The 71,793-nt window shown below is 34.7% G+C and overlaps 7 protein-coding genes across 8 annotated transcripts; 3 read left to right on the top strand and 4 right to left on the bottom strand.

The window, feature by feature from the left end:
- Nucleotides 1-32,777: 32,777 nt before the first annotated feature.
- Nucleotides 32,778-35,006, top strand: LOC146910904 ((+)-neomenthol dehydrogenase-like). Its single transcript, XM_085723868.1, has 4 exons — nt 32,778-32,932; nt 33,294-33,555; nt 33,679-33,843; nt 34,384-35,006. Exons 1-4 carry the CDS (start codon nt 32,913-32,915, stop codon nt 34,759-34,761), a joined length of 825 nt encoding a protein of 274 aa, XP_085579994.1. The 5' UTR covers nt 32,778-32,912; the 3' UTR covers nt 34,762-35,006.
- A 1,772-nt stretch (nt 35,007-36,778) lies between these two features.
- Nucleotides 36,779-37,569, bottom strand: LOC146910903 (small ribosomal subunit protein uS19m-like). The gene is made up of 2 exons (XM_085723869.1): nt 37,431-37,569; nt 36,779-37,351 (listed from the first exon to the last, which is right to left on the bottom strand). Exon 2 carries the CDS (start codon nt 37,344-37,346, stop codon nt 36,963-36,965), a length of 384 nt encoding a protein of 127 aa, XP_085579995.1. The 5' UTR covers nt 37,347-37,351; nt 37,431-37,569; the 3' UTR covers nt 36,779-36,962.
- Nucleotides 37,570-38,107: 538 nt separating this feature from the next.
- Nucleotides 38,108-41,959, top strand: LOC146910902 (E3 ubiquitin-protein ligase RHF2A-like). 2 transcript variants are annotated; one of them, XM_085723866.1, is made up of 9 exons: nt 38,108-38,140; nt 38,238-38,308; nt 39,006-39,140; nt 39,228-39,274; nt 40,311-40,373; nt 40,473-40,581; nt 40,675-41,042; nt 41,315-41,422; nt 41,509-41,959. In XM_085723866.1, exons 2-9 carry the CDS (start codon nt 38,258-38,260, stop codon nt 41,609-41,611), a joined length of 984 nt encoding a protein of 327 aa, XP_085579992.1. In that variant the 5' UTR covers nt 38,108-38,140; nt 38,238-38,257; the 3' UTR covers nt 41,612-41,959. The 2 variants fall into 2 exon arrangements, with proteins under 2 accessions (XP_085579992.1, XP_085579993.1); XM_085723867.1 differs by lacking the exon at nt 38,108-38,140 and adding an exon at nt 38,758-38,836.
- A 5,148-nt stretch (nt 41,960-47,107) lies between these two features.
- On the top strand, nt 47,108-50,546 carry FLA16 (FASCICLIN-like arabinogalactan protein 16 precursor). The gene is made up of 3 exons (XM_085729932.1): nt 47,108-48,665; nt 50,030-50,171; nt 50,266-50,546. The coding sequence occupies exons 1-2, from the start codon at nt 47,372-47,374 to the stop codon at nt 50,086-50,088; spliced, it is 1,353 nt and encodes a 450-aa protein (XP_085586058.1). The 5' UTR covers nt 47,108-47,371; the 3' UTR covers nt 50,089-50,171; nt 50,266-50,546.
- Nucleotides 50,547-53,352: 2,806 nt separating this feature from the next.
- On the bottom strand, nt 53,353-56,858 carry LOC146910900 (TPX2 (targeting protein for Xklp2) protein family). The gene is made up of 9 exons (XM_085725093.1): nt 56,777-56,858; nt 56,377-56,584; nt 55,791-56,126; nt 55,630-55,688; nt 55,069-55,146; nt 54,883-54,961; nt 54,729-54,800; nt 54,409-54,516; nt 53,353-53,834 (listed from the first exon to the last, which is right to left on the bottom strand). Exons 2-9 carry the CDS (start codon nt 56,578-56,580, stop codon nt 53,505-53,507), a joined length of 1,266 nt encoding a protein of 421 aa, XP_085581219.1. The 5' UTR covers nt 56,581-56,584; nt 56,777-56,858; the 3' UTR covers nt 53,353-53,504.
- Nucleotides 56,859-58,758: 1,900 nt separating this feature from the next.
- On the bottom strand, nt 58,759-59,529 carry LOC146910899 (uncharacterized). Its single transcript, XM_085729480.1, has one exon. The coding sequence runs from the start codon at nt 59,527-59,529 to the stop codon at nt 58,759-58,761; it is 771 nt and encodes a 256-aa protein (XP_085585606.1).
- Nucleotides 59,530-64,785: 5,256 nt separating this feature from the next.
- LOC146910898 (calcium-dependent protein kinase 26-like) lies at nt 64,786-68,687 on the bottom strand. The gene is made up of 7 exons (XM_085724507.1): nt 67,503-68,687; nt 66,705-66,848; nt 66,454-66,606; nt 66,135-66,250; nt 65,787-65,954; nt 65,450-65,674; nt 64,786-65,147 (listed from the first exon to the last, which is right to left on the bottom strand). The coding sequence occupies exons 1-7, from the start codon at nt 68,368-68,370 to the stop codon at nt 65,010-65,012; spliced, it is 1,812 nt and encodes a 603-aa protein (XP_085580633.1). The 5' UTR covers nt 68,371-68,687; the 3' UTR covers nt 64,786-65,009.
- Nucleotides 68,688-71,793: the final 3,106 nt, after the last annotated feature.

The following is a 71,793-nucleotide window of genomic DNA, read 5'->3' as shown; positions in this document are numbered from 1 at the left end:
ATGTCCCACATTGGAGAGTCACCCCAACTAGTAAGTGTTTATATAAGGGTGGGGTGACCTCCAAGGGTGTGCCCTTGGGGTACCCATTTTTGTGAACGGGTGAACGCTTACAAAATACATATATCACACGCGCGACGACGCCGCCGTCCGTCCGACCGGCCGGGCTTGGGCTTGGGTCGGAAAATTGATATATATTTTTTTGTCACTTGAAAATGTTAAATTAATTAATTAATTTTTCATTATACGAAAGCGTTCGCGTAACAAATTAATGTGTTACATTTCGACCCGATCCAAACCAGTATCCAGAAACTTCCGGATATTTCCAATTAAAGAAAACGCGTTTGCATTGCTTAAGGATTAAGCAAACTTAATCCCCAAGTCACGCGTAAAACGCGTTTGCTTAAGGATTAAGCAAACTTAATCCCCAAGTAATTCTCGCAAACTCTGCCTATAAAAGGAGAGCTCCCCCCACTCATTCTTGACACCAAAATCTCACAGTTGATGCTTCCTGTGCGATTTTCTCTCTTCTCCCTTCGATTTTAAATCGTTCTTCTTCTTCTACTCCTTTCTGTCCCATCGGTTTCGAATAGAGCGGCTACGTACCGTTTCGAGTGGCTTCGATCATACGATTGAACCATACTTTGAGGTGTAATTCTCGAGCGACTATATACTGTGCAGTATATACTCGTAACAGTGATCTGGGCTGTTTTATCCTGGAGACGGCGTGGTTGATAGTCTACCTTGCACAAACTAGGGTAGTGCCGCGAAACGTCTTAAAGAAAGCGACCTGGTCGTGACTCACCCAGTAATTTCGTTCGGTATAATTTTTAAATCGAAAAACAACAATTTTAAGACGTTTCTGAAACCATGAATACCAACAACGAAATTACTGTATCTGGAACAGCTGTCGGTTTCAACAAACCGTTTAAGTTTCACGGTAGTAACTTCAAGCGTTGGCAAACAAAGATGATGTTTTTTCTAACTACGAAAAAGGTTGCCCACGTCTTGAAGGATAACATACCCGTGATACCATCGATGTCGGTTCCTATGGAAACGACTAGTAACGGTAAGACAGCAGTGGCTACAGATGCTTCTATATCTGCAGCAAATGCTGAGTTGGAAAGGCTTACTGCCGAACATGCTGAAAAGGTGAAACAGGCTGAAAAGGATATACTCCTCTGGAAAGAAGAGGATTACCTGTGCAAGAATTACATATTGAACTGTCTTGCGGATCATCTATATGATCTGCATCTGATTCATAAGACAGCTAAGGATGTTTGGGATGCTCTTCAGAATAAATATAACACTGAAGAGGCTGGCTCAAAGAAATTTGCTGTGAGCCGGTACCTAAACTATAAGATGAACGACGAGAAATCTGTCGAAGAACAATCTCAGGAGCTTCAGAATATAGCTCATGAGATTTTTGTTGAAGGGATTCAATTACCTGAGCAGTTTCAGATTGCTGTGATAATTGATAAACTGCCCCCTGCTTGGAAGGACTTCAAGAATGCCCTTAGGCATAAGACTAAGGAGTTTTCTCTTGAAAGTCTGATTACTCGACTTCGTATTGAAGAAGAGGCAAGAAAACAAGAACTAAATGAAGAGGTGTTTGCTGTCTCGCACAGCAACACTAAAAAGAAATCTGTGGGTGCTGTTCTGAAGCCTGCTGGCAAACAATTCAAGAATCAGAACCGTCCTGCAAATAAGAATTCCCATCGGAATAAGAATGGGAACCCTCAAAAGGCCCCAAGAGCTCAACCATCAAAGAATGACCCTGCTCAACCGTTTAATTGCTACAATTGCGGACAACCAGGTCATATGGCACGAAAGTGTAGAAACCCATCCACTAGACCGGCTCAAGCTCAGGCTCACTTGACAACAAATGAGGAGCAGCCGTATATGGCAATGATAACTGAAATCAACATGGTGGGTGGATCTGATGGTTGGTGGATAGACACTGGTGCCTCTCGCCATGTCTGTTATGAACGTGCTATGTTCAAGACATACACTGCTGCTGAAGATCAGAAGGTGCTGTTGGGAGATTCTCACACCACTGAAGTTGCTGGAACCGGAGATGTGGAGCTGAAATTCACCTCCGGGAAGACTCTCATATTGAAGGATGTGCTGCACACTCCTAGAATTAGGAAGAATTTAGTTTCTGGTTTTTTACTGAATAAGGCTGGTTTTGAACAAATCATAGCATGTGATATGTACTCTATTACTAAGGATATGGTTTTTGTTGGGAAAGGGTATGCTACTGATGGTATGTTTAAGTTGAATCTTATGAATAAAATTTCTCCTTCTGCTTATATGTTGTGTGATTTTAATATTTGGCATGCACGACTCTGTCACGTTAATAAACGAATCATTTCTAATATGAGCAATCTCGGTTTAATTCCTAAGTTATCTTTGAATGAATTTGAAAAATGTCAATTTTGTAGTCAAGCAAAAATAACAAAAGGATCTCATAAATCTGTAATAAGAGAAACTGAACCATTTGAATTAGTACATTCTGATATATGCGAACTTGATGGTAACTTGACTAGAAACGGGCAAAGATACTTTATAACTTTTATCGATGATTGCTCTGATTACACTTATGTGTATTTAATGAAAAACAAAAGTGATGCGCTTGATATGTTTAAAAATTTTGTCAAAGAAATTGAAACTCAATTCAATAAAAGAATCAAGCGCTATCGTAGTGACAGAGGCACTGAATATTTATCACACACATCCAATGAGTATTATAAAGAGCACGGAATCATTCATGAAACAACTGCACCTTACTCTCCTGAGATGAACGGTAAAGCGGAAAGAAAAAATAGAACCTTTACCGAATTAGTAGTTGCCATCATGCTTAATTCTGGTGCAGCGCCTCATTGGTGGGGGGAAATTTTATTAACTGTTAGCTACGTGCTAAATAGAGTACCTAAAACTAAGAACAAAATTTCTCCTTATGAAATTTTGAAGAAAAGACAACCTAATTTGTCTTACATTCGAACATGGGGCTGTTTAGCCTATGTAAGGATTCCTAATCCCAAGAGAGTCAAACTTGCAAGTAGAGCCTATGAATGTGTATTCATTGGGTATGCCTTGAACAGTAAAGCATATAGGTTTTATGACCTAAAGGCTAAGGTGATCATAGAATCAAATGACGCCGATTTCTATGAAACGAAATTTCCCTTTCTATCAAGAGATAGTGGGGGTAATAGTGGGGGCGCAAACATGAACACTACACCTGATCACAATCCAGTAATCAGAAATAGTGATGAAAACATCATAACTGATGTTACAGAACTTCGAAGAAGTAAGAGAGCAAGAACTGCTAAAGAGTATGGACCTGAATATGTGGTCAATACATTAGAAGAGGATCCATCAAATCTCAAAGAAGCCTTGTCTTCCTTGGATGCAGACTTATGGCAAGAAGCCATAAATGATGAAATGGATTCTCTACAGTCTAACGATACTTGGCACTTGACTGAACTGCCTCCAGGCTGCAAACCAATAGGTTGTAAATGGATTTTGAAAAAGAAACTGAAACCTGATGGAACTGTTGACAAATACAAGGCACGCCTTGTAGCCAAAGGTTTCAGACAAAGAGAAAATATAGATTTTTTCGATACCTACTCACCAGTCACTCGAATCACATCCATAAGGGTACTAATTTCCTTGGCTGCTGTTTATAACTTGATAGTACACCAAATGGATGTGAAAACTGCTTTTTTGAATGGTGAGCTGGAAGAAGAAATCTATATGGAACAACCTGAAGGTTTTGTAGTCCATGGACAGGAAAGCAAAGTATGTAAGTTAGACAAATCTCTGTATGGTCTAAAACAAGCCCCTAAGCAATGGCATGAAAAGTTTGACAACTTAATGATTTCGAATGAGTTCAAAGTGAATGAAAGTGACAAATGTATCTACTACAAGTATGATAAAAACATTTGCACTATCATATGTCTATATGTAGACGATCTACTCATATTTGGGTCAAACATTTCTGCCATAAATTCTGTGAAATCACTGTTGAGTAACAACTTTGATATGAAGGACCTAGGAGAAGCTGATGTAATTCTTGGCATCAAGATTACTAGATCAGATAAAGGAATTTCCTTGGATCAGTCTCATTATATTGAGAAGATATTAAGGAAATACAACTACATTGATTGTAAACCTGCAAGCACACCTTATGATCCAAGCGTAAAACTTTTTAAGAACACTAGAGATGGTGTTAGACAAACTGAATATGCGAGCATCATTGGCAGTCTCAGATATGCCACTGATTGTACTAGACCCGACATTGCCTATGTCGTGGGACTCTTATGCAGATTTACAAGTAGGCCAAGCAAGGAGCATTGGCATGCTATTGAGAGAGTCATGAGATACCTGAAAGGGACTATGACATTAGGACTGCATTATCAAAAATATCCTGCTGTACTTGAAGGGTACAGTGATGCAGATTGGAACACCTTGTCGGATGATTCCAAAGCGACCAGCGGCTATATATTTAGCATAGCTGGAGGAGCTGTTTCTTGGAAGTCTAAGAAGCAGACCATTCTGGCTCAGTCCACAATGGAATCTGAGATGATAGCACTAGCTACTGCTAGTGAAGAAGCAAGTTGGCTAAGATCCTTGCTAGCTGAAATCCCTTTATGGGAGAAACCGTTACCAGCTGTGTTAATTCATTGTGATAGTACCGCGGCTATTGCAAAGATTAAGAATCGTTATTACAATGGTAAGAGACGACAGATAAGGCGAAAACACAGCACGATTAGAGAGTGTATCTCTAATGGAGCGGTTAGAGTTGATTTTGTACGTACGAATGAAAACTTAGCTGATCCTTTGACGAAAGGACTTAATAGAGAGAAAGTCTGAGAAACATCCAGTAGGATGGGACTAATGTCTATAGCCCACTAAATGATGGTAACCCGACCTATATGACTGGAGATCCCAAGATTTAGGTTCAATGGGTAAAAACAAGTCATGAAGTGGTAGAACATGCTATGAGAGAAAGAATATAGAAAGCATGATCCTGCAGCGAAAGAAGGATGAGTTAATGGTAACTCTTAATGAGATCTATACTCTAATTGAGTGGGGTACACAGCTACAGGAGTACCCTTGATAGACTCACCTATACGAATGTGGAACTTAGGCCGGTCCTATGGAATTTTGAGGCAGAATTTCTAGAGCATTCGTTAAAACCGGGATACACGTGCAGGGCCTTAAAACGCACGGGCTTTTAGAATACACCTATGAAAAGGTTTGTGTGTGGATTCTATGTCTGAGATAGAGTTCAATGCTGTAAGCAACTCTTGTTAAATCAGAATACCTTCCACTATGCAAAGGTTCAAGTTGTTAACAACACCTTTGTATATTAGCAAATCTTATGGAAACGTTTTACGTTATTTCTCGAAACCATTTTGAAGTCAAGTGGGGGATTGTTGGAACATTAGTTAAAGTCTAGTGAAAAAAAAATTGGAAAGAAAGAAAACACTATGAGAAACTAGTGTGTGGGTATGTGACTTAAAAATGTCCCGCATTGGAGAGTCACCCCAACTAGTAAGTGTTTATATAAGGGTGGGGTGACCTCCAAGGGTGTGCCCTTGGGGTACCCATTTTTGTGAACGGGTGAACGCTTACAAAATACATATATCACACGCGCGACGACGACGCCGCCGTCCGTCCGACCGGCCGGGCCGGGCTTGGTCGTGGGTCGGAAAATTGATATATATTTTTTTGTCACTTGAAAATGTTAAATTAATTAATTAATTTTTCATTATACGAAAGCGTTCGCGTAACAAATTAATGTGTTACATTTCGACCCGATCCAAACCAGTATCCAGAAACTTCCGGATATTTCCAATTAAAGAAAACGTGTTTGCATTGCTTAAGGATTAAGCAAACTTAATCCCCAAGTCACGCGTAAAACGCGTTTGCTTAAGGATTAAGCAAACTTAATCCCCAAGTAATTCTCGCGAACTCTGCCTATAAAAGGAGAGCTCCCCCCACTCATTCTTGACACCAAAATCTCACAGTTGATGCTTCCTGTGCGATTTTCTCTCTTCTCCCTTCGATTTTAAATCGTTCTTCTTCTTCTACTCCTTTCTGTCCCATCGGTTTCGAATAGAGCGGCTACGTACCGTTTCGAGTGGCTTCGATCATACGATTGAACCATACTTTGAGGTGTAATTCTCGAGCGACTATATACTGTGCAGTATATACTCGTAACAGTGATCTGGGCTGTTTTATCCTGGAGACGGCGTGGTTGATAGTCTACCTTGCACAAACTAGGGTAGTGCCGCGAAACGTCTTAAAGAAAGCGACCTGGTCGTGACTCACCCAGTAATTTCGTTCGGTATAATTTTTAAATCGAAAAACAACAATTTTAAGACGTTTCTGAAACCATGAATACCAACAACGAAATTAATGTATCTGGAACAGCTGTCGGTTTCAACAAACCGTTTAAGTTTCACGGTAGTAACTTCAAGCGTTGGCAAACAAAGATGATGTTTTTTCTAACTACGAAAAAGGTTGCCCACGTCTTGAAGGATAACATACCCGTGATACCATCGATGTCGGTTCCTATGGAAACGACTAGTAACGGTAAGACAGCAGTGGCTACAGATGCTTCTATATCTGCAGCAAATGCTGAGTTGGAAAGGCTTACTGCCGAACATGCTGAAAAGGTGAAACAGGCTGAAAAGGATATACTCCTCTGGAAAGAAGAGGATTACCTGTGCAAGAATTACATATTGAACTGTCTTGCGGATCATCTATATGATCTGCATCTGATTCATAAGACAGCTAAGGATGTTTGGGATGCTCTTCAGAATAAATATAACACTGAAGAGGCTGGCTCAAAGAAATTTGCTGTGAGCCGGTACCTAAACTATAAGATGAACGACGAGAAATCTGTCGAAGAACAATCTCAGGAGCTTCAGAATATAGCTCATGAGATTTTTGTTGAAGGGATTCAATTACCTGAGCAGTTTCAGATTGCTGTGATAATTGATAAACTGCCCCCTGCTTGGAAGGACTTCAAGAATGCCCTTAGGCATAAGACTAAGGAGTTTTCTCTTGAAAGTCTGATTACTCGACTTCGTATTGAAGAAGAGGCAAGAAAACAAGAACTAAATGAAGAGGTGTTTGCTGTCTCGCACAGCAACACTAAAAAGAAATCTGTGGGTGCTGTTCTGAAGCCTGCTGGCAAACAATTCAAGAATCAGAACCGTCCTGCAAATAAGAATTCCCATCGGAATAAGAATGGGAACCCTCAAAAGGCCCCAAGAGCTCAACCATCAAAGAATGACCCTGCTCAACCGTTTAATTGCTACAATTGCGGACAACCAGGTCATATGGCACGAAAGTGTAGAAACCCATCCACTAGACCGGCTCAAGCTCAGGCTCACTTGACAACAAATGAGGAGCAGCCGTATATGGCAATGATAACTGAAATCAACATGGTGGGTGGATCTGATGGTTGGTGGATAGACACTGGTGCCTCTCGCCATGTCTGTTATGAACGTGCTATGTTCAAGACATACACTGCTGCTGAAGATCAGAAGGTGCTGTTGGGAGATTCTCACACCACTGAAGTTGCTGGAACCGGAGATGTGGAGCTGAAATTCACCTCCGGGAAGACTCTCATATTGAAGGATGTGCTGCACACTCCTAGAATTAGGAAGAATTTAGTTTCTGGTTTTTTACTGAATAAGGCTGGTTTTGAACAAATCATAGCATGTGATATGTACTCTATTACTAAGGATATGGTTTTTGTTGGGAAAGGGTATGCTACTGATGGTATGTTTAAGTTGAATCTTATGAATAAAATTTCTCCTTCTGCTTATATGTTGTGTGATTTTAATATTTGGCATGCACGACTCTGTCACGTTAATAAACGAATCATTTCTAATATGAGCAATCTCGGTTTAATTCCTAAGTTATCTTTGAATGAATTTGAAAAATGTCAATTTTGTAGTCAAGCAAAAATAACAAAAGGATCTCATAAATCTGTAATAAGAGAAACTGAACCATTTGAATTAGTACATTCTGATATATGCGAACTTGATGGTAACTTGACTAGAAACGGGCAAAGATACTTTATAACTTTTATCGATGATTGCTCTGATTACACTTATGTGTATTTAATGAAAAACAAAAGTGATGCGCTTGATATGTTTAAAAATTTTGTCAAAGAAATTGAAACTCAATTCAATAAAAGAATCAAGCGCTATCGTAGTGACAGAGGCACTGAATATTTATCACACACATCCAATGAGTATTATAAAGAGCACGGAATCATTCATGAAACAACTGCACCTTACTCTCCTGAGATGAACGGTAAAGCGGAAAGAAAAAATAGAACCTTTACCGAATTAGTAGTTGCCATCATGCTTAATTCTGGTGCAGCGCCTCATTGGTGGGGGGAAATTTTATTAACTGTTAGCTACGTGCTAAATAGAGTACCTAAAACTAAGAACAAAATTTCTCCTTATGAAATTTTGAAGAAAAGACAACCTAATTTGTCTTACATTCGAACATGGGGCTGTTTAGCCTATGTAAGGATTCCTAATCCCAAGAGAGTCAAACTTGCAAGTAGAGCCTATGAATGTGTATTCATTGGGTATGCCTTGAACAGTAAAGCATATAGGTTTTATGACCTAAAGGCTAAGGTGATCATAGAATCAAATGACGCCGATTTCTATGAAACGAAATTTCCCTTTCTATCAAGAGATAGTGGGGGTAATAGTGGGGGCGCAAACATGAACACTACACCTGATCACAATCCAGTAATCAGAAATAGTGATGAAAACATCATAACTGATGTTACAGAACTTCGAAGAAGTAAGAGAGCAAGAACTGCTAAAGAGTATGGACCTGAATATGTGGTCAATACATTAGAAGAGGATCCATCAAATCTCAAAGAAGCCTTGTCTTCCTTGGATGCAGACTTATGGCAAGAAGCCATAAATGATGAAATGGATTCTCTACAGTCTAACGATACTTGGCACTTGACTGAACTGCCTCCAGGCTGCAAACCAATAGGTTGTAAATGGATTTTGAAAAAGAAACTGAAACCTGATGGAACTGTTGACAAATACAAGGCACGCCTTGTAGCCAAAGGTTTCAGACAAAGAGAAAATATAGATTTTTTCGATACCTACTCACCAGTCACTCGAATCACATCCATAAGGGTACTAATTTCCTTGGCTGCTGTTTATAACTTGATAGTACACCAAATGGATGTGAAAACTGCTTTTTTGAATGGTGAGCTGGAAGAAGAAATCTATATGGAACAACCTGAAGGTTTTGTAGTCCATGGACAGGAAAGCAAAGTATGTAAGTTAGACAAATCTCTGTATGGTCTAAAACAAGCCCCTAAGCAATGGCATGAAAAGTTTGACAACTTAATGATTTCGAATGAGTTCAAAGTGAATGAAAGTGACAAATGTATCTACTACAAGTATGATAAAAACATTTGCACTATCATATGTCTATATGTAGACGATCTACTCATATTTGGGTCAAACATTTCTGCCATAAATTCTGTGAAATCACTGTTGAGTAACAACTTTGATATGAAGGACCTAGGAGAAGCTGATGTAATTCTTGGCATCAAGATTACTAGATCAGATAAAGGAATTTCCTTGGATCAGTCTCATTATATTGAGAAGATATTAAGGAAATACAACTACATTGATTGTAAACCTGCAAGCACACCTTATGATCCAAGCGTAAAACTTTTTAAGAACACTAGAGATGGTGTTAGACAAACTGAATATGCGAGCATCATTGGCAGTCTCAGATATGCCACTGATTGTACTAGACCCGACATTGCCTATGTCGTGGGACTCTTATGCAGATTTACAAGTAGGCCAAGCAAGGAGCATTGGCATGCTATTGAGAGAGTCATGAGATACCTGAAAGGGACTATGACATTAGGACTGCATTATCAAAAATATCCTGCTGTACTTGAAGGGTACAGTGATGCAGATTGGAACACCTTGTCGGATGATTCCAAAGCGACCAGCGGCTATATATTTAGCATAGCTGGAGGAGCTGTTTCTTGGAAGTCTAAGAAGCAGACCATTCTGGCTCAGTCCACAATGGAATCTGAGATGATAGCACTAGCTACTGCTAGTGAAGAAGCAAGTTGGCTAAGATCCTTGCTAGCTGAAATCCCTTTATGGGAGAAACCGTTACCAGCTGTGTTAATTCATTGTGATAGTACCGCGGCTATTGCAAAGATTAAGAATCGTTATTACAATGGTAAGAGACGACAGATAAGGCGAAAACACAGCACGATTAGAGAGTGTATCTCTAATGGAGCGGTTAGAGTTGATTTTGTACGTACGAATGAAAACTTAGCTGATCCTTTGACGAAAGGACTTAATAGAGAGAAAGTCTGAGAAACATCCAGTAGGATGGGACTAATGTCTATAGCCCACTAAATGATGGTAACCCGACCTATATGACTGGAGATCCCAAGATTTAGGTTCAATGGGTAAAAACAAGTCATGAAGTGGTAGAACATGCTATGAGAGAAAGAATATAGAAAGCATGATCCTGCAGCGAAAGAAGGATGAGTTAATGGTAACTCTTAATGAGATCTATACTCTAATTGAGTGGGGTACACAGCTACAGGAGTACCCTTGATAGACTCACCTATACGAATGTGGAACTTAGGCCGGTCCTATGGAATTTTGAGGCAGAATTTCTAGAGCATTCGTTAAAACCGGGATACACGTGCAGGGCCTTAAAACGCACGGGCTTTTAGAATACACCTATGAAAAGGTTTGTGTGTGGATTCTATGTCTGAGATAGAGTTCAATGCTGTAAGCAACTCTTGTTAAATCAGAATACCTTCCACTATGCAAAGGTTCAAGTTGTTAACAACACCTTTGTATATTAGCAAATCTTATGGAAACGTTTTACGTTATTTCTCGAAACCATTTTGAAGTCAAGTGGGGGATTGTTGGAACACTAGTTAAAGTCTAGTGAAAAAAAAAATTGGAAAGAAAGAAAACACTATGAGAAACTAGTGTGTGGGTATGTGACTTAAAAATGTCCCGCATTGGAGAGTCACCCCAACTAGTAAGTGTTTATATAAGGGTGGGGTGACCTCCAAGGGTGTGCCCTTGGGGTACCCATTTTTGTGAACGGGTGAACGCTTACAAAATACATATATCACACGCGCGACGACGACGCCGCCGTCCGTCCGACCGGCCGGGCCGGGCTTGGGCTTGGGTCGTGGGTCGGAAAATTGATATATATTTTTTTGTCACTTGAAAATGTTAAATTAATTAATTAATTTTTCATTATACGAAAGCGTTCGCGTAACAAATTAATGTGTTACATTTCGACCCGATCCAAACCAGTATCCAGAAACTTCCGGATATTTCCAATTAAAGAAAACGCGTTTGCATTGCTTAAGGATTAAGCAAACTTAATCCCCAAGTCACGCGTAAAACGCGTTTGCTTAAGGATTAAGCAAACTTAATCCCCAAGTAATTCTCGCGAACTCTGCCTATAAAAGGAGAGCTCCCCCCACTCATTCTTGACACCAAAATCTCACAGTTGATGCTTCCTGTGCGATTTTCTCTCTTCTCCCTTCGATTTTAAATCGTTCTTCTTCTTCTACTCCTTTCTGTCCCATCGGTTTCGAATAGAGCGGCTACGTACCGTTTCGAGTGGCTTCGATCATACGATTGAACCATACTTTGAGGTGTAATTCTCGAGCGACTATATACTGTGCAGTATATACTCGTAACAGTGATCTGGGCTGTTTTATCCTGGAGACGGCGTGGTTGATAGTCTACCTTGCACAAACTAGGGTAGTGCCGCGAAACGTCTTAAAGAAAGCGACCTGGTCGTGACTCACCCAGTAATTTCGTTCGGTATAATTTTTAAATCGAAAAACAACAATTTTAAGACGTTTCTGAAACCATGAATACCAACAACGAAATTACTGTATCTGGAACAGCTGTCGGTTTCAACAAACCGTTTAAGTTTCACGGTAGTAACTTCAAGCGTTGGCAAACAAAGATGATGTTTTTTCTAACTACGAAAAAGGTTGCCCACGTCTTGAAGGATAACATACCCGTGATACCATCGATGTCGGTTCCTATGGAAACGACTAGTAACGGTAAGACAGCAGTGGCTACAGATGCTTCTATATCTGCAGCAAATGCTGAGTTGGAAAGGCTTACTGCCGAACATGCTGAAAAGGTGAAACAGGCTGAAAAGGATATACTCCTCTGGAAAGAAGAGGATTACCTGTGCAAGAATTACATATTGAACTGTCTTGCGGATCATCTATATGATCTGCATCTGATTCATAAGACAGCTAAGGATGTTTGGGATGCTCTTCAGAATAAATATAACACTGAAGAGGCTGGCTCAAAGAAATTTGCTGTGAGCCGGTACCTAAACTATAAGATGAACGACGAGAAATCTGTCGAAGAACAATCTCAGGAGCTTCAGAATATAGCTCATGAGATTTTTGTTGAAGGGATTCAATTACCTGAGCAGTTTCAGATTGCTGTGATAATTGATAAACTGCCCCCTGCTTGGAAGGACTTCAAGAATGCCTTTAGGCATAAGACTAAGGAGTTTTCTCTTGAAAGTCTGATTACTCGACTTCGTATTGAAGAAGAGGCAAGAAAACAAGAACTAAATGAAGAGGTGTTTGCTGTCTCGCACAGCAACACTAAAAAGAAATCTGTGGGTGCTGTTCTGAAGCCTGCTGGCAAACAATTCAAGAATCAGAACCGTCCTGCAAATAAGAATTCCCATCGGAATAAGAATGGGAAACCTCAAAAGGCCCCAAGAGCTCAACCATCAAAGAATGACCCTGCTCAACCGTTTAATTGCTACAATTGCGGACAACCAGGTCATATGGCACAAAAGTGTAGAAACCCATCCACTAGACCGGCTCAAGCTCAGGCTCACTTGACAACAAATGAGGAGCAGCCGTATATGGCAATGATAACTGAAATCAACATGGTGGGTGGATCTGATGGTTGGTGGATAGACACTGGTGCCTCTCGCCATGTCTGTTATGAACGTGCTATGTTCAAGACATACACTGCTGCTGAAGATCAGAAGGTGCTGTTGGGAGATTCTCACACCACTGAAGTTGCTGGAACCGGAGATGTGGAGCTGAAATTCACCTCCGGGAAGACTCTCATATTGAAGGATGTGCTGCACACTCCTAGAATTAGGAAGAATTTAGTTTCTGGTTTTTTACTGAATAAGGCTGGTTTTGAACAAATCATAGCATGTGATATGTACTCTATTACTAAGGATATGGTTTTTGTTGGGAAAGGGTATGCTACTGATGGTATGTTTAAGTTGAATCTTATGAATAAAATTTCTCCTTCTGCTTATATGTTGTGTGATTTTAATATTTGGCATGCACGACTCTGTCACGTTAATAAACGAATCATTTCTAATATGAGCAATCTCGGTTTAATTCCTAAGTTATCTTTGAATGAATTTGAAAAATGTCAATTTTGTAGTCAAGCAAAAATAACAAAAGGATCTCATAAATCTGTAATAAGAGAAACTGAACCATTTGAATTAGTACATTCTGATATATGCGAACTTGATGGTAACTTGACTAGAAACGGGCAAAGATACTTTATAACTTTTATCGATGATTGCTCTGATTACACTTATGTGTATTTAATGAAAAACAAAAGTGATGCGCTTGATATGTTTAAAAATTTTGTCAAAGAAATTGAAACTCAATTCAATAAAAGAATCAAGCGCTATCGTAGTGACAGAGGCACTGAATATTTATCACACACATCCAATGAGTATTATAAAGAGCACGGAATCATTCATGAAACAACTGCACCTTACTCTCCTGAGATGAACGGTAAAGCGGAAAGAAAAAATAGAACCTTTACCGAATTAGTAGTTGCCATCATGCTTAATTCTGGTGCAGCGCCTCATTGGTGGGGGGAAATTTTATTAACTGTTAGCTACGTGCTAAATAGAGTACCTAAAACTAAGAACAAAATTTCTCCTTATGAAATTTTGAAGAAAAGACAACCTAATTTGTCTTACATTCGAACATGGGGCTGTTTAGCCTATGTAAGGATTCCTAATCCCAAGAGAGTCAAACTTGCAAGTAGAGCCTATGAATGTGTATTCATTGGGTATGCCTTGAACAGTAAAGCATATAGGTTTTATGACCTAAAGGCTAAGGTGATCATAGAATCAAATGACGCCGATTTCTATGAAACGAAATTTCCCTTTCTATCAAGAGATAGTGGGGGTAATAGTGGGGGCGCAAACATGAACACTACACCTGATCACAATCCAGTAATCAGAAATAGTGATGAAAACATCATAACTGATGTTACAGAACTTCGAAGAAGTAAGAGAGCAAGAACTGCTAAAGAGTATGGACCTGAATATGTGGTCAATACATTAGAAGAGGATCCATCAAATCTCAAAGAAGCCTTGTCTTCCTTGGATGCAGACTTATGGCAAGAAGCCATAAATGATGAAATGGATTCTCTACAGTCTAACGATACTTGGCACTTGACTGAACTGCCTCCAGGCTGCAAACCAATAGGTTGTAAATGGATTTTGAAAAAGAAACTGAAACCTGATGGAACTGTTGACAAATACAAGGCACGCCTTGTAGCCAAAGGTTTCAGACAAAGAGAAAATATAGATTTTTTCGATACCTACTCACCAGTCACTCGAATCACATCCATAAGGGTACTAATTTCCTTGGCTGCTGTTTATAACTTGATAGTACACCAAATGGATGTGAAAACTGCTTTTTTGAATGGTGAGCTGGAAGAAGAAATCTATATGGAACAACCTGAAGGTTTTGTAGTCCATGGACAGGAAAGCAAAGTATGTAAGTTAGACAAATCTCTGTATGGTCTAAAACAAGCCCCTAAGCAATGGCATGAAAAGTTTGACAACTTAATGATTTCGAATGAGTTCAAAGTGAATGAAAGTGACAAATGTATCTACTACAAGTATGATAAAAACATTTGCACTATCATATGTCTATATGTAGACGATCTACTCATATTTGGGTCAAACATTTCTGCCATAAATTCTGTGAAATCACTGTTGAGTAACAACTTTGATATGAAGGACCTAGGAGAAGCTGATGTAATTCTTGGCATCAAGATTACTAGATCAGATAAAGGAATTTCCTTGGATCAGTCTCATTATATTGAGAAGATATTAAGGAAATACAACTACATTGATTGTAAACCTGCAAGCACACCTTATGATCCAAGCGTAAAACTTTTTAAGAACACTAGAGATGGTGTTAGACAAACTGAATATGCGAGCATCATTGGCAGTCTCAGATATGCCACTGATTGTACTAGACCCGACATTGCCTATGTCGTGGGACTCTTATGCAGATTTACAAGTAGGCCAAGCAAGGAGCATTGGCATGCTATTGAGAGAGTCATGAGATACCTGAAAGGGACTATGACATTAGGACTGCATTATCAAAAATATCCTGCTGTACTTGAAGGGTACAGTGATGCAGATTGGAACACCTTGTCGGATGATTCCAAAGCGACCAGCGGCTATATATTTAGCATAGCTGGAGGAGCTGTTTCTTGGAAGTCTAAGAAGCAGACCATTCTGGCTCAGTCCACAATGGAATCTGAGATGATAGCACTAGCTACTGCTAGTGAAGAAGCAAGTTGGCTAAGATCCTTGCTAGCTGAAATCCCTTTATGGGAGAAACCGTTACCAGCTGTGTTAATTCATTGTGATAGTACCGCGGCTATTGCAAAGATTAAGAATCGTTATTACAATGGTAAGAGACGACAGATAAGGCGAAAACACAGCACGATTAGAGAGTGTATCTCTAATGGAGCGGTTAGAGTTGATTTTGTACGTACGAATGAAAACTTAGCTGATCCTTTGACGAAAGGACTTAATAGAGAGAAAGTCTGAGAAACATCCAGTAGGATGGGACTAATGTCTATAGCCCACTAAATGATGGTAACCCGACCTATATGACTGGAGATCCCAAGATTTAGGTTCAATGGGTAAAAACAAGTCATGAAGTGGTAGAACATGCTATGAGAGAAAGAATATAGAAAGCATGATCCTGCAGCGAAAGAAGGATGAGTTAATGGTAACTCTTAATGAGATCTATACTCTAATTGAGTGGGGTACACAGCTACAGGAGTACCCTTGATAGACTCACCTATACGAATGTGGAACTTAGGCCGGTCCTATGGAATTTTGAGGCAGAATTTCTAGAGCATTCGTTAAAACCGGGATACACGTGCAGGGCCTTAAAACGCACGGGCTTTTAGAATACACCTATGAAAAGGTTTGTGTGTGGATTCTATGTCTGAGATAGAGTTCAATGCTGTAAGCAACTCTTGTTAAATCAGAATACCTTCCACTATGCAAAGGTTCAAGTTGTTAACAACACCTTTGTATATTAGCAAATCTTATGGAAACGTTTTACGTTATTTCTCGAAACCATTTTGAAGTCAAGTGGGGGATTGTTGGAACACTAGTTAAAGTCTAGTGAAAAAAAAATTGGAAAGAAAGAAAACACTATGAGAAACTAGTGTGTGGGTATGTGACTTAAAAATGTCCCGCATTGGAGAGTCACCCCAACTAGTAAGTGTTTATATAAGGGTGGGGTGACCTCCAAGGGTGTGCCCTTGGGGTACCCATTTTTGTGAACGGGTGAACGCTTACAAAATACATATATCACACGCGCGACGACGACGCCGCCGTCCGTCCGACCGGCCGGGCCGGGCTTGGGCTTGGGTCGTGGGTCGGAAAATTGATATATATTTTTTTGTCACTTGAAAATGTTAAATTAATTAATTAATTTTTCATTATACGAAAGCGTTCGCGTAACAAATTAATGTGTTACATTTCGACCTGATCCAAACCAGTATCCAGAAACTTCCGGATATTTCCAATTAAAGAAAACGCGTTTGCATTGCTTAAGGATTAAGCAAACTTAATCCCCAAGTCACGCGTAAAACGCGTTTGCTTAAGGATTAAGCAAACTTAATCCCCAAGTAATTCTCGCGAACTCTGCCTATAAAAGGAGAGCTCCCCCCACTCATTCTTGACACCAAAATCTCACAGTTGATGCTTCCTGTGCGATTTTCTCTCTTCTCCCTTCGATTTTAAATCGTTCTTCTTCTTCTACTCCTTTCTGTCCCATCGGTTTCGAATAGAGCGGCTACGTACCGTTTCGAGTGGCTTCGATCATACGATTGAACCATACTTTGAGGTGTAATTCTCGAGCGACTATATACTGTGCAGTATATACTCGTAACAGTGATCTGGGCTGTTTTATCCTGGAGACGGCGTGGTTGATAGTCTACCTTGCACAAACTAGGGTAGTGCCGCGAAACGTCTTAAAGAAAGCGACCTGGTCGTGACTCACCCAGTAATTTCGTTCGGTATAATTTTTAAATCGAAAAACAACAATTTTAAGACGTTTCTGAAACCATGAATACCAACAACGAAATTACTGTATCTGGAACAGCTGTCGGTTTCAACAAACCGTTTAAGTTTCACGGTAGTAACTTCAAGCGTTGGCAAACAAAGATGATGTTTTTTCTAACTACGAAAAAGGTTGCCCACGTCTTGAAGGATAACATACCCGTGATACCATCGATGTCGGTTCCTATGGAAACGACTAGTAACGGTAAGACAGCAGTGGCTACAGATGCTTCTATATCTGCAGCAAATGCTGAGTTGGAAAGGCTTACTGCCGAACATGCTGAAAAGGTGAAACAGGCTGAAAAGGATATACTCCTCTGGAAAGAAGAGGATTACCTGTGCAAGAATTACATATTGAACTGTCTTGCGGATCATCTATATGATCTGCATCTGATTCATAAGACAGCTAAGGATGTTTGGGATGCTCTTCAGAATAAATATAACACTGAAGAGGCTGGCTCAAAGAAATTTGCTGTGAGCCGGTACCTAAACTATAAGATGAACGACGAGAAATCTGTCGAAGAACAATCTCAGGAGCTTCAGAATATAGCTCATGAGATTTTTGTTGAAGGGATTCAATTACCTGAGCAGTTTCAGATTGCTGTGATAATTGATAAACTGCCCCCTGCTTGGAAGGACTTCAAGAATGCCCTTAGGCATAAGACTAAGGAGTTTTCTCTTGAAAGTCTGATTACTCGACTTCGTATTGAAGAAGAGGCAAGAAAACAAGAACTAAATGAAGAGGTGTTTGCTGTCTCGCACAGCAACACTAAAAAGAAATCTGTGGGTGCTGTTCTGAAGCCTGCTGGCAAACAATTCAAGAATCAGAACCGTCCTGCAAATAAGAATTCCCATCGGAATAAGAATGGGAACCCTCAAAAGGCCCCAAGAGCTCAACCATCAAAGAATGACCCTGCTCAACCGTTTAATTGCTACAATTGCGGACAACCAGGTCATATGGCACGAAAGTGTAGAAACCCATCCACTAGACCGGCTCAAGCTCAGGCTCACTTGACAACAAATGAGGAGCAGCCGTATATGGCAATGATAACTGAAATCAACATGGTGGGTGGATCTGATGGTTGGTGGATAGACACTGGTGCCTCTCGCCATGTCTGTTATGAACGTGCTATGTTCAAGACATACACTGCTGCTGAAGATCAGAAGGTGCTGTTGGGAGATTCTCACACCACTGAAGTTGCTGGAACCGGAGATGTGGAGCTGAAATTCACCTCCGGGAAGACTCTCATATTGAAGGATGTGCTGCACACTCCTAGAATTAGGAAGAATTTAGTTTCTGGTTTTTTACTGAATAAGGCTGGTTTTGAACAAATCATAGCATGTGATATGTACTCTATTACTAAGGATATGGTTTTTGTTGGGAAAGGGTATGCTACTGATGGTATGTTTAAGTTGAATCTTATGAATAAAATTTCTCCTTCTGCTTATATGTTGTGTGATTTTAATATTTGGCATGCACGACTCTGTCACGTTAATAAACGAATCATTTCTAATATGAGCAATCTCGGTTTAATTCCTAAGTTATCTTTGAATGAATTTGAAAAATGTCAATTTTGTAGTCAAGCAAAAATAACAAAAGGATCTCATAAATCTGTAATAAGAGAAACTGAACCATTTGAATTAGTACATTCTGATATATGCGAACTTGATGGTAACTTGACTAGAAACGGGCAAAGATACTTTATAACTTTTATCGATGATTGCTCTGATTACACTTATGTGTATTTAATGAAAAACAAAAGTGATGCGCTTGATATGTTTAAAAATTTTGTCAAAGAAATTGAAACTCAATTCAATAAAAGAATCAAGCGCTATCGTAGTGACAGAGGCACTGAATATTTATCACACACATCCAATGAGTATTATAAAGAGCACGGAATCATTCATGAAACAACTGCACCTTACTCTCCTGAGATGAACGGTAAAGCGGAAAGAAAAAATAGAACCTTTACCGAATTAGTAGTTGCCATCATGCTTAATTCTGGTGCAGCGCCTCATTGGTGGGGGGAAATTTTATTAACTGTTAGCTACGTGCTAAATAGAGTACCTAAAACTAAGAACAAAATTTCTCCTTATGAAATTTTGAAGAAAAGACAACCTAATTTGTCTTACATTCGAACATGGGGCTGTTTAGCCTATGTAAGGATTCCTAATCCCAAGAGAGTCAAACTTGCAAGTAGAGCCTATGAATGTGTATTCATTGGGTATGCCTTGAACAGTAAAGCATATAGGTTTTATGACCTAAAGGCTAAGGTGATCATAGAATCAAATGACGCCGATTTCTATGAAACGAAATTTCCCTTTCTATCAAGAGATAGTGGGGGTAATAGTGGGGGCGCAAACATGAACACTACACCTGATCACAATCCAGTAATCAGAAATAGTGATGAAAACATCATAACTGATGTTACAGAACTTCGAAGAAGTAAGAGAGCAAGAACTGCTAAAGAGTATGGACCTGAATATGTGGTCAATACATTAGAAGAGGATCCATCAAATCTCAAAGAAGCCTTGTCTTCCTTGGATGCAGACTTATGGCAAGAAGCCATAAATGATGAAATGGATTCTCTACAGTCTAACGATACTTGGCACTTGACTGAACTGCCTCCAGGCTGCAAACCAATAGGTTGTAAATGGATTTTGAAAAAGAAACTGAAACCTGATGGAACTGTTGACAAATACAAGGCACGCCTTGTAGCCAAAGGTTTCAGACAAAGAGAAAATATAGATTTTTTCGATACCTACTCACCAGTCACTCGAATCACATCCATAAGGGTACTAATTTCCTTGGCTGCTGTTTATAACTTGATAGTACACCAAATGGATGTGAAAACTGCTTTTTTGAATGGTGAGCTGGAAGAAGAAATCTATATGGAACAACCTGAAGGTTTTGTAGTCCATGGACAGGAAAGCAAAGTATGTAAGTTAGACAAATCTCTGTATGGTCTAAAACAAGCCCCTAAGCAATGGCATGAAAAGTTTGACAACATAATGATTTCGAATGAGTTCAAAGTGAATGAAAGTGACAAATGTATCTACTACAAGTATGATAAAAACATTTGCACTATCATATGTCTATATGTAGACGATCTACTCATATTTGGGTCAAACATTTCTGCCATAAATTCTGTGAAATCACTGTTGAGTAACAACTTTGATATGAAGGACCTAGGAGAAGCTGATGTAATTCTTGGCATCAAGATTACTAGATCAGATAAAGGAATTTCCTTGGATCAGTCTCATTATATTGAGAAGATATTAAGGAAATACAACTACATTGATTGTAAACCTGCAAGCACACCTTATGATCCAAGCGTAAAACTTTTTAAGAACACTAGAGATGGTGTTAGACAAACTGAATATGCGAGCATCATTGGCAGTCTCAGATATGCCACTGATTGTACTAGACCCGACATTGCCTATGTCGTGGGACTCTTATGCAGATTTACAAGTAGGCCAAGCAAGGAGCATTGGCATGCTATTGAGAGAGTCATGAGATACCTGAAAGGGACTATGACATTAGGACTGCATTATCAAAAATATCCTGCTGTACTTGAAGGGTACAGTGATGCAGATTGGAACACCTTGTCGGATGATTCCAAAGCGACCAGCGGCTATATATTTAGCATAGCTGGAGGAGCTGTTTCTTGGAAGTCTAAGAAGCAGACCATTCTGGCTCAGTCCACAATGGAATCTGAGATGATAGCACTAGCTACTGCTAGTGAAGAAGCAAGTTGGCTAAGATCCTTGCTAGCTGAAATCCCTTTATGGGAGAAACCGTTACCAGCTGTGTTAATTCATTGTGATAGTACCGCGGCTATTGCAAAGATTAAGAATCGTTATTACAATGGTAAGAGACGACAGATAAGGCGAAAACACAGCACGATTAGAGAGTGTATCTCTAATGGAGCGGTTAGAGTTGATTTTGTACGTACGAATGAAAACTTAGCTGATCCTTTGACGAAAGGACTTAATAGAGAGAAAGTCTGAGAAACATCCAGTAGGATGGGACTAATGTCTATAGCCCACTAAATGATGGTAACCCGACCTATATGACTGGAGATCCCAAGATTTAGGTTCAATGGGTAAAAACAAGTCATGAAGTGGTAGAACATGCTATGAGAGAAAGAATATAGAAAGCATGATCCTGCAGCGAAAGAAGGATGAGTTAATGGTAACTCTTAATGAGATCTATACTCTAATTGAGTGGGGTACACAGCTACAGGAGTACCCTTGATAGACTCACCTATACGAATGTGGAACTTAGGCCGGTCCTATGGAATTTTGAGGCAGAATTTCTAGAGCATTCGTTAAAACCGGGATACACGTGCAGGGCCTTAAAACGCACGGGCTTTTAGAATACACCTATGAAAAGGTTTGTGTGTGGATTCTATGTCTGAGATAGAGTTCAATGCTGTAAGCAACTCTTGTTAAATCAGAATACCTTCCACTATGCAAAGGTTCAAGTTGTTAACAACACCTTTGTATATTAGCAAATCTTATGGAAACGTTTTACGTTATTTCTCGAAACCATTTTGAAGTCAAGTGGGGGATTGTTGGAACACTAGTTAAAGTCTAGTGAAAAAAAAATTGGAAAGAAAGAAAACACTATGAGAAACTAGTGTGTGGGTATGTGACTTAAAAATGTCCCGCATTGGAGAGTCACCCCAACTAGTAAGTGTTTATATAAGGGTGGGGTGACCTCCAAGGGTGTGCCCTTGGGGTACCCATTTTTGTGAACGGGTGAACGCTTACAAAATACATATATCACACGCGCGACGACGCCGCCGCCGTCCGTCCGACCGGCCGGGCCGGGCTTGGGCTTGGGTCGTGGGTCGGAAAATTGATATATATTTTTTTGTCACTTGAAAATGTTAAATTAATTAATTAATTTTTCATTATACGAAAGCGTTCGCGTAACAAATTAATGTGTTACATTTCGACCCGATCCAAACCAGTATCCAGAAACTTCCGGATATTTCCAATTAAAGAAAACGCGTTTGCATTGCTTAAGGATTAAGCAAACTTAATCCCCAAGTCACGCGTAAAACGCGTTTGCTTAAGGATTAAGCAAACTTAATCCCCAAGTAATTCTCGCGAACTCTGCCTATAAAAGGAGAGCTCCCCCCACTCATTCTTGACACCAAAATCTCACAGTTGATGCTTCCTGTGCGATTTTCTCTCTTCTCCCTTCGATTTTAAATCGTTCTTCTTCTTCTACTCCTTTCTGTCCCATCGGTTTCGAATAGAGCGGCTACGTACCGTTTCGAGTGGCTTCGATCATACGATTGAACCATACTTTGAGGTGTAATTCTCGAGCGACTATATACTGTGCAGTATATACTCGTAACAGTGATCTGGGCTGTTTTATCCTGGAGACGGCGTGGTTGATAGTCTACCTTGCACAAACTAGGGTAGTGCCGCGAAACGTCTTAAAGAAAGCGACCTGGTCGTGACTCACCCAGTAATTTCGTTCGGTATAATTTTTAAATCGAAAAACAACATCCTCCATAGTTCATTTCTGGTTTAATCCTAAGAAATTTTTGCTTTGGAATCATTTCTTTTAAACAAAATTCCATAATACCTTTTAGTAGGCCATTTAAAAACAAAAAAATTTAAAATGGCCTATAAGAGGGTATTCTAGAATATTTTTTTTAAGACCGACTCCAAACCAAAAATTTTATACTCCCTCCGTCCCTTAATGTAACCTCCTTTTGTTTTTTTCACATTTCTTAAGAAAAGCTGACAGTGTAATTATTATGTGTGTTTTGTGTGTTAATATTACCATATTGTCCTTTGTCTGTATATGTGTTAAATTTGACTTTTTAAATTTCAAAACAAGTTAGTTGTATCAATTATGGGTATGTTTAGGAAAAAATAATAAATGCATCTAATAATTTGAAAAGGGGTTTAGATTTAGAAACAAAAATAAAGTCAAATAGATGGTTAGATATAGGGACGAAGGGAGTATTATAGTAAACCGGAATTGACATATTTTACGAGGGAAAAACACTATTAACTCTAAAATTATTATAGGTGTGTTGTTTTTTTTTTTTTTTGGAGCAATTATAGGTGTGTTGTTGCTGAGAGATCTTTGTCTGTCGAATCTATAGTGGATAGAGTGAAGTTGCTTTAGTGGAAGTGGTTTGTTGGTCAAAATCCAGGTAGCCTTTGCTCATATTACGAGGGAAAATACTTGCGTACTATGGTTTTTTTGGTGTCATTGGTGACATAGATTCATTTTAGATGAGAGAGAATGATGAATGAATGATTAAAATAAAGGCTTAAATGTGTCATTGGTCCCTGCACTTTCACCATTTTTTGGTTTTGGTCCCTGCATTTTTTTTTGTTTGGCTTCAGTCCTTGCAGTTTGTAAAAAATTTGTCATTGGTCCTTCCGTTAACTTTTAGTTAAAAAAAATGTTAAAACTAACGGTGTGCCATGTGGACCAGTTATTTCTCGCCACGTGGCACACTAAAAGACAAATTTTTTATAATTAGAATTTTAACCGGTTTTATATTACTATTATTAATTAATTAGAAATAAAAAGTTAAAATGAAAAAAAGATATAAAGAAACAAAGAAGAAAAGAAACGCAGAAGCTCTGATCAAATGGGGAAAACGGCTTTGTACGTTTTCAACCGGAACCAATTTGATCCGTTGCCTTGCCTTACCTTTCAATTTCGACCTCCATCATCATTTATCAGATAGATTTTGCATTCTCGTTTTAGTTTCCGTTCGCATTTTCATTGAATTTCTATTCACTATGAGCTGCGTTTTTTCGATGGAAGCCTTTGTTTTTGTTTTGAGGTGTTTCAAGTTAAAATTGTAAAAGCCATTTTTCCCTTTTCACGAAGCTTCAGCGTTTCATTTCTTTCCTTCTTTCCCGTCCCCCCCCCCCCCCCCCCCCCCCCCCCGTTAATTTCTTTCTTTCTCAAAGCCTTTCGCTTCATTTCTTTCTTTTCTTTCTATATAATAAAAACTATTTAAAAATCAATTATTTTATTTTATTTATTCTAATTATAAAAATTTTGTCTTTTAGTGTGCCACGTGGTGAGAAATAACTGGTCCACGTGGCACACCGTTAGTTTTAACATTTTTTTAACTGAAAGTTAATGGAAGGACCAATGACAAATTTTTTACAAACTGCAAGGACTAAAGCCAAACAAAAAAAGTGCAGGGACCAAAGCCAAAAAATGGTGTAAGTGCAGGGACCAATATCATATTTAAACCTAAAATAAATTATTTAGATGAGAGAGAATGAGTTGTTAGGAGAGAGATAAACACAAAGGTACCAATGGCACCAATGACACCAAAAAACTATGGCACCAAAGTGCTACCCATTTATGAGTGGGAGATCCAACGTGTCATGTGCTTGAACCGATAGGGTCTTGTGTTGGAGTTGATTTTGTGGGTCATGATGGGCTTGTGTGGTTTGCCTTCTGTTTGTGTCATTAGGGTTGCTATGAAGCCCGGATACGTAGTGCGATACGGGTACGATACGATACGGGTACACGAATACGCGAAATTTTTAAAATTTAGGATACGACACGGCTAAGATACGTTAACAAAATATTTATATTAAAATTTATATGCGTGTAAAATACTTAAAAAAAACATTGATTACTCATATTATATAATCATAAAAGTTACAATTTACAAAAAAAAAAAAATACATATGATCAAAATAAAAAATGTAAAGTTTTTGTATAAATCATATTCTATTTTCATTCATATGTTAGGATATCAACAAATGTATCAATAAGTTTGTTTAATGTTGATTGATTAAATCTCCCCTCTCTCGTTACTTTCATCCACCAAAATCATAATATTTAATTTGTTAATTGAAAAGTAATTATAGTGATTCGTATCTTAAATTTTCACAACACAATCTCATTTTTATACACTTCATTTTTTTTTGGATACGTCTGTGTGAAGTATCTTATAAGTATCTGTGTGTATCCGTCGAGTATCTTTTAAGTATCCGATAAAATATATATTTTAAATTAAAATAATTAATTCCAATACTTCTGGGATACGGTATCCGGAGTATCCGCGGAGTATCGGTATCCGATACGTATCCGACACGGATACGACACCATTTTGGAATATCTGGGCTTCATAGCAGGGTTGCAATAGCTTCTGTTTGTGTTGTGATTTGTGTAAATTTTGTTGTGGTGTTGTTTTGTGATTTTACAGGTGTTGGTCTTGTTTGTGTTTTTCGGTGTGGATCTTTTGGGGTTCTTTTTCTGATTTTCTCGTGGTTAGTGGGAGCTTAGTTTTTTCTTTTCCTTATATTTTGATACCACTGGTGCCTTGTGTTTCCTTGTGTCTCATTTGTAGACTTGTTTATTCTTCTTTATTTATAGATTTCATTTGCCATTTTTTTTTAAAAAAAAAAAAAAAAGTGGAGCTAAAGATGTCATTCATATTTATATTTTTTAGGCTTAAATATGCAAACCGTCCCTGTAATTTGGGCGTGTTTTGATTTTCGTCCCTGTAAATTTTTTTTTTTTAAAAACATCCATGTAAAATTTTTTTGGTTTTAAAAAGGTCCCTGGCCCCACCCAAACGTTGAGGTGGCATGGTTTTGGCCACGTGGCAGTTGCTGACTGTGCAACTTTTGCCACGTGGCGCTGACGTGGCTTGCCACATAATATTAAAATTTAAAAAATATTTTTAAAATTCTGAAAAATGTTTTTCTAAATTAAAAAAATCTGAAAATAATTTTAAAAAATAAAAAAAATGGTAAAAAAATTTTTAAAAAATTTCCGATTATATAGTTTTAAAAAATATAATTTTTTGAAATATGAAAAAATGGAAAATTATATAATTTTTTAAAATCAGAATATATAATTTCGAAAATTATTAAAAAAACTGATTTTTTTTTAAAATCATAATATTAATTTCGAAAAAATCTGATTATATATTTTTTAAAATTATGTGAAAATAATCTGATTATATATTTTCATAACAAATCATAATGCGTTTAAAAAATCTTAATATATAAATTAAAAAAAAAATTTGTCCAAAATTTCGAAAATTCTTTTTTAAATTAAAAAAATCTGAAAATAAATTTAAAAATCATATAAAAATTAGAAAAAAAATCTGGAAAAAAATTTCAGAAAAAATCTCAAAATATTTTAATTTTCAGAATTTATTACTTTTGAAAATATAATTTAATTTTCAGAATTAAAAAAAAAACGATTTTTCGAAAATTTAATTTTCAGTTTTTTTTATGAAATAAAATAATATATCCATATTTTTCGAAAAAAATGAAATAATATATTTTCAAAAAAAATCAGATTTTTTAATAATTTTCGAAATTATATATTCCATTTTTTTCATTTTTCAAAAAATTATTTAATTTTCCATTTTTTTCATATTTCAAAAAATTATATTTTTTAAAACTATATAATCGGAAATTTTTTTAAAATATTTTTACCATTTTTTTTATTTTTTTAAATTATTTTCGCATTTTTTAATTTAGAAAAACATTTTTCAGAATTTTAAAAATATTTTTTAAATTTTAATATTACGTGGCATGCCACGTCAGCGTCACGTGGCAAAAGTTGCACAGTCAGCAACTGCCACGTGTGCACAACCATGCCACTTCAGCGTTTTGGTGGGGCCAGGGACCTTTTTAAAAAAAACTTTTTTTATAGGGATGTAATTAAATTTTTTTTTTTACAAGGACGAAAACGAAAATGACCCCAAATTACAGGGACGGTTTGCATATTTAAGCCTATTTTTTAACTACTTTTTAGTAGAACAACTAAAGAATTAGTTTGGTGAAAAAATAGTATTAGTACTTATTAAAGTTATTAATATTAGCATTAAGACTAGTTCCTTAACATTTGCTAACATTACTTTCAAAAGAAAATTTGTTAACATTAAAAAATAAAAATGCTAAAGAGTGTCATTTGGCCATTGGTTAAAAAAAATAGAATTAATATGCAAAAAATTAGAAAGAAGTGATGAGTTTAAATTTTTAAAAGTTTAATAATTATTTATTCAAAAAAATTATAAGTTATAGTTTCCAATATAAATCTATTACTATATTTGGTTTCTTTAACAAGTGTTAGCATAACAATAACTCTTGAAAAAAAACCAATGAATGGCTCTTGCAGTTTAAAAATATTCGCGAAGAAAATAAAAACGGATGAAACCGACAAAAAGAAGTTTAGGGGGTAAGAAAAACATTCTAAATACGGATTTGTACTATTGGTGTAAACCATGATCTAATTTTTTAAAGGCAAAATTATACATTCAGTGTGAGTCCTTTAAGTTTATATTTATTTTGAATTTTCTCGAATTGATATTTTATGATATATTCTGTTTGCATTTTTAGCCTTTAAATTATATATTTTTTTTGAATTGTAGTCTTTTATGTAAGGGTTTTGCTAGAAGACACTTTTTTTTTTATAAAGGTGTCTTTTAGTAAGTTATTTTATTGACATTTGTTAAAAGACACCAACTAATTTTTATGAAGATGTCTTTTAGCAAGTTATAGCTAAAAAGTGGATAATTACACATTGAAGTATGGATTGCTAAAAGACACTTTCATAAAAACTAAAGGATGTCTTCTAACAAAATCATTTATGTAATATTTTATGACTGTGTGAACCGTAAACTTTGTTGCACAATTAAAACTGAACAACATTCATATGTCCATTCATCACGCCTCATTCTAGAGTAAATCATTCATTATTTCAGGTTCATAAATTTTAATCATTCATATTAAATAAAAACATTGTTGCAAACAATGAAATACTTTAATATTAAACTTTTTGAATTTGCGAATTTAAATTTAAATAAAAAAAGTGAGAGGAAAATGGACATTGTTGTGAACAAGTATAGAATTTTATTAAGGAAACCATCATTCGGGTCACCGTCTTTGTATTGTTAAATTACTATATGACTATTTTAATATTTTAAACTAATTCATGTATTTTTTATAAGTTTTTCAATTAGATCACTGTCTTTATATTTTGTCATATGACGAAGAACTTAATTGAAAAACTTTTTACAAAAATTAATTTAAAATATTAATAGAGACGATGATTAATTTGAAAGTAAACTTAAAAAAAATTGGTGTGATGGTTTACTCAAATTTTATTGGTATTAGATGTGATTACATGTGTGTGGTTGAAGTGAGACATTGCAAAGTAGTAGTCATATATCATATACCTTAAGCTAAAGGCCAGCTTGCAATAATACAAAGGCACCCTCCATGAGTTGGTTCAGGGGGTTCAGGTGTTCTAGATCTGAAGAACCACCGGCCAATTAGTGTGGCCCGAGCGTGCAAAACGTCCACGTCGTAGCATTTGTCTACCTGTGACTTAATGAGGTAGGGCCTTAATTTAAACCTGTGTCCCTGACATGTGTACCATTTCTGCTTTTGAATAGTACTATTTGTACCATTCTACTTTCCCTTTCTTGCTTTACTTGGTGCTTCTTAATTCACACTTTTTTTTAACTTGGCAAGGGACATGTGAATTGTGATTCATAATGAAACCCCCATTTACATATTTACTTAGATTTATTTCTTACAGTCTCATAACAATATTCTACACTTTGTTTATGTTTAGTTCAACTATTAGAAGAGTTGGAATTGTATTTTTTTGAGTATCTAATTGATTTTCACACTCAAATTATGATTAAATAACTTGGCATATGTTTGTTTGAGCGGTGAAAAACTTACCATGAAGGTTGAACGCGTGTCGATAATGAAATAATTCCTTATAATTTTTTAATTTTTATCGTTAAAAGCCCCTTAAATGCACGCTGGTGGTGAACTACCAATCTCTTAGACACTCGCTTATTTATTTTAGGCAAAATTACACTCGTCGTTCTTTAACTTAATTTATAATAACGATTGTGCCATTTATATTTTTTTCGGGTTATGTTTGGCCGTTTGATCCGTTTGAATATGAACTTTTAAATATCAAATCTAAAATTCATATGAAAACATGAGTGGAGGACCATATATTTGAATATTAAGAGCTAATATCAAAATAAAAATATAGATTTGAATATACATAAGCAAATTGATCAAAAAGACATAGATGATGCAAAAAGAAGATAAAACACAAACTCATTATCTTAAATTAAGTAAAGGGACAACGAAGTATGATGAAGGGTCCAAAGTTTGGTAATTTTAAAATGAAGGGACCTTTGCAAAAAAAATAAAAATGAAGGGACCAATTATGCGAATGGTTGAAAAATTAGAACTTCGAATAAAAAAATTATAAAGAATTAGGCCTCAAATATGGTCCACATAAATTGAGTTTCGCTATATATTGGGCTATTAACCTTAAAAAAACGGATGGCACTTCGGTGCCTTTAATTCATTTTAGATGAGAGAGAATGTTGGATGAATGATTAAAATAAATTATTTATATGAGAGAGAATAAATGGTTTAGAGAGAGATAGGAACAAAGGCACCAAAGACACCGAAGCTAAAGACACCCAAGTGCTACCCAAAAAAACCGATCTATTAGTTTTAAACTTTGTTCAAGAAATAAAAAATGACGCAATTTATTAATCCCTCCGTCCCATAATAACTGAGTCATTTGCAAAAAAAAAAAAAAGTGTCCCAAAATAACTGACTCATTTCACTTTTCAATACAATATTAATTATTTTTTTTCCCTTTATAACTCTAATTAACACTACTTTCATCATTTCCAATTCAATATATTCCACTTTTCATTTATGATAGTGGAGAATGCACCAATACTTAACAAGTGCACTTAAAACTATTTTTCTCTCTCTTTCATTTATACATTTGTCTTAATACGTGTGAAATGAGCTTTTGGCTCAGTTAATCTGGGACGGAGGGAGTAACACATAAGTAAAACTCAACAAAACAGAGAATATTGTTGATGCATTGTTGGTCTAAAATTAGATGTAATAAAATCATTTTTTTTATGATGAAGTAATTATAATTGACTAACTTTGTACCCAAAAAAAATAAAAAAAAATAATTGACTAACAATGTCATTGCATATGGTCCTTTAAAAAAAATGTCATTTCATTTTGTATTTTTTTTTAGAGATGCCATTGCATATGGTTAAATTCTATAATTAATATTATAACATAATATTGATGATTTTTTTTTGAAGGAACATAATATTGATGATTTATAGTAGGACATGTTACGAATTATAAAACTCTTTGATAAGTGCCAGAAAGTAGTTAATTCAATGTTAATTTATGGCACGTTTGTTACTTGTTTCACAAGTTATTTAGGGAAAAGCCGAGAGAAAAGTGATTATTGACCTATTACGCTTTATTCATCTTACTCTACCCATTTGTGTAGGAATTGAGTGCCAAAACATCAAGCAAGGACCAAAAAGGAAAAAAGTGGGCAAAAGCTACTTTGCCATGGCGAGCAGAAATCCTGCCAGGCGAAATATTTCGCCAGGCGAAGTAATGGCGAGCAGTTCCAGAAAGTTGGAAAATCAGGACAAGAGCACTTCGCCATGGCGAGCAAAATTCCGCCAGGCGAAGAAAAGGCGGTTTCATCTGATCAGAATGACGTGGCAGAAACCCACTGGCAAAGAAAGCTCATTTCGCCATGGCGAGCCAAATCTGGCCAGGCGAAATGTCACTTTTTCAGCATATGTATAAAAGCTCATTTCTCTCATTTCAGAAAGGAGATTAGAACATAAGCCACTTTAGGAAGAGAGAAAACAGGGGAAACACAGAGAGAACTTCAATGAGCAAGGGGCACAAGGATTGAAGGGATTCACAAGATCATTGAGACATCATGGCTTGCTTCCATTCCATCTCTTCTTTTATCCTTGTAAGGTTACCATGACAATGAGTAGCTAGACTCTTTTTGTTGGGATTAAATGTAGTCAACTCTATTAGTATGTATTCCCTTTGATTTGGATGTTGTGTGATTTTAAATTATTTTATGATATTGATGTTATTCTTGCTTTTCATTTCTATCCTATGGATTTGAATTGTTATTGAAAAATACCTTTTGAATCTAGTTGAGAATAATATTCTATCAATACTTAGGTTCTAGACATGGAACTTAGGTTTGATAATCACTTTGAATATTGGAACTTAAAGCTTTCGTATCATTGTATAGTTTGGGAAATCAACTATACCACGATACAATCGACTATTGGAAAGTTTAATAGTTTGGGAAATCGACGATTAGATGACTCAATAGAAATCACGACATCATTTGGACACGAATGATGTTGTTGAGCAATATGTGATAATATCAATTGATAATTAGAATCCGTAACACTAATCCGAGAATACGTATATGTAGGTTGATGAAGTTTAATCCCAGCATAATCATTTCCCTGTTAACTCTCAAACCTTTTATAATTTCATAGTTTTCTAGTTTATGAAACAAAACTTATTACCATTCCATTACTCAGAAAATAATATAGATTGTTGAACGGCTTAGAATATCGCACCAGTCCCTGTGGAGACGATTTATAAATACTTATCTTGTTTGATGCAAAAATACTACATCACTCTTTTTTATCAAGTAGTTTAACACCTAAAATTTTTTAAAAAATAAATGGAGTGTGCGTGATTTAAAACTTCAACCCTATATATACTATACAACCTTACCAACTAATTTAAACTCAAAGCAATATAAATTTCTTTCAAAAAATCTATATGTAGTTATTTTTATTTTATATTTTGATATTTGAAATGACAATTGATAGTTAGTAACCTGTCGCACATGTAGTTTCATAGGACTTCTTTCAAACCAACACACATGACACTTGCAATGATGCAAGATCTAAAACAACATAGTAATTGAAGGCGTGATATTACATGAGCAGTGATGTATGCAGGGAATAAAGTGTATTATCAGTGCATAATCTTTCATAATATTTAAAGGGTTTTGCTAGAAGCCACCCATGAAAGTGTCTTTTAGCAAGCCACATTTCAAGGTGTGATTTCCACTTTTTAGCTATAACTTTGCTAAAAGACACCTTCATAAAAATTAGTTGGTGTCTTTTAACAAATACTCATGGAATAACTTGCTAAAAAACACCTTCATAAAAGGTGTCTTCTAGCAAAATCCATATTTAAATCAATGTACAAATTAATTTGTTTCATCTATGATGACATTCGGATATTATTTTTATTATTTTGTCTAGGTGCTTAATTCCTAGAACATGCTCCCTTCCTAGTTATTTCCATATGTACTTAGCTTTGTGTTAACTAATTTTATCTAGTCAAATAGTCCAATCTTTTGGAGAAAATAATATTAATATATCGATGGAATGTTCAATAGCAAGTCATCTATAAAAGCCATAGAGAGAACTCAATCCTAGCATCAAGTCTTAAAATTAATCTTCGTACTTTTATCTGCTTCCTATCTTCACCCTCATAGTGTACGTGAATTAATTTACTCCAATAATTAACAACCAATGGCAGAAGCAACAAAAAGGTACTTGTTTCTTCATTTTCATGATGTGCATATCTTTCTCTTTGCATTGCAACTTCTAATCATCAAATATGGATATTGATGTGTGAAGTGTGACCCCACACAATTACTCAATCAAGATCAAATTTAATTTCATTAAAGATTTTGAACTTGATCGGACGATTTAGATGTGACTGACAACGTGCATTCAATATGACTCCACATGAACTAAATGTATCAATATATATATATATATATATATATATATATATATACACACACACACACACACACAGACACACGTGTGCACACATATCAACTTCTAATCAAGTATATATACAGTTATGCGGTTGTGACATCAACTTCTAATCAAGTATATATACAGGTATGCGGTTGTGACAGGAGCAAACAAAGGAATTGGATTTGAGATATGCAAGCAATTGGCTTCTATAGGAATTACAGTGATTGTAACAGCAAGAGATGAGTGTAGGGGTTTTCAAGCTTTTGATAAACTCAAACAAGAGCTTGACCTTGCTATGTCTCATAGTGACAATGTGATATTCCATCACCTTCATGTGGCTGACCCTAACAGCATATCATCTCTTGCAAATTTCATCAAAATTCATTTTGGAAAACTTGATATATTGGTATGGTTTCATTAACTAACACTCGCATTCTTTTTTGCTGTGTATGCCTTTCTATAGTTCATTGCTCCTTTTTTTTCTTCCAGAACAAACCTAATTATAATGAAAGGTTTGTACTTGGTATAGGTGAATAATGCAGGGCTTCTAACTGAGAATGAGGAATTAACTGAAGCAATTCTTAAAACAAACTACTATGGACCCAAGGGATTAATCAAAGCACTTTTTCCTCTTCTCCAATTTTCCAGCACACCAAGAATTGTCAATGTTTCCTCAACCGTGGGAAGGCTAGAGGTATATATGTGATACTAAACACACTATTATTAATTAATTAATTAAATAATTGAACCCAGTGACTTGAAAGGTTGATCCTTCTCAATTTTTGTCACTAAACTGTGATAACAAAAAAAACATATGTAGCGAGATATTTAACTAAATGATTGAACTCAAATGGTAGTTAATAAATTCTAAATCCGGATGAATTGTTTGAAAAAATCCGAGTTTGAATCGTAATTGAAACAATCATTGGTCAAACTTTACCTACCTCGTAAGCAAACTTAAAACTACTAAAATACCCTTTCCCTTAAAATCGTAGGGTTAAGACAAAAAATTAATATTAGTAGCCTGTTCTATTTCTCAAGTCACCTATTTTTCCTCATTGTGGAACTTTTCCTACCTTCTTTTGTAGTTTATTTGGAAACTCTTGAACAAAAAAGATATTTAATATTTCATTAACTTGATTTGAAGTATATGCCATTTGGCTATTTTCTTATTTCATTTTGATCTATTTGGTTATTGAATATCATGCTTTAATCCATGCATTTTTGTTTGTAGTACTTTCCAAATGGATGGCCTAAAGAAGTACTTAGCGATGCTGGAAAGCTCACTGAGGAAAAGATTGACAAAGTTGTGAATGAATTTCTCAATGATTTTAAAGAGGGCTCATTGGAAACCAAAGGGTGGCCTCTTATTGTGAGTGCATATTCTGTCTCAAAAGCTGCTATAAGTGCCTACACAAGAATGTTTGCTAAGAAGTATCCATCAATCTGCATCAATGCTATTTGTCCTGGCTATGTCAAAACAGATATAAACAGTAATACTGGTACACTAAAAACATATGAAGGAGCTGAACCGATTGTGAGGTTGGCATTGTTACCTGATGGTAGTGCTTCTGGCCTCTTTTTCTCCAGATATGAAGATAAACCATTTTGATCAAAGACTTAATGTTGCCAGAGAATAAAAGCTCGAACAATGGAATAATATTTCTTCTTCAGAGACAAATCCTCCTCATTTTGGCATTGTTATGTTTTTTGTTGGTTCTGTTATGGTTGGTCTCCAGAACATTTCATTGTAATTTTTTTATTTTTGAGAGGAACTTAGGCACAGCTGTGCTTGGGTTCTATGTTTTATGTCTTCAATAATACTGTTTCGCTTATAAAAGTTGAGGAACATGGCAATCTGGGGTGTCTTGCGTGCATAATAATTGAGGGCACTAAAAAGGATAAAACAATCAAAAGAATTAAAGCAACTTTTTTGAATCGGAAGAATTAAGGCAACTAAGTAACATAGCCAAATCTGAGAGACACTGTCCTAAGGTTGACAATAATATTTTTGAAAAAATAAATAAAATATAGTTATTTACGCTTTTAAGTCATAATAACTACTTGAACTGTAAAATTTACCAGTCAGCCTTTGCTCATGGCATAAAATGCATTTGTTTGGCACACAAGTATATTGTTCCTCTCATACTTGAGAGCTAGTGCTTATGCTTATATGATTATGAACAAAACTAATTGGCAAACATATTTCATAACTAAAAGATCTTCAACTTCATCATATTATTTCCTAGCCTTATACTGTTACATCAAGATATTACACCCCCTACGAACGTTATCATGCCAGATCCACCCCCCTTATGTTGTAGATTATGCTTCGGGAAATCACGTAATGGTGGTGTGGCTTTAATAGTGAAAAATGGGTTTCTTTCTGAAAGCAATGATTTTAGATTGTGGTATGGGTCAGGTTTCGATTCGTAGGAGCACAGAACAACAAAGCAGGACAGCAATACATTTAGGGGAAATTTGTAGCATCAATAGATATCATAGTCAATGGAACTCAAGTGTCACTAAAACAACTGGATCCAAAAATGGAATGAACCTGTTCAAGACATACCTCCTTTATACCCAAAACAAGAAAATTATAGTAGACTTGAAGTGGAAAACAGTGAATGAAAGATCAAGGTCTGCTACACTGTAAGGCATTCCAAGCAAAAGGGGGTAATGTTTTTTCGTACATCTGGGGAATATCAAAAACACCCATAATTATCAAACTAAGGAAGAGTCTATAGACCAGTTGGCAGTTGCAAATTCTTTTCTATACTTTGTAATCAAGTACAACAAGTGTTGCTTGCAAATTGCAATTGACTTGAGCTCTCACCAAAGTATGACGAATGCAAAAAAAATATCACTGTACAATCTCGCAGCGTTTATCTATTTGAACCTTCACTAAACCTTCACTACCATTCATTCAAGATACAGGATGACTTATACTACAAATTAACAAATCAATTTCAACCAATAGATTGTCAACAATGGTCAAAACTAAAAATCTTCCTAAGATCATTTGAACGCAGAGAATCCATGTTCCGAGGACGAACATCCCCTTATTCTCAATGTAGAATAGACATTAATCATAAATAAACCACCCAAATGATACATGCATGATTTATTTTGTAGTCAATCATATATTATTTGAAAAAGCATCGCTAAATACAAAGTTATAACTATAAGTATGAAAGTTGTCCAAAATTTGTTATAAATCTTTCCTTCAGAAGCTAAGTATGGTAACCTATGAACAATTAAGTTTGAGAAGCATGCTCCAAAAGAACAACCACCCTGTTTCATATAACTACTTAACTGAACTACAATGACATTAATCACATGTTAATTTTATCGAGTCGGGTACAATCTTACAAGAATACATAAAATCAAGTGAAAACAAATGCATGATTGATACTAATAAATCCTCTCACCTTTCCCTATCCTCATTTAAATTAAGCAAGAAACACATCCAAATTCACAAGCAAAAGATAAATTATAAATGACATACCTGTGCAGTAGCATGACATTCAGGATAAACAAATAACCATAAAATCCAAATCCTCATAACCGTAAATTGATCAATAACTAATCAGTAGTTCAATTAGAACAACAAAAATGAATAGATGAACTATTCAATAAACCCGCTTGATTCAACATCAATCAATCATTGTCAAATTTCATGAAATCCTTATTGTAAGCTAAATACATCACATCACATCACATCACATATAAGAAAAACCATAATCTTTATCCACATTGATGTAAATAACTGCATGATATAAACTACCCATAAAATCAATTTCCTAAAAGAAATCACTTCTTTTTCTTGAGTTGCTTAACTTTAGCATTAGGTTGATCTTTAGCTTTACGTTTCCTAGTTAAAGCAAACTCACCAAACTTATGACCCACTTTTCCCTCACTGATTTTACAACGAATGAAGGTTTTTCCATTGTAAATCCTGACATGAGAATCAACAAATTCAGGTAAAATAGTAGATCTCCTTGACCAAATTTGTTTGTTTTTCAGAAGTTCAGGATTCTTCTTCATCTTGTATAGAAATGCATCTATAAAAGCCGGTTTACGCGCTGGCGCAGGAGGAGGGGGAGATTTGAGCTTGTTAGTGACAGCATTTGCAGTGTCGCCGGCGATTCCGAGAAACTGTTGGTTCAAAACCCTAAGAAAGTTTGTAGCTCTCATTGTTCCTATTCAAATGTAAAATTTTCAATCAAATTCGAAATTGAAAATGAGAACCAAAACAAGGTGATGAAGAAGAAAGAAAACCTGGATGAATTTGTCACTGAAAAACTCCGGCGGCGATTTCCGGGCGAGTAGTTGAGTTAATCCAACTTGTTTTGTTTTCACGGTAAAGTAAATTATGGGCCTCTTCAAAATGAGAAAAATATTGGGCTTGGAATTAGAATCTCTCTTTTTTTATTTCTTATAGCACCTACCATACTTCTTCTGCGTCCTACGAGTATTTCTTTTAAAGAGAAAAATTTAGAGTGTAATTAATTGTGAGGTGGAGATAATTGATTTTGATAGAATTAACTTAAAATTGATTTTTTGACTCATTTAAGCTACTTTTTTAGTTCAATTCATAAAATATTTCTCTAATTTCTTATTTAACTTCTTTTTTTTTTTGAAGGAACAAAGTTTCTTATTTAACATATTTTGATTGGATGTCGTGTAAAAAAAAATTATACCCGACCATGCATAATTTTTTTTTTTTTTTTTATGAGAAGTATTTTGTATTGTTTTCAAGAATATATAGCAGAAATGATTTTTGTTTTCTTTTTTCCTCATTGTACCAAAAAAAAAGAGGTTATAACACATCAATAACAACATCCAACAGAATACAGTCTATATATATAGATTAAAAGGCAAGGGAACAAAAAGTTTGTTTTTGGTTTTTTATGTTGTTGCTCTAACGTTGTGGAGATAAGGAAGGGAGGAAGGAGGATTTATCAAGGGAGGAAGGAGGATTTATCAAGGTAATGAAGATAATCATCAATTCCTTTATTATCTATACATTTTCTTCATTACCATCATTTCTTAATAATATTGTTTTTTATATTCTCTGCATTCCAGCCTCATTCTTTTGTTGATTGATGATTGTGCCCCTTCATTCCTTACCCTTTCTATATTTTTCCTCAACGAAGGTATGTTTTATTGAATTTTGATCATTTTTTCGCATCATATTATAACTTCAAATGATCAAGGATTTGTTTTTACATTTAAATTTTATCTGGAGTTGGTTATCATGACATTGTGTTCATAAACGATCCCCTTTCTCTAAATTGTTGTAGTTATATTCATATATATATATATATATATATATAACTACAACAATTTATTGGCCTTACCATTTAGATTTCCATCTTGTCTGTTGTTTTCCAGACAATTGTTAACGAATGATCAAATATTACAATATGATAATTAGCTATATTTATAGATTTGAAGATATTACTCAAAATGTGGATGCATTCCATGATTAATTCACAACATGGATATAGATAAAAAGATTGTATAGTTTTTTTAATTTCATTTGTTATCCCTGATGATCTTAATCATAGTGAACTTTTTTATCTTTGTAACTTAATCATTATAGATGATCTTCATGTTTGGTGGGGAAGAACGTGACTTGCTAGCTTTTCTTGCTTGTTTCTTAGTTCACTGGCCAATTTTGGGTAAAATCGATAAGTATTTTATATTTTCTTATGAACCTGAATTTTTGTCGATGATTATGAATGAATAATTTCTATTGTGTGCTTTTTACAATGTTTTGCATTCGAAAGTTCCTCTTTTGTACACAATATATTATGTTTAACTCTGGTGTTGGTGGACTAATTGTCAAAGGCCTCAAAGATGGAAACCAAGGCGGAAAATCATATGACATCAGCTGCGGCTTTTGTTGAAGGCGGCATTCAAGAGTCTTGTGATGACGCTTGCAGCATATGCCTTGAAGAGTTTTGTGATAATGATCCTTCAACTGTAATATTCACTTTTGTCTTTCACAAATATATGTAAAAGTTATTTGAAGAACATTTGGTTACTTATTTTCTTTCTCTTGTGTTATAGACCACTGCTTGCCGGCACGAGTTTCACCTGCAATGCGTCCTGGAATGGTATTTCTTTTATCCACTAAGGCTTTGTTTGAGAGTTTGGAGGGGAAGGGAGGGGAGGGCTTTGGGGGGTTGGAAATATATAGAAAAATGGACAAAAAATTCACATTTTTTGAAAGAACAGTTTTTTAGAGAATGATAAACTAATACTTATGATTAATATACTTTTAATTTTAAGAATATTATAACAACATAGATTGAATTTGAAAAATTCATATAAACCCTCCATAACCCCCCAAAACCCTCCCTCAATACAATTTTTGAGTTCCCCCAAATGAGGGAGATTTTTTATTATGAATAAAAAATTAACCTCCAAAGCCCTCTCCTCCCAATGTCTTCTATTTCTTCCACTTGCTCCTTCCTTTTTTGCAAAACCCTCCCCTCCCCTCCCCTCCCCTCCAAACTCCCAAACAAAGCCTAAATTTTAATTTGTATCTCTCAAATACATATTTCAGTTTTTTTTCATTTGTATTCTCACCAGCCTTTTTTCCTACCATATTCCCACCAAGCTAGTGCAAAACCTACCCTAAGACCTTCAAATTTTCTTTTGCCAAAACATGCAGGTCTCAATCCCTCGTAACAATACATTATACATGAAATATGAATTTTGTTCCTAACATAAAAATGTAATTTCATCTTTCTTATAATGATATTTTTTTTCATTTAATATTCATGAAAATCACAGTTTCATTAACTTATTCAATAGTGTGAACTGGAACATTGTCCTGTGTTTTTTGTCATGCATGATTTTTGTCAATGTTGAGGTCATTGTTCACTACCGTTGGTCGTGACTTGTGATCTAAGAACTAGGCCTTCCTAATATTATTTTGGCTTTAAATTCATAAACAAATCCTTATTGATTGTGTGGTCTAGATTTTTGGTATAGGAAGAAAGTCTATTTATTTTTGAAGATATTCTTGTTATTTGCATATACATGTCATTTCCATATATCTAATTACATGTTAAGTCTAAATTTTCATAAAAATATTTCAGAATGAACAAATATACTTAAGCAATTGTTACTTGCTCTTATTTGTAGGTGTCAAAGAAGCTCCCAATGTCCTATGTGTTGGCAACCTATTAGCTTGAAAGATCCTACTGGGTTGGTCATGAATTTTACTCTTAACATGAATTATATACATTATTTATGCATTAGTTTAATTAGTTTGTCATGTTATTAAACTTTTGCATTTTACAATAGTCAAGAACTGTTTGAGGCAGTAGAACAAGAGAGAAAGTGGAGGGTTACTCCGTCAAGGAATATTGATGTCTTTCATCGCCCTACTCTTGGAGGTTTTGGATTTCAACATGTAAGTTATCACATTCTCGAGTATTCATTTGTGTTTCTTACAGTTTAAGCACGTCATAACAACTAGCTTATGTTGCTATTTTTCGTTCAACAGCTACACATGGGCGTCAATGGTTCTTCTTTAGAAGAGCGATTGCTTCAAAATTTAGCGATTGTTGCATCAATCGGAAGAACACACCATGTTGGTCGAAGGGAAGGACAACAAATTCGACCATCTGGTCATGGTCAACCACCCTTCTTATTCTCAAATCAACATGTTGCACCTTCTTCATCCATTTTAGGTTCAATTGATGAAAGAGAAGACAATCTTAATGCAATTCATATGAGCAGTCAATCTACTCCAATAACATCTAGTGAAGAAGAACCATTACAAGAAATACCAAAATGTCAAACTGAAAGTCCCTCAACTTCTGGATCAACCGTCACGGAAACAAATGGCCAAGAAACTTACTCCAATGATAGGTGGTTATGAACCTATATTTCTTCGCAAAAATTATCCTCCTCTGTGCTAGAACCACATCTAAAAAAAATTCAAGTCTAATGAAGACATTATAAAAAACATTAGTTGATTATTCATGAACTCAAGTTAAATAAATTGTTTATTCTACCAATATTCTGGAGTTATTGTTCTAACAATAGATAGTATGGTTTACTCGTTATATTTTCTTATGAATCATTATTGATTGTGTGGATTACTGATATGTACTTCATATTTGATTTCATGCATATTCTAGAGACTGTGTTGCTAATTCTTCCCCAATAAACCAAAATAGAGAAAGGTCATCAGAATTCCATTCATTTTCTGATACTCTGCGGTCCAAACTCAATGCAGTGTCAATGAGGTATGTTTCTTATTATATACTATATATGTGTTTGATCTATGTATTTTATCAAATCGGTTTGTGTAATAACTTATCTCGTGACTTAGATATAAAGAGTCAATTTCAAATGGTACAAGGGGTTGGAAGGAGAGGTTGTTCTCTCGAAGTTCGACCATGTCAGAATTTGGTTCAAATTCTAGAAAAAGGTGAACCCTATAATTGCTAGTGCATCCCAATCAATGGAATTCATCAAAACTATGAAAGCATTTGAGTTGCAGATACTTATTTTCCAAATCATTTGGAGGATGGTTCCACGATAGAAGCAATCAACCGAAATTGCGTTGAAGCCAGTGCGAAGACACATCACGCGACAATGATACTCCATCAGTTTCTTCTACTATTGACATTCAAATTGAGCGTTTATGTTAACATCTTTCTTTAGGATCTCATATTTTGAAAGCAAGCTTTGATCTTTGTGTGAACCTTAAAAAATTTCATGTACTATCGACATCAAAATATCTATATGAAAGAAAAGGTTTTGAAATTCAATTATACCTATATGCTCGTAATTTGTCCTTATAATTTTACTTGTATAAATGTAAATAGATATAGATCAAGGTGGATATTATATTACACATTATTTATGTAACATTCCGTTATGCCTATTTAGTTTTTCGTACATCAATTCGGCATGCTTTTAGTCCACTCGAATTTTCAGTGAAAATTTTTGCTCCTGTCAGAGAAGAAAGACCAATAGAAATATGATTAACAGAAGCAATAAGATGAAAAACGAATTCAATTACTTTGTTTTTCCATTCAATATCTTTTTTTTATATATAAATAAGAATTCAAGCATTTCATTCAAAACAACTAAAAATACAAAGTGGCGGATGATAAATATCATTGAGATTATCTGTAAATGTTGTCTCCCTTGCTGAAGAATGAGCCACACCATTTGATAAAAGACGAAACATTGTTTTCTTTGTACTATTTGCTTGTTAAAATGTTTTTAACACAAGTGATTCATTTTAAATACTAAATTTTGCTTAGTAAAAGAAGCGCAAAGGCCTCAAAGAACAATGATGTCGAGTTTTCACATTTTGGTTGTGGTGAATTCTTAGGTGTAATAAAGTTTGATCGGGTACCTGCACTTCATTGATAAAATTCATTTAAAATATGAGTTGATTTTTAAATAAATTAATACAAAAATACGACATATCATTGAATGACTAGATTGTGTGTACATATCCAACAAAACTTCATGGATACCACCGTGTTAACTCAAGTTAGTTTATACATATAAGATTACATATGAATGGATCAGGATTTGCTGCTATAGCAAATTCACACAGTTTGCCGCAGTAGCAAATCTCAGCCATCAATCCATGATCTGACGGAAAATTTTCGCTACAGCAGTTCTTAACAAATCCTGTGAAATTGTTGAGGGACTACATATGAATTGTTTTTGGTCCTTACATATGACGGAAAATTTTTGCTACAGCAGTTCTTAACAAATCCGTGTGAAATTGTTGAAATCTGTGAATTTGAAGATCTGACATCAGTGAAGATGGAAAATTTTTGAGGGACTAAAAGTTGAAAGAAAATTTTAGAGGGACTAAAACGAAAAGTTGATATATTTATAAGGACCAAAAACACATTTAACCCTAAAATAAATAATAAAGATCTGAAACAAATTTATGTTTTATTATTCTTTTGGTACACAAGATTCTGAATTAAAAATACGTATTCATTATTGTGAATTGAATGGAGAAATTTAGAAGATGAAGGAATGAAAAAGTTTAGACAATAATAAGAAATGGGGAAATAGTCACTTTGGTCCTTGAATGAGTGACGGGTAGTCACAATAGTCCTTTAATATATCGAAATAGCAAAATAGTCCCTGATTATGCACTTTGTTAGTCAAAATAGTCCTTGATATTAAAATATTTCGTTAATATTATCATATTAGTCCTTCAATAGACATATTTATTGTCATATTAGTCCTTATACGTACTTACTTATTGTCATTTTAGTCCTTATATCAAAAGAGTTGTTGTGAGTATTAATGAGTTATTTAAGCTTTAGGGACTATTTTGACTAACAAAGTGGACAATCAGGGACTATTTTGGAATTTTTATACATTGAAGGACTATTGATTACTTGCAACACATTCAGGGACGTGACTATTATCCCAATAAGAAATACTTTGAAAAGGATGGAGAGAGTACCGATAAATAATAATAGAGAAATATTTGTACAACCTTTTTTTATAACTTTTAGACAACTTGCTCTCTCATATTCACATTATATTCTTACTCTCTCTTCCTTTTTCTCTCTCCATTGTTTTTGACCAATGAGAATAGAGAATAAGGAGATTGTCATAAAAGTTGTTAGCAAATGATTATTTAAATATCATTGCTCATAATAATAATGTGTAAGCATTAAAGTTTTTAAGATAAAAAGTTATATTTACAAGATAGAATTTCCTTTCATGGGTTCTTCAAACAATGAACTTCAAGCATTTTTTATTCAAAATTTTAATAAAATATACCAACCTTTTGACTTTATGAGTTATGTTAAAAAGTGCTCTTAAAAGACTAGTTAAAAACTAAAAAAATAAAAAAAATAATTTTTTTTTGAGGCAAATAGATGTCTTTCTAGCACTATAAATGATCATTTATGACCATTAAACGTAGCGTTTTGATACTCTGGAGCTTTTAAAAGATATCATTTTGATCCAAGTCAACAATTTAACGGCTACATCAATATCAGTTAAACGGAGACTGACAACATGGGTAACGGTGAAATATTTTATCAACTAAAAGGACCTATTTGAAACTTTTGAAACTTAAAAGACTAACTTGGAATTCTGTCAAACTAAAATGACCTAATTGAAACTTTCGAAACTTAAATGATTAACTTGGGAATTCTGTCAAACTAAAAGGACCAAAAGTGATATTTGGCCTTTATTTTTTAAGTTCTAAAGTGTTGAATACATATTTTTAGGTTAAATTACATCAGAAGTCTTTTAAGTTATTTAATTGTAGTAAATTGGTCATTTAAGTTTTTTTAGTACCACTTACGTCATTTAAGTTATTTAATTGTAACAAGTTAGTTCTTTAAGTATTTTTCGTAACGCTTAGATCCTTTAAGTTATTTAATTGTTACTTTTGGACAATAAATTATTACGATTAAATAACTTAAAAGTTCTAATTAGTACGCAAAAAACTTAAAGGACCAACTTATTATAATTAATTAGCATAAATGACTTAAGTGATAAAAAAAAACTTAAAAGAACCAATTTTATACGATTAAATAACTTAAAATATTTATGGTGTAATTTTGCCTAATTTTTAATATAAACTTCATATTTTGGATTTCTTAACAAGTAACTTGTTTGCATTCCCATTATTCTATAAACATCAATTTCACTTTTATTATAATTTGTTTTGCTTACATATTAAATTAAATAAATGTTTTAAATGAGGGGAAGAAGGGTCGTATTTTGGATTTCTTAACAAGTAACTTGTTTGCATTCCCATTATTCTATATAAACATCAATTTCATTTTTATTATAATTTGTTTTGCTTAACATATTAAATTAAATAAATGTTTTAAATGAGGGGAAGAATTGGTCGCATTTTGGATTTCTTAACAAGTACTCCCTTCGTTTTTAATTATAAGCAAATATGACTTTTTAGGTTCATTCAATTAATGATGTATGTAGTCCATAATATGAATCAGATACATCATTAATTGAATGAACCTAAAAAATTAAATTTGTTTATAATTAAAAACGGAGGGAGTAACTTGTTTGCATTCCCATTATTCTATATAAACATCAATTTCACTTTTATTATAATTTGTTTTGCTTAACATATTAAATTAAATAAATGTTTTAAATGAGGGGAAGAAGGGTCCTTTAAGGCAAGAAAAGCTAGAAGAGAGAGCTAAATTGTAATTGAAGTGAAAAGAAAAGAAAAGAAATGGTGTGAGTGAGAAGTGAAGGTGACAACAATTGACAGAAGAACCACCGTGAGAAGGGAAGTCTCCATCTCTGTAAACACGAAGGAGCAAGATGAAAAATAAAGAGTAAAAAACACGGGTGAAAAGTTGAGAAAGATGAAAAGTAAAAAACGTAGATCCTTTGTTGAACATCACGGGTCACGGTTGAAATTGAAACAAATGGAGCGTAAAGGGTCATGTTAACCAGTGCCCCCGGGGCACTGGTTAAGGAAGCCAAAAGAAGAAATTGTTAGTCAAAAAAGATACTTTTTAAGCTTTTAATGCATTGATTACACAGTTTTCAATGCAAAAATTACTATATTAGCTTCCTTAACCAGTGCCCCGGGGGCACTGGTTAACATTTCCCATAAAATAAATATGAAACCCAATTCTGCGTATCTTCCTTTCCATTCATTTTCTCCGACACCGACACTTTGCCAGATACCATCTTTAACACAAACAAACACACACAATATTCACGTTTCGGCTCGGCTCCTTTTTCATTATTTTTTTTATCAAAACTTTGCTTTTAGTCTTTTTAAGAGACCACTATACGGGTTGTACAAAAAAAAAAAAAGAGCTCTATTCGGTGTAGATGAATAAATTAACATGCCACCTTCTCTATTTTAGGATGAATGGAACATTCATAATCATCATAACATACTCATTAGTCATTACAACTATACTTTGCCTACTCACCAAAAAATAAATAAACAATTAAGCCTGGCCTCCAATTTTTGTTTGTCCACTATGCATCTTTGGGTTCACTCTTGATGGAAGAAAAAATAATGTCGAATTCTTAAAATTTAATTTCGTTTGTTTGAAGTTTTCAATTGAAACAATTGTGCTTATAGAAATTGATCATAATTTAACAATTTCACATGTAATTTTTAGATTAAAAAAACTTTACATTCTCTCTAACCTCTCAATTCCATCTTTCTCATTCATCTAAATAAGAGTTTGAGTAATTTTAATGTTCAAAATCACCTATTTACATGTTAAAAAAAAATCTAAATAAGTGGTTTTCACGTATATCTTATTTGACTTTATCATTTAAGGGTGATATTGTTGTACTTGTTGTTTTAATGCGACACTGTTTGTTTGGTAGATTGACATATTAACTTCAATTTGTTACATACCAAAGACATGAATATTTTAATCTTTTTAATTTCGACATATATGTATGAATTTTTCTATGCATCAAACTCAAACTCATGTAATTTAATTAAGACTTTGTTTACAAGTTTGGAGAAGAAGAGAACCCTTTTGGTTGAGAAATATACGAAAAATATAAAAATCAATGTCATTTTTTAAAAAAAACGTTAATTAATACGGACGATTAATAAATTTTTAATTTAACAACATATAATTTCTTCCTTATTTTTTCCAAAATCCATCCTTCATTTTTTTCTTCTCCAATCTTACTAATAAAGTCTAAAATTCTATACTCATTTACACTCTTGCCAATTTAGGGAAGGTAATTTTGGCAACTTTAGAAAAAGCACATAATTATTTGTTTAAGAGAAAAGAAATAGTTGTATAATGGTAACGTGGCTTGGCTTGGCTTGGAAACAAAGGGTGTGAGTGTGAGTATATGCACATAATAACAGCACAGCTGTAAGCTATTCCCGTGTGGTCCCATGATACAGGCTGTCAGAGAATACCAATATTTTCCTTTCCTTTCACAATCCTTCCTTCTCCAAGCCATTAAGCAAAGCTAACTCAACTATCATACCTCTCACAATCTCAATATTGAATTAAACACATAAACCAGAGAGAGAGAGAGAGACTTCCATTGCCATTTTATTGTTTAGAGACTCTGAGTGAGAAGACTCAACAACCCATCATACCCCACAACACACGCTACCCTACAGCTACTACTTCACACTTCTTCCCACCTTCTCACACTCTCATTTTACCACCAAAACACAGAAAGCATTGTTTCTTTCTCTATTCACGAGCACCATGGATTTCTATGGTGTCTCCAATTTCATTACCCTCTTCCTTCTTATCCTCCTTCCCCTCCATTCCGCATTACCCACCACCACCACCACCACCGCCCAAATCAACTCCAATTCCATCCTCGTCGCACTTCTCGATTCCCACTACACGGAACTGGCCGAGCTCGTTGAAAAGGCACTTCTTCTTCAAAAGCTCGAAGAAGCCGTCGGGAATCACAACATCACAATCTTCGCACCCAGAAATCAAGCTTTAGAACGTGACCTTGACCCTGAATTCAAAAGATTCCTCTTAGAACCACGCAATCTCAGGTCACTCCAGACTCTTTTAATGTCTCACATTCTTCCTTCAAGAATCGCTTCACATCATTGGCCAGCCACTCATCTCCACCACCACACTCTCTCCAACCACCGTCTTCACCTCACCACAAACCCCACCGGAGCTAAAACCGTTGATTCCGCTGAGATCCTTAAACCAGACGACGTTATCCGTCCAGACGGCGTCATCCACGGCATCGAACGCTTGATAATCCCTCGTTCCGTACAAGAAGATTTCAACCGGAGAAGAAACCTCCGTGACATCTCCGCTATTCTTCCAGAAGGAGCACCGGAGGTAGATCCACGTACAAACCGCTTAAAGAAACCCGCACCAGTCCCCGCCGGAGCTCCACCGGTGCTACCAATATACGACGCATTAGCACCAGGTCCATCACTAGCACCAGCACCGGCACCAGGTCCCGGTGGTCCACGTCATCATTTCAACGGCGAACGTCAAGTAAAGGATTTCATCCAAACTCTTCTCCATTACGGTGGTTACAATGAAATGGCGGATATTCTGGTTAACCTAACGTCGTTAGCAACGGAAATGGGTCGTTTAGTTTCTGAAGGATATGTTCTAACAGTTTTGGCTCCAAATGATGAAGCAATGGCGAAATTAACGACTGATCAATTATCGGAACCAGGTGCACCGGAACAAATTATATACTATCATATAATTCCCGAGTATCAAACGGAGGAGAGTATGTATAACGCCGTTAGAAGATTTGGGAAAATTAGTTATGATACGTTGCGTTTGCCTCATAAAGTTGTTGCTCAGGAATCTGACGGTTCTGTTAAATTTGGTCACGGTGATTCTTCTGCTTATTTGTTTGATCCTGATATTTACACCGACGGTAGAATTTCCGTTCAAGGTATTGACGGTGTTCTTTTGCCACCGGAGGAAGAGAATGAAGATGAATCATCAGCACCTATTCGCCGTGCAAAAACTCCACTTGTTAAAGTTGCTTCTAAACCAAGGAGAGGTATTGAATTCTTCTCATTGCTTTCTTAATTATTATTATTTTAATTAATTTGTTAATTGAAAAGTTTTACACTTTATCATAGAAATAGATGAGGTTAATAATGTACCAAAAAAAAAAAGATGAGGTTAAGGCTTTGTTTGGGAGTTTGGAGGGGAGGGGAGGGGAGGGTTTTGCAAAAAAGGAAGGAGCAAGTGGAAGAAATAGAAGACATTGGGAGGAGAGGGCTTTGGAGGTTAATTTTTTATTCATAATAAAAAATCTCCCTCATTTGGGGGAACTCAAAAATTGTATTGAGGGAGGGATTTGGGGGGTTATGGAGGGTTTATATGAATTTTTCAAATTCAATCTATGTTGTTATAATATTCTTAAAATTAAAAGTATATTAATCATAAGTATTAGTTTATCATTCTCTAAAAAACTGTTCTTTCAAAAAATGTGAATTTTTTGTCCATTTTTCTATATATTTCCAACCCCCCAAAGCCCTCCCTTCCCTTCCCTTCCCCTCCAAACTCCCAAACAAAGCCTAATGAGTTATTATTGCTTTGATTAACCTTTTACAAAGTGGGTTTTTTTATTAGTATGTGTGGTTTTTTTTAACTTTTATTGATTTTTCTTTCTTTCTATGGGTTGCCTTTATTCTTGTTTGGGCTAATTATATTTAATTTTGGGTGGGTTGAACAATTAGTTTATGATACTCTAAAAATCTAATTTTTTAATCTTTCTAAGAAAAGAACTTTGATAATTTGTTCGATAAGTATTTAAGTATGACAAAAAAATTGTTCCAATCTCTAGTTGAATTTGTTGATTAACCACTTTAATCTAATTGCTCTTTAATTTATAAAATTAATTATCTGTTTTGAGCTTTGCCAAATACTAGGGTTTGTTCTTTGTTTAATGATTTTTTTTTTTTGTCTGAACAGAATTAATGATTTTTTTTTGTCTGAACAGAATTTGTCCTAATGTTCTTTGCCCTCAAGCAACAAACTAGTACATGTGATTAATTTAATTTAATTAAAAAATAACAAATAAATATATACATAGAAAGTATTCAGTGTGCCAAGCTGTGAACCACATTCTTATATCCCCACCCACCCTAACCTCGGTGCTGAAACGGTTTGTCTGGATCTGAGACAACCCATTATTTTATTTTTCATATCATTTATTTACACTGTACTTATATAGTCAACTATAATCTTCTTTTTACAATTTAATTAGTAATATATAAAATTCATTTGTTTGCAAGTTTCAACAACCCTTGATTATTTAACATGTTTTTTGTTGTTGTATACATGTGAAATATGCAATAGAATTGCCGTGGTATTAGTTGACTAACCATTTTCATTTAACCTAAATGCATGTGGCAGGGAAATTGCTGGAACTTGCTTGTAGCATGGTTGGATCTTTTGGAAGAGTCTGCTCATGAAATCGCTTTCTCAACTAATCGCTAAAAATAGAAAAAAAAAATTATAATAAAAAAAGAGTGAAGTTATATAAACTTGATGAATGGTAAGTTTACCCACTAATAATACTATTCCATAACCATTGTTTGGTTTATTATTTCATTTGTTCTGATGATAATTTTTTTACATGCATTATGCAGTTGTAGAGTAAATCATTTTCAATACAGAAAGGGAGCGATTGAGTTGCAAGATTTCGGTGGGGAACTCACACAGAAGATAACAAATTTCTGTCATTTTGTTTCATACTGTAATTACATATCATTTTTTTATTAAATTTTTATTTTATGTTGATTCACTGTCTCTGTCTCTGTATGCATAAATAACCTTCAAATACGACACTCTCCTCTCTCGGTTGCATTATTTTTTTCCCTGTTTGTATGTGAATCAAAAAGTTATTATAATGCCTTCAAGTTCCAACTCATTTTCTTCGGCAAATCTAATTTTTAAAACCAACTTTGATATGGACATTTGAGCAGAAGAATTTTAAAACAACACTATATTCTTTGGAATTTTTTTAAGTATTTCATTTTGCTTAGTAACAACTTGTGCTAATTCTATTAAATGACATGCTTTTGTTCTTTATAACTTGGTCAGCATAATTGACCAAAAAAAAAAAAAAACACTTGGTCAGCATAATAGTTTATTTTAAAATAATAATAATAAATTTAAAAAGGAATATTAACAGAGTTTATAGTTATAAAACTTAATGAAAATGGACCAGTGAGCAGAATAATTAATTAATTTGAAAATAGCAATGGAAATGGACCTCCCAGCGGAAGGTTTATAAATAACAAAAAGAAGCTAAGTTGACTTAAGCTTGGTTAATTTGATTTACTTGTTATTTTCCTTTCTGCGTAAACCTGTTGTTGAGGGGTTATTTTATGGACAACTAAATTAATGGTGGTAGATACATTTTGGCAGGGAGAAGAGGTAGTTGTGGGATTAATTATTTGTGGAAGAAGACAGAGTAGCTAATTAGAGGGGCCTTCAAAGGTGTCGGTGATTATATAATAATAATAATGCTCAATAAAAGCCTATAGTCTTGTGTAATGTCCTGTTTGTTGTGCTTTTGTGGAAACACATTGCCATCAAAGCTGTCTTGGCCCCAACAGTAGGATTATTCCTTGATTACCTAACAAATCATTCCCACTCACCCTTATATTCTTTCTTTGCATAATTTTCTCAAAGGAAAATTCGTTGAACTCAACAAGAAAGAAGTGCTAATGTCAATCCTACATTATAATAGAGAAAATCAGACATGGACATATTTCCACTTCTGACATGTAAAGAGAGTGCCTTATAGAACAGCAAGTGTCTCCTTAATGAACGCTTCGAACGTTTGTAGAAGAGCTAAATTTTAAATAGGCCGACTTCTAGAAAAACCGGTCAAAATTTCTAAACTCTCAAAGTGTTTCTTTTTATAAGTAAAAAGCTTGTGGTATTATTATTCGCTCTCACAATTGAGATGATGGCCAATCAGTGTTGGCTCCGTAAAAAAATGGAAAATGCATACTAGCACATTAAAACTTAACTCATATTAATTTTCTCTTACTTTTGTTGAATCAATATGGATTAAAGTCATTGTTTCAGTCGTAAAAACGTGAAAAACTCTAAATTTCCACTTACATGTGGAGACATCAACCGTGAGTTTTGTTTTGAATGATTTTTTAAACATCGATCTGCCCAGTCCCCACCCTAGCAATTGATTGTAAAGAGAAAGTAACAATGAAGATACTAAAAGACAACATGTGTGTGTGCTGCAACACTTCTGTGTACCACCGACTTCCTTAGTTAAATTATCTATAATTGCCACAATCCTAGCTTTTTGCACTAATACCATTTACAATTATAAATTGTTTTACCAGAGCAGAGTAATTTCCTTTCTAAGTAGTTTTGATTTTTTTGTTTACTAAATTGGATTTGTATATCAAATTGGCTTAATACAAATAGCAAGTATAGTAACACGATTTACCTGTTCACATAGAAGAAGAGAGAAGAGAAAGAGCAAATATTAAGGCTAGAGTTTTGGAGAGATTTCCAAAGTATATTTAGAAAGTTGGACAAGTTATGTCTATTTAGCTAACTGTACTTTCAACTCATTAATCCTATTAACATCGTCACTTTTAACAATCATATAATCAACATATAAAAATGAACAAGATCATGAGAAATGTGTCACTGATGAACATATGCAAAACAATAAGAGTGCAGATAGAGGCCATCTTGGTCACATGAGTATATGTCTCTTCATAATCCATACTATAATGTTGAAAGAATCAGTTAGCCACAAGACGAGCTTTGTAATGATCAACTGATCCATCAAACTAGCTTTGATCTTGTATGTCAAACGTGACACAATACCACAGTTTCTTGCTCGAAGAGGTACTATCTCAAATATGTGTTTTTCCAACGTTTTCTTACAAGATGAGTCTTTTTAGTCAAAAACAGCAGGTCAAATTCATAAGGATGATCATTAGCGCCAAAATGAGACCCTAGAAAGGACAGTGTCAAGGAATTAGAACCATACGAAAAGGAAATGACCAAAACTTGAGGGTATTTGACTTCATGTCACTCACTTTCGTGCTTGAGGAAGGGTATTAGCCATATTATTTAAAGATTAGTTTATTTTTATGGAAAATGTTAACAAGTGTCCGTTCTAAAGACACTTAAGAAACTCAAACTAAAAATTTTATCTTAGTAATTGGATATTTAACATGAACATTAAAAACAACTTTTTCTCACCTCCAACAAATACTAACATATTAACAATTAATGTACTCTGTTTCAAAAAAGAAATTGAATTAATTTGATTATCATTTGTACAAGAAAATTTATTTACTCCAGCTGTTTTTTTATGCAAAGGAGGCCCGAATCGCCGCTACACCCAAAAGAAAAAAATCATTTGGTAGATAAACCCTTTTAGATTTTTGAACTAGTGAATAGTGACCTCTAAATCGCTAGGCAACTATAAGGATTTATGAAGCCTTCATTTTGATTAGGAAAACAAAGAAAAAAAGAATTCTAAACCGTTGGTGAGCTCAATGATTTGGGGGAATAAATGCTTGAATGTTGGCTCTAAAGGACCATAACAAGATGTATTTAGTTACCTTACCATAAACTTCAAAGGGGACCATTCTGCATGCAGTGTAGAAAGGGTAATCAGATGTCAAATACACAAACGGCTTATTAAATAAGAAATGAATTATAAAGGGCATTTTAAACAGACATCACAAAAGGGCAACTCAATAATAATAATAATAAAAATCTTACTTGCAATACACGTTTATGATGAAACCAAATTCTATATTCACAACAACAACAATAGCTACTAAATATTTAATAACATAGATCCCTACTCTTACATAATTATGGTATGATTCTAAACTCCAACAGTAACCTCACATGATGCAAGCTCAAGTGTTGTAGAACTAAAAGGAGGTGCATGATCATTTGCAGCATGATCTGTCTCTGATTGTTGCTCCATGTCCGAATTGTTTACATGAGGATGTTGGAATTCTTCATTGCTTCCTTTGGTTGCATTTTCTTGACACTTCACCTTGACTTGGATTTTCTTGATTGGTTTCTTTGAAATCACATCTTTATGACCTTTTATGATTTTTGACTTGGTTAAATTTTCTTCAGAATTGTTGTTCATAGCAGATTCTATGTGCCTTCCAAGCTTTGGAGATCTTGGGCGGGTTGTTGGTATCTGATTGATAGATGAAGTGCATTACCATATATATGTAAGGTAGAAAAATATTATTACATTGAAAGAATAAGGCACATGAAAGAAGTGCATTAGAAGAAAAAGAGCTTAGGACTAAGGAGTATTTTGCAAAATTAACCAATTTTGTTAACATCATTTTCATCTTCAAATGCGCAAGATGATGTTAGTACCCTCTCGAAATATATTTAAATTATAAACATTCCTAACGTGTTTTCTGTTTTTAATTTTATGAACCAAATTGAATAATAATAATAGATACATTCAAGAATCAAACTAACCAAATTAACTTACAAAATGCATATCTTTGTATGTTTTTCTAATTTTGGTATATTAAGTTCAGGGTCTAAGAAATAGTGGCTCGCATTTGACGACTAAAGTGACAATTTACTCCAATTTTTATGTTGACATAAAGATGAGAAGCATAAGAACATCTATTAGTCTATTTTACCATGAAAAAGTTTAGAGAAAAAAAGATAGATAATGAATGCAGACAAGCATTTTATGACACCAATTTAAAGTCAGCACCGGCTAAGAAGACATGTGATGAATTAGTTACCTTCTTTAGCTCAACTTTTGGAGGTGGTTCCTTATAGAAACTTGGCATTGGAGCGGCTCTGAAAGTCAAGCTCTTCCTCAATTGCTTGATCTCCTTCTCTTGGTTTTCCTGAGATCAAAATATAGAGAGAATAAGCTAAAAACCTTTGTATCAAGAATTCAGATTGTGTCCAATATATGTTACTAGTGTTGATGTGTCAGTGTCACTATCGTGCTCGGTGTTTGTGTGTTTGTGTCAGTGCTTCATAGCTTAAAAAAGCATATAAAAACTCAAACCACAATATGGAACATAATTCAATAATTTGGTGATCGTATATATACCTTTGATTTGGCTTGTTGGTTGGTTTTTTCTGCTTCCTTGGCTAGAACTTTTTCCTCCACCTTTGAGAAAAACTGTGAAAAAAGGGACCAAAAAGGATCAATATCTAAAATCTGCTATAGTAACATCATTAGAGTGGAAGGTTACAAAGACAACCTCCTTCCTCTTTTCAGCTCTTTCTTCCAATCTGGATGAAAATCCAGAACATACGTTTCTCTGACGAAGAGTAGCACTTCTGATAACATATACAATACATATAAAAAAAAATTCATCAACATTTTAGCCAAAGAAAAAAAAATGGAAAATAAGCAAAAGTCGAAGTAACAGGGATATGAATCATACGAAGTTGTGGAGTGAGAATCATCATCCTCTTTACTTGCTTTTGCAGTTTTTGATGAGTTTGATATCTGACCAACATGTCTGCAATAATGTAAAAAAACATAAGTAGGATTTCATTGAACAGAAAAATGCAGAACAATCCAATGTAAAACAACTGAATGATCACAATTCATATTAAACTGAAAACTATCGATAAAAAAGGTCCACAACTGCTATATGAATTACAATATCAAGGTTTCTGATGTCTTCATGACTGCAATTGAGGCTGCATCAGACACATTTGACTGTGATTATTCACAATATCAAGTATCGTGACACAATTGTTACTGCAGCCATGGTTTAGACTGTTGATAACTTGCACAATAAATCTTAAGACTCAAGTGAATTGTAAAAAAGCATTGAGTAGATACTTGGAGGTTGGGAGTTGGCGTTTGCGAAACATTGGCAAAGACACATGCATCAGACAAGAAATTGACACGAAGACGCTTATAATATTTTAAGAAAATGTAACCACATGTGTTGGCGTTTATTTGAAATGTCGGTGCTACATAGGTTGAGACTTACAATGATGCCTCAGATGTGCAGCTCTTGGTGACTCCAACGGCTGAAGTAGACCTTCCAAACTAGCACATAGAATGGAAATATTATTATGATAACATAGAAAAACAATGTAAGAGGCAAAGAAGATACAACAAAGAAAGGAAATAAGGAATAGAAATCACTACCACAGCGTGTTTCAAACCAGGCAAGGATATCAAAGTACTCCTCTTATTACAACCTTCAGCGTTTGTTTTCGCCTCATTTAATTTCCCTTCAGAGTTTGTGGACTTGCTTGAATGATGAAGAGTGGAAGCTCGAACATGTTTAACTTTTGTGTTAACAAGACAACCATCAATGCTTTTATGCATAGAATCTTCACGTGCTGATTTGGCTGGGAAAGAAAAGCTCTGAGAAAGGGTTGACCTTTGTTTTCTAGATATTGAAGTTGTGCCCTTCAAATTGGATTTCTCTTTAACAAATTTGTTGTTCTTGGAAGCAACATTTTCTCTATTCTTTGTTCCCTAACCATGTTAAATTTAGTCAGAACAAGTTTCCTACCATTTGTCAATCGCAGAAAATCGTGCTTTGTTTAAATCGCGCCTCTATAGCCGCTATTTGATAATACCATGTACTAAATAGCGTATACAAATTTCTGCTATAGCACCACTATTTGACAACAGTACTATTGTAAAATGTAAATAATCATTTATCACAATTGTATAGATACAGTTAAAGGTTAAACAGAAAATTTGGATAAATTATGTATGGTACCTTAGCAAGTTTTGAATTTTTAGAGGCATCAACTTCAACAGTGTCACTAGTAGAAATGTGGCTAATTTCAACCTGAGATGCTGCATTCTCATTTTGAATTTCTGCACCACAAATGTTTGCATCTTCTTTGTTTATATTCTCCTCAGCTATCACCTCAATAACACGTTTCTCTTCCTCCAAAGCAACCTCATTTTCAGATTCCATTTTGCTATAAACAATATACAAACATAAATAAGATTCACTTGATCTAAGTTTTATAAACACTTAATTCACTAAAATAAGCATTATATAATAAGAAAAACACACAATATAAGAAATACATCTGTAAACCAAATATAAGTGTAGAAATTCAAAACTCACATATAGCAGAAATGATATATAAAATATGCACAACGCTTACCTAAAAAATTTATTGTCTTGAGTACTAATATGGAAGATCTAAATGAATTCAAAGATTGAATTATGGTGAAAATTTGTAGTGCAGAAAAGTGAGTAGAAGAATATGGCTTATAATTAAGTGGTGGATTGTGATAGTTGAAGCAAATAAGGTGTAGTTGGTGATGGTGACATCAAGTTTTACTTGGAAACATACGAGAAAAGAGAAAGAGAGAGGTTTGAGGAATAGATAGAAAGATAAATTGTAACTGTTGCTATGATTTTTCCACCACTCTCTAAAATCTGTAACTGTCACCACAAGCAAACTTTTATTTTTCTTTTTCTTTGTTTTTAACTGTCACTTAAAAAAGTGAAATTACATGGTACATGAGTGAATCAAAAGTGGGAAACAAGAGGTGACATTTGTCCTATTTCTTCATTTGGTAATCTTTCTTTTTTTATCTTATTATCATGTTTGGTTGACTGCTAAAAAATCTCTGTCTTTATGCTTATGTTCCAAGAAACATTTATCTAGATGCATTTAATTAGGTAATTAATCCATTGATCAACTATATGCTCATGTTATATGTACAAATCATTTCTTTTTAGAGGAAATTTACAAATCATCCTATATGTACAAAATATTCTTTTGTTATTTGGCGGGGGGATTAATTAATATCCATCAAAGGATTTGTACAATCAAATTGTCATAATATAAAATGCTATTCGTCACAAATTAATCGCAATCAAATATATTATGAGCGGGAATCTTTTGATCACATCATCATTTATTGACTTTAGTGTATTCCTCCAAACAATGGATTACTAATCTTTATTTGTGACGCATTCATGATTTTCTCTTTTGCTCTATATAACATTGCTCTTTTCATCATACACACGACACAAGTAAAATTCAAAATTCTAGTAACTTCTAGAAGAATCCTCTATACCAACATTTACTTTTATATAAGTAATTTACCTTAGTAATAAAAGAAAGTAAGCTTCCTATTCCTAAGGTTGTACCAAAAGGAAACAAAAAAACCGTAAATTTAAGACAATGTTTTTGAAGTAGTGATGTTTCAACATCAAAAGTGTACCCCTTTGTTTTATTTTATTTTGAATATGTATATGGTAAATAAGATACATAGTGAGAGAAAAAGATAGGTGTATTATAATTTTTTTTTTTTGATATTAGATAGATGTATTATAAATGAAAGTTAATTCACTTGATAAAAAGTTGACCTATCTATCGGATCGTGGATCCAACTTTCGTTGTCGATATGAAGATCTATGTAGTAAGCTTTCTTTAAGCTCTAAAACCTAAGCGTGATGATCCTCAAAATCCAATTTATCTAAATTTATTTTTGTAAAAAAAAATAAAATAGATGTTATATACCATGTCATGGTTTTTTTTTTTTTTGTGTTTACATAATAATGCTAATGTAATTTTTTTTGAGTAAAGAAGAGAACTTTGTCCTCATCTCATGAATTATTGTTTGGCTGGACGTACAACATCTAATTATATGTGGGACAAGAAATAATCACTCTCTTGGCCCTTTGGGTTGGTTCATGTGAAAATATACTTGAATTTTAGTGATGTGGGAAGTAAATAGAGGAAATGGGATGGGTCGTCAAGAAAGAACACTGTTTAAGAACATGGGAATGATACTGGTGTCTGGTTTAGGATGACGTGGCAGGAACAAGCAACATGATTGGTGGCACGTTAAGACAAGACAACCATGAAAGGTACTAACCGCTTGTGAGCTGTCATAACATGCGGCGTCCCATGATCCCACGAACGAATCATCCCCTCCCTCTGATCATGAAATGATACATCACAGGGTCCAAATTGCTTTCTACGTTTCGTTTTGGGTCCCATCTTATTTCCTCATTTGCTCCTATATTTGTAGGCTACTAAATATATTTTTGACAAAATAAAAAATAATAATATATTATTAAAAAAAACATATTCTTTAACCCTTTTTTTTTTTTTGAGCAAAGGCAAACTTACTGCATTTCATTCATAAACAGAGAGTACAAGCTAGTAGGAACATCATAAAAGACATGGGGGCTAGGATTAGATAGAGCAGCTCTAGCAATGTTATGAGCCACACTATTTGCTTGCCTCCTAACAAACGACACTACATAGTCGGGGTTACTTATCAAGAGAGTTTTACATTCCGAAACTAAATCACCAATTTCATTGAGTGGATGATTAGTATTTCCTAGTAAATCAACCAAAAGTTTGCTATCTGTTTCAAAAGCAACATTGCGTAGGTCTTTGGAGATTGCCATTCTGAGGGATTCCAAAAAACCTATAGCCTCAGCTTCTAGGACGGTGGTCGACAAGATTTTGAAATCAGACTTACCAAAGAGAAGATGGCCGGAAGAGTCTCGAAAGCAAAAGCCATAGCACATTACCGAGTTGCCATTGAGAAGAGCCGCATCAACATTACACTTGATTGAGCCATGGGGAGGCTTTTCCCATGTAGGGGGTTGATCATCATGATGCGCCGGGTGCTTTGCTTTTTGAACACAACTCCATTCATGAAGAGCGTCCTGGGCACGAGTGACAGTGAGAATTGGAGTAGTGTCGTTGTCATCCCAAAGTAACAGGTTGCGACTCCTCCACAAACTCCAAAGGGTCATAGCTACTAGTTGCCTTTGTTGATCCTGGAGTTTGCTAAATAAGTCAAAAAGCATTTGTTGGAAAGAATCTGCCCTGTGTAGTAACTCTTGAATAATGCCACCTATGCCAAGGAGGTTCCAGCAAGCCATTGCTTTATGACAGACAAAGAATAAGTGCATGTGAGATTCAGCTAGGAGATCGCATGATACACAGGTTTCGGAACAAGGGACGCCTCACTTGGAAAGATTATCTCGTGTAGGAAGACAATGATGAGCTGCACGCCATAGGAAGGCCCGGACTCTTGGGGGAACATGGAGGTGCCAAAGGAGCTGCCATTGTATCGAGTTGGGCAGCGGTAAAGAATCACTAAGGAGGTCGATGCAAATGCGATAAGCCGATTTAACTGAGTAAGATCCATCGACCGTAGCCTTCCATATACATGAGTCTTCACTTCGTCTATTAAAGAGTGGTGTAGATAAAATTGCAGCAGCATCACCGGGATTAAATAAAGAATGAACGAGGCCATGGTTCCAAGAAGATAGATCCGGTAGCATCAGATAATTAACAGTTAAGTCCTCATAATTATGTGGAGGAGGAGTGGATGGCTTAAGGGACGGAAGGTCACGCACCCAAGGCATGCTCCACACTTTGATTTTAGAACCATCTCCAATTTTCCATCTATGGCCTAAGGTAAGTAAATGTTGAGTACTCCAAAGACTTCTCCATGTATAGCTTGGATTATGACCGAGAGGGGCATCCAAGAAATCCCTTCGCGGGAAATATTTAGCTTTGAGGATTCGGGTAAGTAGAGAAGACGAGTCTGAAAGGAGTTTCCAACTTTGCTTACCAAGCATGGACAAATTGAAAGCTTCCATGTTTCGAAAGCCGAGTCCACCCAAACTTTTGTGTAGAGTTAACTTGTCCCAACGCATCCAGTTAATTCCACGACTACCGTTCTTTTTCGAACCCCAATAAAAGGAGTTCATGATTTTTTCGATCTCATCACAGAGGGAGGTGGGAAGAAGAAAAGCGCCCATACAGTAAGAAGGAATGGCCTGGGCAACTGATTTAATCAAGACTTCCTTCCCGGCACGTGAAAGAGATCTAGCACTCCATGCTTTGCAATTTTTCCAAATACGATCCTTAAGATAAGAAAAGATTGCCTTCTTGCTACGACCAACCATAGAAGGAAGTCCTAGATACTTCCCAGAGCCAATAGTATTAGAGACACCAAGAAGAGATGAAATGTTTGTAATGACACTAGAGTCCGTATTTGCACTGAAGGCTATAGCAGATTTACCATAATTAATACCTTGCCCTGATGCGGATTCATAATAAGAGAGAACTTCCTTTAGGCTTTGCGTTTCAGCGATTATTGCTTTGCAGAAAAGGAAGCTATCGTCAGCAAATAAAAGGTGACTAACTCGTGGAGCAGTGCGACATACACGAGAACCGTGCAATTTACCATAAAGCTCATAGTTTTTGATAATGGAGGAGAGTCCCTCGGCACATAAGATATAGAGATAAGGAGAGAGTGGGCATCCTTGGCGTAGACCACGTTGAGGATTGATAGGACCAATACGATCTCCATTAAGAATAACATGATATTCGACAGAGGTAACACACATCATCATCCAAGAAATCCATTTAGAATTAAACCCCATTTTTGTAAGAATAGCTTCAAGATAGGACCAACTTACACTGTCAAAGGCTTTAGAGATGTCTAACTTCAAAGCTACTTCCCCAGTTTTGCCTTTCCTTTTACAACGCATATAATGGAGAATCTCAAAAGCCGTTAAAGCATTATCCATGATGGAGCGAGAATGAACAAAGGCTGCCTGCTCAGGAGAAATCCATTTGTTGATGAGAGGACGGAGGCGGTTGGCGAGGACCTTAGAGATAGTTTTATATAGCACATTACACAAGGATATAGGGCGGAGGTCCTTCATAGTCTCAGGGGTGTCAACCTTGGGAGCAAGAACAATATTTGTGGCGTTGAGTTCCATGGGCAAGGAGCTAGACTCCAGCCAAGATAGAGCTGAGGTAAATAAATCATCGTGAATTTCATTCCAAAATTTTTGGTAAAAAGCCGGATTAAGTCCGTCAGGGCCCGGAGACTTATCTGGATGCATGCTAAAAATGGCATCTTTGAATTCAGCTTCAGAGAAAGGTTGAGTGAGTAGAACATTATCATCTTCTGTTACCCTTGATTGAACCGAGGAGATGATGTGTTGGTGGTCACCATGCTGCGAAGAGAAGATGGAGGTGAAGTAATCACGCACAAGGGCACAAAGGTCGTCTTGCGATGTGATCCAGTTACCAGAAGAATCACGCAGCTGTTTTATAGTATTTTTCCTTTTCCTGGCCGAGGCAGCAGCATGGAAGAATTTACTATTAGTGTCTCCGTCCGCTAACCAATAGATTTTAGATCGCTGACGCCAATAAGATTCCTCCTGAAGAATTAAAGAAGCAAGAGATTTCTGCATACCTTCCAACTGGGGGTCGCTACCATCAAGCATGACCTTACGAATCTCGTCGATTTTGTCACGTTGTTTCTTTATTAAATGTCTGTAATTTGGTGCGGCTTCTCGGCTCCAAGTGGATATATCTTCCACACAGTAATTTATTTTTGAAATAATGTGAGAGGAAGGATAGAAACCCCAGTTTTGTTTAACAAGTGGATATATTCTTTAACCCTTCTTAAAAAAGAAATAAAACTTTTTTAACCCTAATTAAATATAGAAATACTCTCTTGTCCCATAAGTCCTAGTTCAACTGGCAAAAATGCCGAAATTGTTAGGCCGGACGTCATGACCGAGGTTCGAACCCTGGTACCTCCACTTTGTGTGTGTGAGTTTATGATGGCATTGTCATCTCGTCTATCTACCCAAAAAAAAATATAGAAATACTCTCTTGTCCCGTAAGCTTAACTTAGTTGGTAAATACAAATACAATGTCCTCGTGAGCTTAGCTCAGTTGGTATGGACAATGCATAATATATGTAAGGTCTGGGGTTCGAACCCCGGTCACCACCCAAAAAATAAAAGTTGGTAAGGACAATGCATTATGTATGTATATGTAAGGATTGAGGTAGAGACAATGCATTATACATGTAGGGGTTGATGTTCGAACCTTGGACATCCCACTTATATATAGACAATGCATTATACATGTAGGGGTTGATGTTCGAACCTTGAACATCCTACTTATGTATACATCTTAAAAAGTGAATTTATAGTCACTAAACTACTTGACAAAAAATAGAAATACTTCTTTCAGTCACTATTATAAACAAAAATATTTTTTTTGATCTTATTGAATAGTTGATACATCTAGTATTTATTATAGATTAAATTAGTTAAGATAGGAAATTTGAAAAATAAATTTTTGTTTATAATAGTATTTGATATTATTGAAAATAACAATTAGCAAGTCCAAAGAACACTTAAAGAAGAAGAAAACAACAAATCCAAACAAAGAATAATATATTTGATAAACAAAAGAAAACAAACTTCTGCAAATACCAACATCTCCTACACTAACCTACATTGGAAAGAAAACAAGGAACGACACCAATGACATTGCCTCAGGATCAGCCAATAGGCAGAGGCAACCCAACCCAACCCAAGGACGCCCCACTATCAATCCCCTATATGCCCCCCTCCCACACACACACACACACACAAAGGTCATGCTCCACACCCCACTCATTAAAGGAGCAAGGACGACATTGTTTTTCCTAAGAAATCATTCTCTATAAAAAAGTTTAACTCGTTCCACTAGTTGCTCCTATGAAGTTATCTTACCAAAGAAAGATGATATCATTATGAGATTTTTAGAAGGACCACACAAAAACATGCAAATCAAAAAACAGACCAAACCAATCTCTACAACCAACCTCTGGACCTTAAAAAAACCTCCCAACCTAACCACCTAAAATGACTACATGGAAGCACCACAAAATGCATAGGAGATGCCACTAGGATCAGCAATCACTTTACACTCAAGTAGATATATGCCACATCAGAATCATATTATGCAGAAGTTACCAAGAAAAAACAATAACCTTAAAGGGTCAATAATTCAACATCATGAAAAAAATACTAGCCTCCCCAGTAGTTCTCCTATCCACGTTAGTAGTGCACCCACCAGTGAGGACCGAATTAACTGACCTAACTGAATAACACTTGGTATGGTTGTTTTCATACTTGTTAATCATTTGTTCAACACTTCAACCCCAATTACTTGGCTATATTCATCTTTTTTGTTTTTGGTCTTATTATATTCATCTTTTTTAATTTTAGCCTAATTGACATTCTAACTTATATCCATAAAAATAATGGATTGCTGACTAATAAAAATTTATTTTTAGCGTCATGATATTTTTTTGAGGAAAGCATAATGATATTTTAGCGTCTACGCATAAAGATCATGAAAAATTAAGCATCAAAATTAATTTTTCCTGCCTAATTGAAATTTCAGATTCTATTCATTAAGATCATGGATAGTTTCTTCTTCTTTCTTCTTCTTCAAAAAAGATCATGGATAGTTTTTTTTTTTTTTTTTAAAAGAAAAGATCATGGATAGTTAAGCGAATAAAATTATTCGTTTTAGTCTAATTGCATATTGGCTTATGTCCATGAGATCATGGATAATTAAACCATCAAACTTTATTATTTTTTAGTTTACTTGACATTTTAGTTTATCTCCATAAAGAAAATGGAAGCTTAATTAACTATTTTTTAGCTGATATATTTAACATTTAATATTCTTTTTTACAACAATTTTTGGTTTTTTTTCGTTTTTCGCAAGTCGTCAGTGTTGTAAAGACCTTTGAGCTTGCGAGAGAATATTAGAGATGTAAAAATTAGTTAATATTAAATAAGAGTCAATTGTTCTAATTGACCCCCAATGATACTCCTTAATGTAATTAGATTTTTCATTATACTTCTATATTTTCTATACTTTTCTCTCATCTATAAGTTCTATCAAGAATTGAAATAGGGCTACCTTAAAATTTATATACGTCTTTAAGACTTTGGATTGACATATATTGCGCTGATCTCTTAGAGGCTCTGATTATTAGTCTAGCCCCTATTGTTGCTCCTAATACTTTATGAAAGACAGATTTTAAATAGAATCAGAGCGATTAATATGTAAGTTTACATGCTAGTTTTCTTTATCATATAATTTCCCCTACTCTAGGGAAGCTCTCAATTGATAAGAATATTTATTTGCTAAGAGAAAAATCTAGATAGAAATGTTTCTCGATTAAGTATATATTAAGCATGTGAAGAAGTCAAGTCACTCTTTCATCATGTTAAACGAGTTTAGATCAACTGTCCTACTCGAAAAAGATGCATAAATTCTAATGTAGCTTAAAGTTAGATGTCACCAAGTCGAAATTCAAAAGGCAATTGCAAAGATAATGTTTCCTAGTAGTTTACATAACAAGGGAAAATCTATGAAATAGACATATCAACTTTTTACATAATAATAGCTATTGACTAAAGCTTTTTTGAAGAGAACCAAAATTCAAGATTGTATATAATTTTCTAAAGGAAGAGAAAATTCAATGTTAAAGCTAGTGCTACACTTTACATCACTATTACTGATAGTGTCCGTCTTCCTAACATATTGACAGTATCTTTGTCTTCCCTAATCCACCAATGTTAAAGCTAGTGTTACACTTCGCACCATTATTTTCTAAATCTGCATTGCCTCTCTGCATCATAGCCACAAATTCATTGTAGTCTATTTTTCCATCCTGAAATGGTAAAACAATGAACAACCAAAATCATCAAAAGATGCATGAGATTTGAAAAGGCATAGTTAGAATATTACATATATCTTTTTGATATAAAATATTGGAGAAGGAGAATATATTATTAGTTAAAACTATGCTAATTACTATTTTACAACTTGTCCTGAAAAATTAGACTCGTTTCTTGAGGTTACAAAGTCAAACTCTTGCCAGTGAGCTGACACCTTATGAATAGAAGATTCAATGTACTTTTCATTCAATTGTTGGAAAATGGAAACACATAACATTGTAATATGTATACTCACATTATTTTGATCAGCTTCTCGGATCATTTCCTCAAAATGGACATCCTTCATGCCAAACTCTTTACAAACTTGTTGAAGCTCGTCTTGAGTGATGTATCCATTTCCATCTTTATCAAAATATGAGAAAGCTGCAACTAAATGATCTTCCTTGTCAACTTTGTTTAAATGCAATGTTGCAGCTATGAATTCTCCATAGTCAATCATGCCATTGTTATCAATATCTGCCTACAATAAGTAACAAAATTGGGACAAAAGGATTATTATAATAATAATAATAATAATGTTGTTGTTGTGTAACATTTAGGGAATTGACGATGATTTTTGAATTAATACTTACAGCTTGCATTAGATCAAAAATTTCAGATTCAGTGAGAATGGCGCCAAACTTTTTCAGTCCAACCTTGAGTTTTTCGAAAGTAATTTGACCAGTATTGTCTGTATCTATCATCTTAAACGATTCTTTCAACCCAGAAATTTCTTCTTCAGAAAGATTTTTTGCAATAACCTGTATGGAAGATATGGGAAACATTACAAGTGCGCAATTTGAAGATTAACATATTCAACTTTGCTAATAAGATTCAATAGATAGCAAGATTCAATAGATAGCAATCTACTAGTATTGTAAAAAATAGAAAATATATACTCTCAGTGTGACAGATAGTCATGTGATAGAAAAGGTACTAACTCTAAGAGCCATTTTCTTGAGCTTGTTCATAGCAGAAAATTGCTTTAGACGACTCAAAGTTGCAGAATCAAGAGGCATGTCTGGAGCAACTCCATCAACCTGAATCCAAGGGTGACCTACGAAGATTGGAACATCATTCACAATTTAGTAATAAAAATTCATGTTCTGCATAATTAAACAATTGCAATAGCTGAAGATGCAAAAACCATAAACAATTAAAAGCACTAGAATAAAGAAAATATGAATGTAGAAATATGAAATATGTTTCACTAATATCATAATTTAAAAAAGATAAAGAAAAAGCAGTGGTGAAACTTACGTAGAACTTCATGTGCAGTAATTCGTGTTTTAGGATCTCTATCAAGCATCTTCTTAACCAAGTCTTTGGCACTTTCAGATATACTTGGCCAAGGATCGGAACAGAAATCAACTTCACCATGTAAAACCTCATCAAATATCTCTTGATCCAATTCTATTACCAAAGAACATAATCAAAATCCTCTATTATTATATGAAACAAAAAAGGGAATAGAAATGAAACAAAAAGAAAAGATCGTGAAGATATCTTACCACCATAAAAGGGAGGTGTTCCACATAAGAGAATGTATATGATCACACCTGCACTCCACACATCAGCTTCTGGCCCATAACACTCTCCTATAACTTCAGGTGCAACATAATAAGCACTTCCGACAAAATCACTAAATTTTTCCCCTGCAAAAGAAGATCGTTAGTCACAAAACTATACATGATCATTACACCAATAGTAGGTATAATAAAAAAAAGAAGACGGGTATCCGTGCTTATTCCATGAGTGGTTCACCACTCTTTTGGATTGTATTAACATCTAGGCGCTTTGAGCTTTTGTGTTGTTTTTAGAGATTCATATAGGCTTGACAAGCTGGTTAATAACTTCTGTTTTTTAGTTTTATCATTGTAGAGAAATTAAATTATACCTTTTTTAAAAAAATTGTATCTCGCTTTAATCCATCCTTATTCATCCTAATTTGCCTACCAGATTGTATTAACATCTAGATTGCATCCTAATTTGTCTACCAAATGTCTAATTCCGAAGGTGTTTAGAGTCTAATATTGAATGAGATAAGCATAAAGTCGCTCCTTCTAAAGGGTTAACCCAACTTTTAAGTATAACTACTTCTAAAGTCACTAACCCAAATTTTATGAATAACTACTTATAAATTCACACATATGATTGAGTATAGTTTGTTGATAGTATAAGGCATTTTACTGGAAAAAAAGTAATTAAACTTCGATTAAATATAAGTTGCAAGAAAACGAACTTTGAAGCTCACAAAAGAACCATGGTTAGAGATTGGTATAATTTGGAGAAGGGGATTGTTTCCAAACCTGGTTTGAAGAAAATGGACAGTCCAAAATCAATTGCCTTAAGAGTTGAATCTTCATCTCCATCAACAAATAGGAAATTTTCAGGCTTAAGATCACGATGCATAACTCCACGTGAGTGGCAAGCCTCAACAACATTGACAATCGTTCTTGCTAGTTTAGCAGCCTTTCTCTCGGTGTAATGTCTCCTTTCCACAATCCTATCGAACAACTCACCTCCTTCGCATAATTCCATGACAATATAAACAACAACGGGATCTTCATAAGCTCCTTTTATTGATATCACACTCGGAATCCCAAGCAGGTGATGCATTATTTCAATCTCCCTCCTCACATCCTCTATATCATTCTCTCTAAACAATTTTACTTTTGGGATTGCTTTGCATGCGTATGTCTTCCCGGTTGATTTCTCCAAACAAAGTGAAGTAGTTCCAAACTTTCCTTTCCCAAGTTCATCTCCTAACTTATAGAATTCCCTAAAAGGACCATTGTTTGTCAACAAAACCGATTCTGCTCGAAGACCTGCACTTTTTGGTGTTACCCTCCTAATATTAATATTTTTCAACATCATTGTTTTTGCAGCGGATTTTGTTGGTGTATCTTTTTCCTTCAACTGCGTAACTGGTTCTGCATCTTCTTGTGATGTGCTAGTTTGTTTGTCTGAAGCAGTATTAGACTGAAGTGGCTTAACGTCTTTGTTCTCAATTTTGTGAACATGTGGTGGGTTTTGTTGATTGGTTTGTGAAGAATTTGTGTTTTGAGAAACTGAAATTTGTGTTTGGTTGATTGGATATGACCATGGCCACCAAAATGAAGCTTGAAAACTTTCATGTTCATAGGTTCTTCTAGGTCCAACACAATTGTTTCCCATGTTGTGTTTCTTCTATGAATCAAAGAAACAAGTTTCTAAATTCTGCAGAGAAAAGGTTTGTATTTAAGGTCATGAATCATCATGAATGTGACAACTCAGAACATGATGTAGTGTGAGTAAAGATGGAAAGTAAAAATATGTTGAGATATGAAAAAATGCGAAATTTGCTGAGAGAAAGAAACCCATTATGGAAACTATGATAAATGGTTTGATTTGATTTTGATTTTGAAGGTGTCAATGTGTGTGCAAAATGTAGTAATTACAAGTTGCAAAGTTTTATAATTAGAAGAAAAATTCTTGATTGTATGAGGAAATACGAAGGAAATTAATGAATGAGCAATGATATTAGAGGAGAGAATGTTTCAAAAACGCGTACGAGGAAATCCAACGGCAATGGAGGAATGAGTAAATCTAGAATGGACGTTCCAGATTTTGTAATTTTACAAACAGGAATGGTTCAGATTCTGCCAATACAATTCATCCGCCGGCTTTGCCGGTTATTTATTTCTTTTTAATCAATCAATTACAGTATATACTACTCCCTCCGTTTCAAAATGAGTGTCGCTTTAGCCAAAAAAATTTGTTTCAAAATGAGTGTCGCTTTCAGTTTCCAATGCAATAATAACTTTTTCTTTTCAATTGTACCCTCCAATTAATACCCTGCACACTACTTCCAAAGTATTACTTTTAAAACTAACCAATAGTTAATAAGGATAATTTGGTAAAATAACCATTCTCTTTCTCTTAATCATTGCATTTCTTAATATGTGTGCAAACACCTAAAGCGACACTCATTTTGAAACGGAGGGAGTATCAAATTGAATACACAGCTGTGTCTTTTTTTACCTAATCAAATATTTTAATTTTAATTTCAAATCAAAAATCTCCTATTACTTAAAGTTAACCCTTAAGCAATATTTTGCCCTAGATTTACCCTAATTTCTTTGCTTAATTTTACTATATTAACTTTATCTCTTCTATTATCTCTTATTACTTAAAGTTAACCCGTAAGCAATATTTTGCTATAGATATACCATAATTTCTCTGCTTAATTTTACTATATTAACCCTATCTCTTCTATTATCTCTTATCTCTTATTACTTAAAGTTAACCCGTAAGCAATATTTTGCACTAGATTTACCCTAATTTCTCTACTTAATTTTACTATATTAACCCTATCTCTTCTATCATCTCTTATTACTTAAAGTTAACCCGTAAGCAATATTTTGCCCTAGATTTACCCTAATTTCTCTGCTTAATTTTACTATATTAACTCTATCTCTTCTATTATCTCCTATTACTTAAAGTTAATCCGTAAGCAATATTTTGCCCTATATTTACCCTAATTTCTCTGCTTGATTTTACTATATTAACCCTATCTCTTCTATTATCCCTTATCTCTTATTACCTAAAGTTAAGCCGTAAGCAATATTTTGCCCTAGATTTACCCTAATTTCTATGCTTAATTTTACTATATTAACCCTATCTCTTCTATTATCTCTAATTACTTAAATTAACCCGTAAGCAATATTTTGCCCTAAATTTACTCTAATTTCTCTGCTTAATTTTACTATATTAACCCTATCTCTTCTATTATCTCTTATCTCTTATTACTTAAAGTTAACCTGTAAGCAATATTTTGCCCTAGATTTACCCTAATTTCTCTGCTTAATTTTACTATATTAACCCTATCTCTTATTAATAAAGCTTAACCCGTCTCGCTATTACTTAAGGCTTAACCCGTCTCGCTATTATTTTAGTCAAATTATGTTCCTAATTTCAATGATAATCGCATTTATTGTTCATTCCAATTAAAAGATCAAAATCTTTGTCGGGTCGATGTCATGTTACAATATCAAGGTCGATGTCGATGTCATGGACATAATATGATATGGTACAATACCAATATCTATGATAATTAATATTATGAATTTAATTGGAACAATTATGACATTCAACTAAACTATTTTGTTAATGTTACTGTCAAATATTACCTTCGATATGACCCGTGCGATAGCACGGGTCGATGGTCTAGTAAAATAAAAAATAATTACAAGTAATTTTAGACATTGTCAATGTATGTCCCACCATGACTTTCACAACATCAACGTTGCAAATTCAAAGATATGAGTACTCCGAATACTTAAATACAATCATTTTTTTAAGGATGAATATAGTCATATTTATAAACATAAGTACTCTTTCGTTTTATGATATTAACATGGATAATGTGAGTTTGTTTACATATTCATCATTTTTGTTTTTAATGACTTTGAATTTGTAATATATCGATGTACTCTATCAATTTGAATAGATAAATATTGTTTATTTTTATAAAAAAATTGCATCAATCAAATTTATTTAGAAAAATTATGAATAATATTAATAATAATAGTAATAAATAATCCAACTTGAAATCACAATTTAGGAAGAAAAAATGGAGAATAATAATCAACAGAGCTCCGCACTCGCACAAGACGAGATCATACATGTAATCGGTGGCGGAGCAGGATAGGGACAGGGGAATGTTAGTAGAACTTCTATATCAAAATTATAGTAAGACGATGAATTTCTTTTAAAAAAATGACTTTTTTTTTGTGGTGGTTGGGGTTTGAACCCCAAACCTTGCGTTAGAAGAACTTCTATATCAAAATTATAGTAGGACGATGAATTTCTTTTAAAAAAATGACTTTTTTTTTGTGGTGGTTGGGGTTTGAACCTCAAACCTTTTGCATATTTTTATGCATCGTCCATACCAACTGAGTTAAGCTCACGAGGACAAAAAAAAAAAGACTAGTATAATAATCCAATAAAGTGTATTATACAAACCTTGTACAGTGACAATTTATCGTACATGCATAACATCAAGTAATTAAAAGATTCCTAAAAAAAAAGTAATTAAAAAAATGTAGAGGAAAAAAACAAGTATCATTTTGTTAAGAAAATAAATATACTAAATTTTTTTTGTGGTGGTCGGGGTTTGAACCACAGACCTTTGCATATTTTATGCATTGTCCATACCAACTGAACTAAGCTCACGAGGACAATATACTAAAATTTAAATGATGGCCAATATTCTAAAATGACGAAATAAATTAAAAAAACAATTAAGAAAAGTGTGGCTAGGAGGTTCGAAGAGGGTACCCGACGAAAAACCCCGTGGATGTAATTTTGAAGTTACAGTTAAAACTCTATAAATTAATAATGTCAGGACCGGAGAAATTTATTAATTTAGAGAGTTATTAATTTATCGATAAATTAATAATTATTAATTTAAAGAGTTTTTAAGTAATTATACAATACATACCAAACAAAAAGGCAAATTAGTCTATGCCTCTTAGAATTACGTTGCAACGAACCTTGGGACTCAATGTAAATTAGTAACTACTGTGTTCATATGCATTGGAAATCAATAATGACTTT

Source organism: Medicago sativa, chromosome 7 (assembly GCF_051527215.1).
Source record: "Medicago sativa cultivar Bolivia chromosome 7, Bolivia_mono, whole genome shotgun sequence".
In the NCBI taxonomy this organism is placed as follows: Eukaryota; Viridiplantae; Streptophyta; class Magnoliopsida; order Fabales; family Fabaceae; genus Medicago; species Medicago sativa.
Note: the sequence above shows the minus strand (reverse complement) of the source record. Positions and strands in the feature narration are given on the sequence as shown.

Coding starts and splice junctions, on each gene's coding strand:
- LOC146910904 (XM_085723868.1), top strand. CDS start 32,913: ATGGCAGAAGCAACAAAAAG. Junction 33,556..33,678: donor TTGGAAAACTTGATATATTG/GTATGGTTTCAT, acceptor TACTTGGTATAG/GTGAATAATGCAGGGCTTCT. Junction 33,844..34,383: donor CAACCGTGGGAAGGCTAGAG/GTATATATGTGA, acceptor TTTTGTTTGTAG/TACTTTCCAAATGGATGGCC.
- LOC146910903 (XM_085723869.1), bottom strand. CDS start 37,346: ATGAGAGCTACAAACTTTCTTAGGGTTTTGAACCAACAGTTTCTCGGA.
- LOC146910902 (XM_085723866.1), top strand. CDS start 38,258: ATGATTGTGCCCCTTCATTCCTTACCCTTTCTATATTTTTCCTCAACG. Junction 39,275..40,310: donor CTGCAATGCGTCCTGGAATG/GTATTTCTTTTA, acceptor TCTTATTTGTAG/GTGTCAAAGAAGCTCCCAAT. Junction 40,374..40,472: donor AGCTTGAAAGATCCTACTGG/GTTGGTCATGAA, acceptor ATTTTACAATAG/TCAAGAACTGTTTGAGGCAG.
- FLA16 (XM_085729932.1), top strand. CDS start 47,372: ATGGATTTCTATGGTGTCTCCAATTTCATTACCCTCTTCCTTCTTATC. Junction 48,666..50,029: donor TGCTTCTAAACCAAGGAGAG/GTATTGAATTCT, acceptor TGCATGTGGCAG/GGAAATTGCTGGAACTTGCT.
- LOC146910900 (XM_085725093.1), bottom strand. CDS start 56,580: ATGGAATCTGAAAATGAGGTTGCTTTGGAGGAAGAGAAACGTGTTATT. Junction 54,517..54,728: donor ACCAACAAGCCAAATCAAAG/GTATATATACGA, acceptor TTTTGATCTCAG/GAAAACCAAGAGAAGGAGAT. Junction 53,835..54,408: donor CAAAAGTTGAGCTAAAGAAG/GTAACTAATTCA, acceptor TCTATCAATCAG/ATACCAACAACCCGCCCAAG.
- LOC146910899 (XM_085729480.1), bottom strand. CDS start 59,529: ATGGCTTGCTGGAACCTCCTTGGCATAGGTGGCATTATTCAAGAGTTA.
- LOC146910898 (XM_085724507.1), bottom strand. CDS start 68,370: ATGGGAAACAATTGTGTTGGACCTAGAAGAACCTATGAACATGAAAGT. Junction 66,251..66,453: donor TACTGCACATGAAGTTCTAC/GTAAGTTTCACC, acceptor CAATCTTCGTAG/GTCACCCTTGGATTCAGGTT. Junction 65,955..66,134: donor TCAAGAAAATGGCTCTTAGA/GTTAGTACCTTT, acceptor TCTTCCATACAG/GTTATTGCAAAAAATCTTTC.